The sequence below is a fragment of the Malus sylvestris genome, chromosome 10, assembly GCF_916048215.2.
Source record: "Malus sylvestris chromosome 10, drMalSylv7.2, whole genome shotgun sequence".
In the NCBI taxonomy this organism is placed as follows: domain Eukaryota; kingdom Viridiplantae; phylum Streptophyta; class Magnoliopsida; order Rosales; family Rosaceae; genus Malus; species Malus sylvestris.
This window is the reverse complement of record NC_062269.1, coordinates 35,306,246-35,377,331: the sequence shown is the minus strand read 5'-3', so window position 1 is coordinate 35,377,331 and position 71,086 is coordinate 35,306,246. Positions and strand designations below refer to the sequence as shown.

Here is a 71,086-nt window from a genome sequence, read left to right as displayed (position 1 = left end):
GTAAGGGGTTGAAAATCTCGTGTAAGTGATTCAATACACTTCTCCAATTAACACATGACTAAGAGAATACCTAAATACCATTCACTTAGATAAAAGAAAACGTTCAAGAACATCACTGTCAAATTGAATATTTTCTTAAGATAGAAACAAGTGCCTTTCATCACCAACTAATGTTGATAATGTACCGATGATGAAAGTTACTTAATGAAAAAGATAGACAGAAAAAAATCATAAAACCATCTCGTGGGAGTTTAATTTTCTTATTTTTCTGTATTCCTTCCCCTGAAGGAAAGGGTTGGAATGAGTAGGTATCTTCATTTCTTTTTGTAAAATGTGAGTTAGTAAAGGTAGATATATACAATAATACAATGCTATATAAATTAATAAAAAGGGGAACATCACTCATATTAAAATGGAGAAAAGAAAAGTTTCCATCACATATAAAAAGTTGGGACCTATATTTTGCGGGAGCTCGTGCACAATTATAATAACAAGGGAAAAAAGAACAGTGTGCCGGGAGTTTGAATGAAAGAAGAGGGATTAGACTATGAGAAGCATCTTGGGAGGAGCCAACCACGTACATAGTGCTGAACAAAATATATAGAAACTTTAAGTAGGTCAAAAGAAAGCTGGTTCTAACCAACTGGTGGGATCATCACTTAATTAGCTCTTTCATATTATCATCACTTAGTTATTTTTTATGGTTGGAGGTCCTTCCTCTCTATTTTGTTGACGACTTGACATGACATACAGGTAGAGCCAAATGTGTCAAGACCAAAAATTATTGGACAAGGATTGTCTGCCCTCCTAGTTGTGGTGCCCTTTCATACCCTCTTATTTTGTGCGGTCACGGTTAAGCCACGTCAACATTTTATATTAATTTTTTAATGAGATAATAAGATAAAAAATAATAAAAATATAAAATATTAACGTGGCTTAACTGTGACCGTACAAAATAGGAGGGCATGGAAGGGCACCACAACTAGAGGGCAGACAATCTTGTCCAAAATTATTGGGGGGTTTGCAGCAGCTGCAGACCAGAGACTTTGAAACATTTGACAATTGATTGTACAATGTCAATGAGGTAAAAGTTCGTGTGACACCGTGATTGATAATTATATATATATATATATATATAGAGAGAGAGAGAGAGAGAGAGAGAGAGAGAGAGAGAGGATTAATCATGGGAGATACCGATGAGGAGGAGGGTGCTACTTGTTGCCCTTTGACAAGTCTCAATAAATTTCCGTACACAACTCAGCTGCAGGTTTGGGTACGGGACCCGGCAGGACAACTGTAATTGACAAGATGAATGCCATACTAGCCACTATCTCTTGACGATTGAGTGTATCAAAAATCTAAAGAGATACTCTTACATATTGAGACAACTGCTCATGGATAGCTCAAATTAATGTTGTAGGGGTATGTTCATAATGCATTGAGAAGTAGTTTTCACTCTTCAATCAACACATTGTTCAAAGGCGGATTTAGAAATTTGTTTCCGTGAGATCATACTTTAGTGCGTAATTTGTTAAACGATCTTTATATTTGATCTTGTTGCGAGCATAGAATGAGGTTTTTTTAACTTTAATCATTTAAGAAGATTGAAATTTAAAATAAATCCAGTGTTAGATTACATATTGATTATAGTCCATTGATATGTTCTTAATTCAAAATAATTAATGTACATTTTATTTAATGTCTCCCATTAAATATTTAAATTTATTAATATACAAATTTTAATTTATTAAAAAAGTTTTTTTTAATTTTTTAATTTTATTTAACATTTTTCAAACTTGAAAGACTCAATTAATGTACCTAAATATTAGTACCGAAATGTATTATATTGAACTAATGTATTTAAGTGTTAGAACTGAAATGTATGTACTGAAATATATGCACCGAAATGTATTATATTAAATTAATATACCTAAATGTGTGTACCGAAATGTATTATATTGAATTAATGTACCTAAATGTTTGTATCGAAATGTATGTACCGAAATATGTGTGCTAAATGTATGCACCGAAATGTATTATAATGAATTTAATGTACCTAAATGAAGAAGACAAAATACATCGAAATATATTGTATAACAAAAATTAGTTTATCTAAATGTTTACAACAAAATATATCACAACAAATGAAATGATATAATTTATAATGAACAGGAGCAAAATTTCTTTGAGAGTTCATCAAACGGCCCCTGTTACTATTATTAGTCTGTGGATCTGCCATCATTTGTAATGAGGTAATAAAGTCACATTTACTAAATTTTCAAAATAAGTATTACAGCGTAAATTAGAATGTTTATTCATGATAACCGAAACGGTATGTAAATTCAAACTTAGTATGACAAAATAGCATTAACATATATATATCATGCATGCATCTTAAAACAAAGGTTGTAGTAAAGATGCATGAGAGATATGCGAGATATCTGGCGGAAAATGTCGGTTCCTCCGTACATGGAGATCGAAGCCGGTGAAGAAATAAAAAGAAATTAAAGACTCATACGAACATCCACATGTTATTATTCGGACCTACAAGGATTTTCAGTTAACATGGCTTATCAACCATCACAAGACTGAAGAGCCAGATAGCACTACTCTACTCTAGAGAGAGAGAGAGAGAGAGAGAGAGAGAGAGAGAGAGAGAGAGAGAGAGAGTCATGTACGTAGTACTTGATTAGTCGCTCTCTTCAGAGGAGGGGGCTCAACTCGATATGGCTGTCTATCTATATATGACAATTGGGCAGTTTAGATCCTATAGGAGACGATCACATTCACATATTAAAAGTTCACTTTGGATAGACCTGTCTCCAGCCGAAAACAAATATATTTTCATTTGCATTCAGCAGTATTATGTAATCTATTCGAAGGAAAATGCTTTAGGGACTCATGAATTTGAAGTTTGTTTACTACATACGAAGCATGATCATTAAATTCAAATAGGAACGTTTCATAATCTAAAGTATAAACAGTCTTTTTTACGTGCTTATTTACATAACAACGATTATGATCCCTACATCAGAGATACATAAAACATCCGAATGTGAAACTCTATTGAATGTACCTATACACGGAGTGAAAAGAAACCCTAAACACTAAACTTGAAACCCTAAAAGGTATATTTGAAACTTTGAACATGATGACAGTTGAAGATTGAAATTTGAAAGAAACATGGCGCTTAGAAGTAGTACTGGCTAGTACTTCCATAAGTAAAGGAGACAGTGAGAAAGAAAGGAGATGAAGTTGAAGTTCCAATAAAGCATTAATTTCTTATTTGGATGTAGCTGAGTTTGTATCCCTCAAGTACGCCCATCGATCCTTCCAATTCCATGTTCTATCTGCCAGAGAGGTAAGATAGCAAGGTACCACGGACATTTTGGTACAAGGCATCACGATAAGATTATTTATTGGATCAATAATTTATCTTCTACCCCTCACTCCTCAATATTAATATTCAAACTTTTAAATTGCAGCCCAAATCAATTAAACTCTACGGCGGAATGCTATATAAAATATACAATGAAGTAAAACTAAAGATTTTATCGCAAAATAACACTTTCTAGTTCATAACTAACACCAATGATCAGCCAAGGATCAACCCATTAGCTAGGAATTTATATAGGAGCGGGCTAATTTATTTTTCCTGTACTATGGAGCGAGATTTAGGTGTTTGCGGTAGGCTAAACTTCTTTTTTATGCATCTATCTTGGCATATAATCTCTTCTTTAACGTCAATCTGTACCGGTCTTCCTTTAAGTCAATATTAAGAATAGTTACCATTCAAAAACGCCAAAACCACCCCCCCCTAAAAAAAAATTATTTTCTCCCCTCCTAATGATCAATACAAATTTTTTAGAGATCATGCGGCGGTTCCATAGCACCCTCCTCCAACATTCTACAGCTGCATTTTTTTTTATGAATTAAAAAAAGCTCACTTGGTCGTATGGTACGCAGGTATGTACCTAAGAATGTTCCAAGAAGGTCACAAATAACATTCGACCCAAAATTAAAAATATCACTCCCACACAACCACAAACTTCCCGCACGTACCTCTTCAAATCCCACCACCTATATAAACCCTCCTACTCCCTACCCATCTTCATCATCATCCACAACATAACACGTCAATATCTAAGCACTTCTAGCCAGTACTTAGCTAAGAATCTATAGGCTAAAATCCTTACCTACAAAAAATGGCGGCTCCCATGCTCAACATTGACACAAACTTGCTCGACGTCGACAAGCTCTCCTACGAAATCTTCTCGATTCTCGAGAACAACTTCCTCTTCGGAAACCCACCAAGCACAAAACCTCACAATGTCTCCGACCCCAACTCCGCCGATCTATCGACTCCTCTCCACCACATGCATTCTAGCAAACAATTCACCGGAAAGGTCCGAATCCTCGCCATCGACGCCGCCGGAGCCACCGATGGCATCCTCGCCGCCAACGCTCTCGCGCACCTCGAGTCCTCTCTCCGCCGCAAGTCCGGCGATCCTAACGCTGCCATCTCCGACTTCTTCGACGTCGTTTCAGGGTCGGGTGCCGGAGGCATTCTCGCCGCCCTCCTCTTCACCCGGGGATTGAAAGACGGGTCGACCCGACCCATGTTCACCGCCAAAGAAGCCCTCGACTTCCTCCTCCAGAACCGCCGCAAGATCTTCAAGTCGTCGCCTGGGGGGATTTTCCAGCGGGTTTTCCGGCCGGCGAAGGCGGAGAAGGAGAGGGAGAAGCTCTTTCGGAAGACTTTCGGGGAGCAGTTGACTCTCAGGGACACGCTGAAGTCGGTGTTGATCCCTTGCTACGACATGTCGTCCCGCGCGCCTTTCTTGTTTTCGCGGGCGGACGCGGTGGAGGTGGACAGCTACGATTTTAAGATGATGGACGTGTGCGCTGCCACGTCGTCTCAACCCGCTGTTGAGGTGAGGTCGGTGGATTGTAGAACGAAGATCATGGCCGTTGATGGTGGGATCGCCATGAACAATCCGACGGCTGCTGCTATTACGCACGTGCTGAATAATAAGCAGGAGTTTCCTTTCTGTAACGATGTTGAAGATCTGTTAGTGGTGTCGCTTGGAAACGGAGAGTCCGAGTTTGGAAATTTGTCGCCTTCTGGCTGTTTGAGGATCGCCGGTGAAGGAGCTTCAGATTTGGTAAGAGTCATGATCCTTTTTACTTTTTGTTTTTTATCTGCATTGTTAAAATTTATGTGAAAGTAATTAAAAGTAATTTTCAACTTCTTACATCTTTTTATTTTGGTTATCTAATGTGAACGATGAATATATCGTAGCGAAACACTTCATGTCATCATGTCATCGTACAATTACAAGACACTTGAAGAAAAAAAAAATCTCAAATGTACTGAGTACACTGCCATAATAAAAGGGCCACTTAATTATTAATAACTTTTTTTATTAGCTAAAATAAACAAAGAGGCTCTCTTGGCTCTTTGTGCAATATTTTTAATTTGGTGGTTAAAAATTAAAATATTTTGTACAAAATAAATCTTAAAGCATATTTGGTGCTCAATTAATTTAATTTTCTTTATGATTAGGTAACCCAATTAATCATTTTGTTTTTTTTCTAAATTAAAGGTTGATCAAGCCGTTTCAATGGCATTTGGACAATCCCGAGCAACCAATTATGTTCGCGTGCAAGGCAACGGAATCATATCGAAAATGTATGGAGGCCCCCAAAACCCCAACGGCAAAAATAAGAACAAAATAGACATGCTGGCCTTGACAGATGAAATGTTGTCACAAAAAAATGTGGAGTCCGTACTATTCCAAGGTAAAAAAATGGTGCAGAGCACAAATGTGGAGAAGCTAGAAATGTTTTCCGGGGAGCTGATTAAGGAACAAGAGAGGAGAAAAACTTGCATTCTGCCAACTGTGATGTTGAAACAGACTTCTTCATCATCGCCGAGCAGAACATCATCTGCCACAACCCTATCTATGTCATCTTCGTGATAATTAGTGTTCGAGTTATGTACGTAATATATGTTAAGCATTTGCAGCCGCTCTTGATGTTGAGATTAAGTGTCCGAGTCTGAGCTGAGCTGCTGATGAGTTGATTTTGATTTTTGTTGTATGTTTATTTGCTAGTTAATTAGTGTAATTAAATTTTATGAGAAGGGTGTTTGCAATGTGTATATTAGTTTGGTATGAAGGCAAGAAAGTCGGATTTTTCTGTAGTTCGTATGTTTTGATTCTATGGAGTCAATTTGTATAATACATATTTAATTAATTACTTGTAATTGTACGTTTTTTTTGGGTAAAATTTGTAATTGTACTTTAGCTTGATCCAACGATTACAAATATGAGGCCTCTTTAAAAGTTATAATAATTGTAGCCGTTGGATTAAAATCCAACGGCCCATGTTAGTGGGTCAGGATGATCTTGATCTCCTGCTCAGGATCCTCCTAACTTAATAACACGAGCCGTTAGATTTTGATCCAACGATTATAAATATGGGGCATTTCTAAAAGTTATAATAATTGTAGCCGTTGGATTAAAATCCAATGGCCCATGTTAGTGGGTTATGATGATCCTGATCTCCTGCTCAGGAGAGGATCCAATTCCTTTTAGTAGTGGCAGGGGAATAGCATGTCAGATCTGAATTCCCTCAACACAATCTTAATTTAATTTTCAGAAATTTAAATTTAAGGCCTTTTTTGGTCAATAATTGAGCAGTGTAAACAAAATAATGAAGTAAAAGCAAATTTTTTATTTGCTACCTTAATTTTTATCCAAATTTCAATTTTTTTACCTTAAGAACAAAAGCAAAAACAAACTCGAAATTATAAGTATATTTTTTATAGTGTTATGGTCCTTTGACGATTCAGGTGTAATTTCCATAATACTTACTCCTTTTGAATTCAAATATGAGCTTTCCTCCTTAAAATTAGGCAACAATTGAAATGATTTGGAGGACCCCCTAAGTTTTTTAGGCAACAATTGAAATGATTTGGAGGACCCTAAGTTTTTAGGAAGGGGAAGCTCATGTTTAGAGGCAAAAGGAGAAAAATGTCGTCTATGTCAATCTTGATCGTGAAAGGACTGAAACAACCTTATATGAGAGGCATGTAGTGAAGATTTTGATTGAATTGACGGTGAGGGCAAACTAAAATAAATTACAATCATTATTTCGAGTTTGATATTGTTTTTCAAGTAACAAATTTAAAGTTGGATAATAGTTATGGTAGCATATAAAAAAATTTCCTCATTATTCTCTTTAAACTAAGTTACTCTACCCTTATGGAGAAAGTCTTCCTCATCAACACACTGCGTCCCGAGTTTGAACCCTCCCATCTCCTTAGTCTTTAGATGAATACATTCCGTGAGAATGGTAGTTTGCCTAATTATTTTGGGCCTCCTACTTGTAGTGGCCCTTTAGACTTTGGGCTTTTAATGTGTGATTACCTTTTTCATCAAAAATAAAAATTAAGAAAAATGAAACTTGAATCTTTGCTTTGAAAAAACAAAGAAAACTAATGAAAATTATTTGAAAACTTTAAATTTTAAAGATAAAGATAAAATAAAGGGTAAAATGAATAGTACCAGATTTAACTTTTTAATATAAAAATGTGATTTTTAGTTAAAATAAACAATACCGCAGACTTTTTGTTAAAACACACTCGAAAAAAAACATGGGGGTCGAGCATTCCATCCCCAATGGGATCCTGTCCAGATCTTTTGATGAGGATCTTAAGAATTCATGAATCGTGTTTATTCATCTTATATCGTATAGTTAGTTTTTGTCAGATACTATTTATATTTAATTTTAAATAATTTATGATCTTATAATATGCGATAAACCGATACAATTCACGAATTCCAAGATCCTCGGAGAATCCAGCGATCCGTATTCATTCCATCCAATTCTAACAAGGAAGCCGAACTAGGTCGGTTCGTTCGGAGACTCAAACAAGTTTATGTTTGGTCGCCGACATTAATAGTTCCACGAAAACAGGAAAACCCAAGACCTAAATTTACATAAAGTTCAAAAGAACCGATCGAGAGCTTGCAGAAGAAGGCGGCAAGCGGCGATGTCAACTGCGGATGGCCATGTCTCAGAAAGCCTCTCTGATATCGACGACTCCGAGGTATGCAGATAATGCATGCATTGCTTTGATGCTTTCTTATTCTTCTTTTCAAATTTCTGAATTGTTTTCGATGAATTGTGTCTGCCCGTGTTCAATAATCTGATGAATTTAAGGTAGGTGTTCAAATTTTTCGATGATAAATAATAATTTAGTTTGCGTGTCGATGTTGTCGCAATTGTCTTTCGTTGTTTTTGTGAAAAGATTCGTTCTTGGTTCATGACAATCGACCACATTTTCCATGTCTGATAATTAAGGGGAAAAATCTAATGAAAGACAAATGCAGAGATCCTGAAAGTTATACCCACTTGCCCATCAGAGAACACTTCCATCGTACCCTACTCGGTAGTCGGTATAGCGATTTAGGTTCGTATGTGATTGTTGCTTCTGTTTTTGCGTTTGTGAATTTCGATATGGAAGAACTCATACTTCTGTTTTTTAGGTTGCTGGGTACCTTAACAGTAAGGAGGCGGCGCGGTTTAAAAGAATCATTTGGGAGGTACTTAACAAGGACTACGATCAGGTAATGCATTTGCAAGTTTGTAAGTTTTGACACATTTGTTTTCACAAGGATTTGGTGCAATGTTAGGGGATTTCATAGTTTCTGTTTTTCGATGTTTTTGTTCTTATTTTTCGTCTATGTTTTTGTTGGTCACGACTGTTCAGAGTGAACGATCCATGAAATTTTGCATTTGATCATGACCGTATTAGTATACATTTTCTTTGTAGGGGTTTCTGGTTTTCTCCCTCTCTTTGCCTCTTCATTCTTCCTTTACTCTTTAGCTCAGTGATTTTTTGGAAGTTCTTAACTCAATTCTCTCTCTTTGTACTTCTATATTCTCTCTTTTCATGCTTGATTCAAAAACCCTAATCTTTGATCTCTCTTTTCTTTCTGGTTTCTCTAAATTTTAGCCCCCAAATTCGAAAAGTATGCTGATAACTAAAATTTGCAACAATCCTTTGTCGTCCAGACAATTAATCTGTTTTTTAGTCCTAATCTTTGAAACTATGGCTAATCTACAAACTATACTTCTTTTAAGACCCTAAACGCATAAAACAGCCAGTTCTGAATCTGAAAAGCCCACCAAATGCCAATTTCAGTTTTCGTAATCTGTTGTGTTAGAATGATAGTGTACATGTCTTAGGACTGGTGTCTTGCTTGCACTTTTTTTTTATGCATTTCTTTGCAGTAAAGTTATTCCTTTTAAAGTAGAACCTTCTAACTAAACCTTGGATTGATTCATTAAATCACGTCATGTGGCTAGCTGTGTGGTTCATCCAAATCTTCACTCCCCTTGAGTTTATCGTTGTATATTCTAGACTGTCATTTGTGCATTGTACTCGAAAGATTATGCTTTGGAAGATTCATTCAGCTTATTCGCCATTCTTTGTCGTTCTTGCCTAAATTATCAACTGTTATTGGAGTCACACCTGCTTCCAAAGTAGTATTTGGATACTGGTTAAATGTTTTAAACTTTTTTTTTTTAATCTTATTCGCATTTGATTTATTTTTTAGTTTTGTTCTTTTGTTACTGTCTTTGTTTTACTGCCAGCATTGAGTCTTAATCATTGATTTCTAATTTTCTACATACAACGGTAAAATTTGGCAGGGAAAGAGTAGAAAACGAGCCAGAAAAGCCAAGAAAGCAGCACCTCTAGAAAAAGCCGCCAAAGTTTCTACTGGGATGAATAATAAGGAGGTAAGTGAATTAGCCGATGGATACATTGGATAGGCTTTTTTTTAAGTCATATACTTGTATTATTCAACAATTACTAACTTGGCATTTTTTTTTCCTTGCAGAGGCTGAGTTCAAAAATCGACTTCGATGCCTTGAAGAAATTAAATGAAGACCTTGTAAGTATCTTTTTCGCTGGCTTATTTTAGAATCATTCTTGCCTTACTCATGAATCATTCTTGCCTCACTCATGGCTGTGCAATTCCTGTATTATGCTTATATCAAACATTTAAGGTCTAGTTTTTTTTAAGGGTCAAATATTTAAGGTCTAGTTGCTCATTAATTCGTTAATTTTTTGAAAGGTTAAATATTAGTATGTTTATGTGGTCAGTGGGCAGACACCAAAATTTCTGTTTAGTGGGTAAAGGTCCCTCAGAGTTGTGCAAACTATGGCAGGATAAAACTTAATGCGTAAAACCGTGATCTTTAGAAGATGGTGATTAAGGATTGATTAAGGCTTGACAATGGTATCTGAAAATCAGTCTGGTGTTTTACTAGAATGATCAATTATACAGGCTGTTCGTTAATCGGGCAGCTAATGGAAGACTTCAGGAAATAGGAAATTTTTTATCTCGTTATCTGGTTAATAGTTTCTTGGCCATCTATACTGATTTTGCAATGTAGTTCCATCCTAGTAGGTTTTAGAACTTTTCAATGTATCCGAATTTGCTGAATCTGACCTTTTTCTCCGTCTGTTTTTCAGGGACCTGGATTTGAAGGAGGCACGGAGTCTAATTGTGGCAGTCATGGTGATGAGCAGCTGTCGAATCAGAGAAGGAATAGTTTTGAAGGCAGTCATGATGAGGAGATCGAACGTGAAAATACATACAGTGAAGAGGTTGAAGCCGGAAAAAGCTATGAAGATGATACATATGTTGCAAACGACGAATATAGCAGGTACAATTATGATGAAGAATGCAATTACAACGAGGGATACAATAACGATGATGGATACGATTTTGACGAACTATGACTCAAATAGTAAAAGCTGGTTTCTTGCATTTGGTTAACTTGTTCGTGATTCTGTTTTATCGTGTTATGATCGAAGGGTTGACCGATAATCTGTTCTGTTTTTGAGAATTTTTTGAGAAGCATCGACTGGTTTTTAACAATTGTATCAGTCTGAGGAATACAATTTCGAGCAATACACTTTGAAGATTGGATCTTTTTACGATCTAACAAATTATTGTTAACTATTTGTATCAATCTGAGAGATTCAATTGATCATTGCTTGCATTACAATTCACTGCAGAGAAAATTATTCGACGTCGAGAAATCTTTTACGTAATACTGACTGATTAATGTCTCGTTCAAATTCCAAGCTGTTCACAGTTTGCTAGAAACAGCGAGGTACTTGGTATGACGGCCCTGCGCGATAATCTTCCCAGTCTTCTTCTTCCTGAACTCAACACTCACAACACCAACACTTTTTCCAACACGTAACGTCCTGGACTCGATCTCAACATCCTCGCCGGGATAAGCCGAATCCAAGTACGACACGTTGATCTCCACCGAAACTCCAACGTTGAGAGCTCCGGAGGAGAGGAGTGCAGCTGATCCCACCAAATCCACAAGGGTTGCTGTGGCTCCGCCGTGCATGAAATTGCCCCCGTTCAGCAGACGCGGGGGTACCTTGAAGGAGCAAACAATGCGTCCGGGTTCAAGGAGGTCGACCTTGACGCCTTTCATGATAAAGGGCTCGAAGAACTTGTCCGGCAGAGTATCCATGGCGACTGCCATTTCACCTTTTTTCTCCAAAAACAACTTCACCATCTCCATGCTTGTTTCCTCGGTTCCTTCTTTCTTCATTTCAACGATTGCCTTCAGTTCGAACTTCTGTTGCTGATTTGAGGTCTATGAGTGTTTTTTCTTTCGCAATTTTAATCTGCAGAACGATTTCTTCGGGCTCAATCCCAACAAAAATTACCATCCATGATCCATGGAGAAAAAAAAAAGAAAAAAAAAAGAGATCTTGCATACCAACAGATCAAACCCAGAATCCAAAACCCAATAACAAAATTTCCCAAATATTTTTCTGAGAACAAGAACACCCAAATTCAAGAGCAATTTATTCAAAATCCCAGATTTATTCACGAATTATTAAATAAAAACAAAACCCAATTCATGGTTGGGAAATGAATAAGCTTTTCAGAAACAGACGCATAATTTAAATCAGGGATGTTCTGATAGAAAGCTAAATCAAAGAAAGACAGAAACAAACAGGTCTTAATTAATAAGAGAAAGAGATGTGAACCTTGAGGAGCGCTGTCAGCAGCGTCCTTTCTCCGAGTCAGTGTCGTCGCAGACAGTAATGTGAGTGAGAAGATACACGTGACATGTGGGAGAGGAGGTTTTTGGAAGGATAAAAGAAAATGAAAGGAGAGGTTCGAAATTGAGATTTGGGAATTTGGCTGGGACCCGACTTATCTGTCCTTTCATTTTTCATATGCTCTCATTTTTTTTTTTGTACGATTACGGTTAAATCACGTCAATATTTTATATTACTATTATTTTTTTTCTTATTACCTTTATAAAAAAATCAATATCAAAGGAGACGAGAGTGTATGAGAAATTAAGAGTAGAGAAGCCGGGGGTCCATTTGGCTGATGACCTGTAATAATAGTCACAATGGAAAATTGCATGGCACATCCCCAACTTATGAATATTTAAATTACGTCCCTTCAATTTCATAGTCCCCACCCACGTATTCGAAGTGGATCCATCATTCAACTCAACTAAACTTTTTCATCATAGCAAACGTCATTAGTTTGAAATATTGGTACAATGACGTCCTTATTAAATGCCACATCGAATTCACTAACTTGAAATTAATTCTTGGTTCATTCACTACAATGAGAAAAGTCTCTCTTTTTTATTTTCATTTTCGAAAGAATTAGCTGGTAGATTTGTCACGACAGTCTACATTCACAGTCAATTTAGTATTCACTTGGTAGGAATTGAACTCAGAACGTGCTGTGTGAAATACGAATTTGGAATTCGTCCTCAATCACTAAGTCATCCCGTGATGGTTAGAAAAGTCTCTCTCTTCATAATTACAGTAATTTGGTAGCTGAGCAAGAGTGTTAATCCATTAGTCAATCCCTTGGTATAGTTGTCACTTAGTATTACGGTCTAGTGATATTCTTCTTCATTTCTAAGTGAGAGGTCTCATGTTTGATTCTCACTAAAGGAGAATTTGAACCACATTATTGCTAACCTATTGTGAGGCTCAACCCACCTCCTCCCTCTTAGACCATCTCTAACCCAATTTTTATCTCCTACCCTTCTAGGTTAAATTTTTAGGCCGTGAGTATTAAGGAATGAATTTAGGATAATTCTTTTCTTAAAGTAACTTTAAAAAAAATGTAGACTATCATAATTTAATTTTATGAACATTTTAATCTAAAAATATTTAGATTCTGATAAATATTAAAAAATCTCTAAATCAACACCATGAGACTCGTGAAACATTATGAAAAAAATATGAAACACATAAAATATTTTTTTTTAATTACCTTAACCGTTAAATTTAAATTTGGATTGTTGAATTTTTTTTACTATTGAATTTGATCATATTAGATCTTAGTCATTGACTTCAATGAAATTATAAATATGAAACTAAAAAAAGTACACATATATAATGAGTCAGCTCTACTAATCTATGGGAAATCCTAGGCTAAATTTGCCTCTAAATAAGTTTTGAGTTAAAACTCATATTTGCCTCAAGGGTTGGAGTAAGTTGGAATAAGTTTAAAACCTAAAATTTGAGTTTTACTATAAAAAAAAAGTATTAATATAAATAATATCGTTTATTTAAAAAAAAAATCCTTGATATTTAATAAAAAAATATTTCATAAAACGGATTAATACATATTGCATAATATTCAAATAATATATATGGGATGTTATGTTACTCGTCAAAGACTTATCTAATCATGACTTGATGCAAGATAAAAAAAAAAAAAAAAAAAGTAACTGATCATGACTAAACAAAAAAAAAGGCAAACATATCTAATCATGACCGGTACTGATGCAAGATAAATTTTGAAATCACAATGGCAAAATCACATGTTCAATAAATCAATACACGCTTAGTACAATATTTGTAGAATTTTTAATCTTTTTGTATGGACAGAACAAATGAGGGGTGTTTCCAGAAGAATTTATGGCTCTGTGATATCTCACATTTTTGTATGGATTTTTTTTCCAACTCCCTTCTCTGTTTTTGGCTCATCAAAATTATAAGAGGTACGAATTTCAGGAAGTCTAATTCTTTATCCTCGTCATAATAGTCTTCCTCACTTGAATAGGGTTTGAGAGATGAGAATCGAGAAGGAGATTGCCTCTGATTAAGACTACGCTAACGTATTTCATTGTACATAGTTAAGAAGTGTCGAAAAATTAACAGAGTAACACAATGGAGACACAAAAAATGGGACAACAAACCTGTAGCCCCAACCTACACCAGATGTCACAAGCCGATCCGAGGCTCGACGTCCTCGTCGGCACACTTCCGTCCAGGGATTGGCTCTGATACCAAATTGTCACATCCCGGCCCGAGCCTCCACCACATACCGGACTCGACTCTATCATAACATGATATTGTCCGCTTTGGACCCCTACCACGCCCTCATAGTTTTGTTTTTGGGAACTCACACTAGAACTTCCCAGTGGGTCACCCATTATGGGATTGCTCTCGCGCGAACTCACTTAACTTTGGAGTTCCGATGGAACCCGAAGCCAGTGAGCTCCCAAAAAGCATCGTGCTAAATGGAGGTGGGAATATACATATAAGGCTTACAGGATCCACTCCTTTATGCGATGTGTGATGTTACAATTCACCCATCTTAGTCGGCACACTTCCGCCCAGGGATTGACTCTAATACCAAATTGTCACATCTCGGCCCGAGCCCTCACCACATCTCGGGCTCGACTCCACCGTAGTTTTGTTTCTGGGAACTCACACAAGAACTTCCCAGTGGGTCACCCATCATGGGATTGCTCTCGCGCGAACTCGCATAACTTTGGAGTTTTGATGGAACCCGAAGTCAGTGAGCTCCCAAAAGATCTCGTGCTAGGTTGAGATGGAATATACATATAAGGCTTACATGATCCACTCCTCTAGACAATGTGGGATGTTACACCCGATAACAAGCCATCCCGCTCCACTGGCGTGTCACCTCGCTCTGGCAGCCGCTCGTCTCTTTTACTCTCTCTCTCCAACACACATAAGAATAATCTCTACTAAGGGGGAGGGAGTGAATTTAACCTCACAATGAGCTAGCAATAACGTGGCCTAAGACATCTCACTTACAAGTAAAGAGGAATACCAATAAACCGTAATACTAAGTGGTAATTTTATCCATGTTGATTATACATCATACAAACTTTCTTCCCAATTTTTACATCAAACCTAAAACACATCGAAGTAACCAACACAACTTTCTCAAATGTTGAAAATTTATTCAATAAAGAAGTTAAGTGTGATTAGGAGATGAGACACATAATAAACAAGTAGGTGTATAATAAGCGTCCACCAACGATAATGCTCCTTTTTTTTCTTCATCTTTTGGAAGCATATTGGTAGTTGAACCCCGCCAGATCACTTGAGGCAATAAATTGAGGTGAAAATTTTTATTGTGATGCGAAGACAAGTGGTATATTACGTATTTTTATATAAGTGGCGAAATTTTTTAGTAATTAAGATATTAACTTTTTAACACATATATCCCACAACTTATATAATGACATATAGTGTACAATCCCGTGTTTCGATCACACTAAAAAATCTCTCCAAATTCAGGCCCCGCGTTCTATTCGTTTCTATTGTCCCCAAAAAAAGTGACCGTTAGAAATTCGAACGTTACAACCCTACCGTTTTCCAGTCCCACATTTTTAATTCCTGTCACTTACGTTGCTCTTCTGGACAGAATCAGAAACCTCCAGATCATCATACTTCACTCCACAAACTACTAATTATATATACTCCCTCTCAGTCCCATCAGAATTCAGAACTCAAACGAAGGAGGAAAGCTTTGGAGAAGTGAAAGAAGCAGCAGCAACTAGAACAAGAAAGGGAGACATGGGCATGGTGGTGGTGATCTCTCTGCCTTTTATTTTGTTCACCATACTGCTGGGTTTCGGGTGCTACTTCTTCGGGAGAGCGAGAGGGCGAAAGGACGCGATCGCCACGGCTCAGGTTTACGGGATGCCTGCTCCTCCGCCAGGAGCTACCAACTCTCTCCCTTCCTCTCCTCCACCACATCCTTTCAAGCATGACAACTCTGCCAATGTTTAAACTCAACAAATAGTCTGTACTTTGTTGCTTTTATTATTTCATATTTATTTTGGTGAGAATTCTGAGCCGTGTATATTTGTTGTAAGCTTGAATTTTACTGAATGGTGGAAAATACATTATTTGTTGTAAACTTGAATTTTACTAAGCATACTGTATGATGAATTTATTAGCAGGATTGAATAGCGAGATGGATTTTCAAGAGTTTGTGGAGCCTTCTCTTTATTTAGTTCAAACTCTTTTAGATGACCTCTAGAGTCGCTAGAGCCAGATTAGTTCTTCTTCGGAAAAAAAAAACAACTATTAGCAAGATTGAATCGAAAAGTTGAAGAAAAAATGAAAATTGATATATAATACTAGAAGCACAACAGAAAAATCAGTCCACAAGGAAAATTATAAGTACAATTGTTCGGAATCTGGATGTTCCAAAATCTAATCAACTTATTCAGAAACCAAAGTAATTAACACCATGACTCAAAAATGTATGATTAAATAGATAATTACGGCCAGAGTTTGATAATTTTTTGTCAGAGATGGCTGGTTCCATGATCTGTTGTGGACCGATTTCCCCGTAATTGTCCAAGAAGGACTTGCCCACGTAGTCGGAGAAGCCACGGAAAACCGTCACGGCTTGCTCTGCGCTAGACGCCGGCGGCTGATACAGGGCTGGCCCATGGGCTGTGCGAGGTGTGCGACCCCGCAGGGCAGAAAATAGCAACTTTAACGAAAAACTACTGTTTATTTTAACGAAAAACTACATTTTTACACTAAAAAGTCAATTACAGTACTATTCATTTTATCCTTTATTTTATTCTTATCATCAAAACTCAAAGTTTTCAATGTATTTTCATTAGTTTTCCTCGTAAAATAAGGAGCCATTGAAAGATTATGTTAGCCCACGTAATTTGTCATGAAATAAAAAAAGATAAATTACATTTTATCTCTTTTAATTCAATTGCAATCTCATACTTTATTTTTAACAAATTGCACTGTCAAACAATACTATATAATTTCATTACAATATCATATTTTCATTTTATCACTTTAGGTTTACACCTACGTAGCAGTCGTGGGGCTCACTCCACCACCCAACTTCATAAAGAAAATTTTCATTATACTCAAAATACTAGTAGTGCATCAAGTATGATTATATAAGTGAGATAAGTTTATTTTTTTATGTTTTTAATTTTTTAACACGAATATCTCATCATTCATATAATAATATGATGTACCACTTAATATTCTATGCACATTGAAAAATATCTCTGGCAGCATGCAAGAGCCATGTCATCAGTGATTGACTAATGTGCTAATGAGGGTGTGCCTCTCTCTGCCCCACATGAACGAGAGATTTTTCAGTGTGACCGTCACACAAGGCGGTATACCACGTGTCTCTATGTAAATGGTTGGATATATGTGTTAAAAGGTTAATAGCTTAAAAATTAAAATTTTTCATCACTTACATAAAAACACGTGGTGTACCATTCGTGTTCCCGTCACAACTAAAAATTTTCCCACATGAACGCATGTGCTGGTCAAATAAAGTCAAAGGTTTAATACAATTGTGTGAAAAGACAGAGATGCCCCGTGCAAGTCGTTTAAAATAAATATTATCGGTTGAGGAATGCATGATTAGTTGCTAATTGCTATGCATATTGTAATTAAAATATGTACAAAAATAAATCCCATTGGACCCATACTAATATAAAATAGAATTAGCACTCAGAATTTCCGTTTTTCATCCTTCACAATTCTTTGATGCATGTGTTAGTATAAGCACATGGAGTGATTCCTCCAACTCATCACCATGAGAGGGAAAAACCACAAGAACATGTGAAACGATTCCTTCTCAATCAAAATACCAAATAACAAAACAAAAATCTAACACCAAGATTAATAATAATTAATGTATTAATAGTAATCTTAACGTCTGGCCAACAAATTATTTTCTAGTATCTTGAGCCTTGACATGATATGAGGTTAATTATAATATTAACATTTCATTCGTATTTTACGTGTAACATATAAGTTGAGTAAAATTTGTCAAATTTAAACTTCTGTAGTTCGAAGCAAATGCGACATGAAAGATAACATGTATACTTTCTATGAATTTGTTGTTTTTGCTTAGATTTTTGACAATTATTATCTGAAATAAATAGCAATAAAAAAACCATCTATATATAACCCTACCTCCTTTGGAGATGCTCATGTCTTGATCTACATAAGCACCCAAAACACACACACACTCTCTCTCTCTCTCTCTCATAGAAAAATGAAATTATTTTCAGGTGGTCTGTTAGGAACGTACCTCCTCATTTCCACACTGTTTTGGCCATCTCTTTCCAAGCCTCATGAACTACAGTCCTCCACTCCCTACAACACCGTTCAACAATTTTTGATCCCTCACAACACTCAGAGATCAAGGCTCGGTCTCCGCCCTCTCAAATGGAGCCGAAAACTGGAGAAATACGCTTCGTGGTGGGCGCACCAGAGGCAAGAAGACTGCTCCTTGATTCATTCGGACAGCAAATTTGGCGAGAACCTCTTCTGGGGCAGCGGTCGAGATTGGAAGCCGGGTGACGCAGTTGCAGCATGGGCGCAAGAGAGAAGTTACTATAATTATAGGACGAATTCCTGTGCTCAGAACAAAGATTGCTGGCATTATACTCAGATGGTTTGGAGGCGGAGCTTGAAGATTGGTTGCTCCAAAGTTACATGTAGGGGTGGAGATACATTCATGGTTTGTGTCTATGACCCCCCGGGTAACTTTATAGGCCAAAAACCATATTGACTAATGAGTATACGATAATTAAGATTAATGAGCTTCCCAATACATAATATGATGTATTATATAGTACCACAAGATTTTCTTCGGGATGTTCTTTTAGATGTTTGTGACGTTAAGATTTTAATGTACTATAAACTCGATTAGAAAATGTAAAATAGTACTCAATGTTATGAATAAATAAATGAGAGAGAAACTTTCCTAGAAATTGAAACACGGGTTTCTATGTGTCCCATGGTACGCGAGTTAGAGCACAAGCTAGTGATGCTTTCCGTTACTGAACTCTCGCCATCTAGGGTACGGCAGTCCGCCGCTTCGCCTAGCAGCACGACACTTTGAAACGAGAGTGATGTATTTCTCTTTTGATTTCTTATACTGGTATATATGTCGGTGAAATAGTGTAAAAAGAAGGGATAGTATTGTAGCTTTTGCTTTCTTCTGGTGTGTCAAAAATGGTGGCAGAAAAACCATTTATATAGAGGGCTACAAAGTTCTCTACACAGCAAGTTGGCAGAACAAAAGGAAATGCATATAGGTAAAAAACCCAAAACGCTTTAAAACTACATGCATAGGTCGATAATAAAGAAAAGAAAGCCTCCTGCAACAGGAATTCCAAATACTAACGTGGGTCATCCGTTCATCTTCCTTCTATAGAGAATTTTTTCATTGTAACGGAAACACGGATGGTACATCACGTGTTTTTATGTAAGTGGTGAGAAATTTTATTTTTTAAGTTATTAACTTTTTAATACATATATCTCACCATTTGTATAATAACACGTGGTATATCACCTTATATGCCGATCACATTGAAATTTTTTTTGTATAAACACAATATATATTGGGCTTTGTCATATGCATGCCTTATGTCTGACCCTTTTGCCACATCAGCTTGATAATCCAGCTAGGATTGTTTAGTCTATAGGACTCAAATTTTTGACCGGGACGTGATCATGTATACGGTTAATTAATTTAAAACCAATTAAGAACATAACATAACTCTCTGGTTCAGCAAAAGTCGTGTATATGTCTATGATTAATAATACTTCTATCATTGTTCCTTTCTCTCGTTGGCGAAGGGTGAAGATTAGAATTGATAAAAAAAAAACAAAAATAATTTGCTTACTTAGTGTTTGCGCTTAAAAAAGCGTAAATACAAAGAAAATTTCTTAAACTGATTATAACATATGCGTATACTATAGTTGAGAACTGTCCATTTTTCATTCTCTAAAATCAGCGCATTTTCACATATAATCTCTACAAATCAATTAAACTCTATAAAAATCCATTAAAATCTCTCAAATTTCCAATTGAATACACCCCCCTAAATTGACAACTCATCAACTCTTTTATCTTTTTCTCTAATTTAGCAAGTCCTCTTCTTTTTTCATACATAACAAGTGCCCTTTCGCAATTTCCCTTTTGAATTTTTAGTTATTCTTGAGAAAAAAAAAAACCAAAACCTAATTTTTTAAGATTTTTTTTGAGCAAAAAAAATCAAAAAACAAAAAACAAAAAAACTTTTGGACAAAAAATGATAATGAATTTCACATTTCTGTTTTCATCTTCTGCTTACATTCATTCGTTTCTGTCTCATAATTTATTGTTAAGAGATCATTATAAACATGAAATCAACATTTCGAAAACTTTACATGAGGTAAGGTTTCATATTTTCATTGTTTTAGTGATTTCAATCGCCAAAATATTGGCAGTGATATCACAGTATTGATTCTTTTGCAATCATTCAGTTTAATTGCAATGAGACTAATGAGACGCTCCATTGATGATATGGGCAATACTTCTATTGATGTCCAAGTCAATTCTAATACACTTATATTCATGGAAAGCTCAGAAAACTCGTCAAGAGATGAGCAGTAATCTAGACTAAAATAACCCGGAGACCTTCAACTTACAACTGTTGTTTGGAAGTTTCTTAAGGTCTTTGCAGTCTCCAATATCCAAAGAAGAAATTTTTTGGTGAGACCAAACTTGTAATACCCTGAAAATTTAAATATATGAATTATATATTCATAATTATGAATATGTGGGAAAAATCGAAAATAAATCGATTTATGGTTATGAAGAATTTAATCGAGAACTTTTAAAGTTTTGTTTCCATAAATTATTAAAATTTGAGGGTTTGTATTATTGAGATTTTATGTTATTTTTAGAGAATTATATTAATTCATTTGAGTTTAGTTTTAAATTAAACTGGTTATGAAGTTTGAAGTTTGAGAATTAATTGTTTAAAATTCGTAGACCTTTCGAAGTCACAATTTATATTCTTGAATAGAGCTCGGTCTCACGAACGTATAGGCGCAAACCGTTCGTGAAACGGAGTTATAACGAAGATGTTATTAACATTTAAAGTCGAGGACAAAATGGTCAATTTATTTTTGAGAAGGCTCCAGATTTCTTTGAGCCAAATATGGGGAAAGCCCCGTATGTGGCTAAGATTTAGGGAAGAAAAGAAGGGATGGTTGTGATGAGAAGGGGAGAAGGAATGAGAGAAAGGAGGGAAAGGATGAAAAGAGAGGGGCAATGAGAAAGGAGGGGAAAAAGAGAAAGAAAAGGAAAGGGAACAGATCCCCCTCGATGAACTGTGACCCAACCCGGTTCTATCTCCCAACTCCGGCCACCATGGACGGTGAGGTTGGTGTCAAAATGATCCTTACCTCGAGGCCAATCGATCCCTCTATCAATTCCACCCCAAAAATTAGAAAATGAAAATTCATGGAAAATGTAATTGTATGTTGATAAGAGAATAATGGTTATGAATCATATGTGGAATGAAGGAATTTATATAAAGAATAGTGATTAATGTTAGTGAATTAAATTGGTAATGTAATTGTATGTTTTGATATTTAAAAATATGGATAGTTTTGTAAGAAAATGAATTATTGAAGTAAAGAAATGTGATTAATGGTAATAAATTAACCACAATTTAAAATTAGGCCGATCAACGGAATTATTTCCGAAAATAAATAATTCGGGGGCGGAGTGTTACAAAACTGATGGAGGCAACTCCTTTATACCACTGCCATGTAAACTTAAGAATTCAATATTGCCTATCATTTTCGGAAGATACTTGAAACTCTTGCACCCTCCAAATTTAAGAAAAGTAAGCTTGTGAAGATATTGAAAATACGAATAAACTTCAACCAAACTTTTACAGTAAAAAAGATTTATATGCCCAAGTTTTTTACTCCGAGAAAAATTTGGAACTTCAGTTGGATTTTGAGAGGAACGCACATTGAACGCTTTTGATTTCATAAAGATTCTGTAAAAAATTGAAAAGAAACAGCAAGAATCAATACCTTAAGCATAATTAATTTTCTCCTGATTTCCTTTGAATCAATACTTCAGTTAGGTTGCAATACAATAAGCCTAAAAAACACCAATTGAGGTAATACGTGCCCATTGCTCCGCCCAAAAACCAAAAAATCAAATCTTTCCCATTTTTGCTAATTCGTCGCTTGATTTCCTTTGACCCACTCCCCCTCTCTCTCTTTCTCTCTCTCTCTCTCTCTCTACAAAGTACACACCTTTCTCTCTCCTCATATAAAATACGATCAGTACACACCCACCCCTTCCACCACCCACCATGCCATAACTCACCCTCAGCTTTTCTGTTTCGCTTCGTTTTTCTCTCTCTCTCTCTCTCTCTCTCTCTCTCTCGGTGAAGATTCCTCTCATTAACTACAACAATGGCCGCTGCTACGTGGCGGAAGCTGAAGAAGTCGCTGATGCACAAGCTCTCATTCCACTCCTCCGATTCGTCGTCCACCTCGTCGGCGCCGGCGTCTAGGCCGCGTCGTCCTCCTCCTCTCGCCTTAACCTCCTCCGCCACCGTCCGCCCCTCTCCGTCGTCTCGCACCTCCTCCTCCTCCTCCTCCATCTCCTCCAAGCTCTCCCGCAGCTTCAGCTCTCGCATCTCCAAGGTCAGTAATTACTACTCTCATTTACACGCTATCAATTCCTTCAATTCAATTTTCTTATCGATTTAATTTTCCGATGTAATTATTTAATTAATTAGTTAGTTAATTATCCCCAAGGCGCCACTCTGCGCCCTGTTTGGTTCCCGAGAAAATCTGCTCGGGATCTCAGTCGTCTGTTAATATCTCGTGTCTCGGTTGTTTTGTCGCCGGCAAGATTTTGACCGCGAGCTTTCCGGCGACGGACCGACTGAGTTGAGTGTTAATTTGCCGCGAAAACTCGGAGCAGGATGCCAGCTGTTATTTTTCCCAAACAAACCGGCCATCGTTTTCTGACTAATTAAGTTGGTTCGCCAATTGACCAATATGCCCCTACTGCTTTTGTTTTTTTTTTTTACGGGCGGTGGGTTTTTGCTTTGTCGGTTTCTTCGGTGGCAGTTTGGGGATTTAGAGTTAGGCACTTGATCACGTTTCTTTCTGTTTAATTTTTTGGAGTAATTAGAAAATTACGTTTCTCTGTTTTGGTGTGTATGTTAAACGTTGCTCATTAAGTCTCTATCCGGTGGTTTTCAATTAATTAAATATGTATTTATTTAATTCAGCTGCCCATAAATTTACAGAAACTGACAGTTTTGTTTTGGTTTGTATTAATTTATTTTATTTTGACTAATCTAGTAAATAAAAAGAAATGCTAAGATGACTTTCAAAATGTTGTGGCGAGAAGTCCCGTTTAACTGTGAGGCGGCAGAAAGTTCATGAATAATCCTTTTGTGAGAGTCCCCTTAGTGTTTCTCATAAATAAAAGTAGAATGTGAATTGTTATTTTGAGCTAACTAGTTTTTAGTTTGGCCGTATTTTTTGACAAAGATGAAATCTTATTTTTTACATGTTTCACACATTTTAAGTTTCCCTAATAGTTCCCAACATAGTTTTGAAGGATCTTGGTGGAAATCTTCAATGACTTTCTTGTTAAAAGTCAATGACTTTGAGGTCAAGAAAGCCGAAAGTCAAAGCTTTATCTTGCACGCCCTAGCAATTATTATGTCATATCATCTTTCGGTAGTCAAAGAGATGACAGCATATCTCATTTTGTGGATAATTTTACAAGAATTTTGGTTATGAAATTCTAGTTTCCGAATTCGTATAGTTGCGAAGATTTGTTTGTACTGTGTTTATTGTGACTCTTGGTCTTGAATGACTCGAGTTGTGCGGCTTGCTTGAGTTAGCACCGAATTTGCTTTTGCAATAGCTTTCAGTGCTTAACATTGTAACACTATGACAGGCTATGTATGTGGCGAAAATTCCGTTCGTTCAATTTGGTTGATCGCAGCCTTCTCTGTTTGTATTACTTTTTAGACAATTGTTGAAAGGTAAATGTATTGGTATGCTAATCTCGTGACTGACAGTTGTTTAAATTCTTTCGTGCACAGAAAAATTGCGCCATTTGCCTGAGTAACCTGAGAGCAGGGCAAGGCCAAGCCATCTTCACTGCTGAGTGCTCCCACTCTTTCCACTTCCTTTGCATTGCCAACAATGTCAAACATGGAAATATTTGCTGCCCCATCTGCCGTTCCAAGTGGAATGATGTGCCTTTCCAAGCTCCCACCAACGTTGCAGATACTCAACAAAACCACTTGGGTCACATCCATAACGGTTTTAACCATCGTTACCAGTCTCACCTCCCATTGCTGCCCCAGGTCCATCCCGAGCCACTTAGCTTCTCAGATGATGAGCCTCTCCCGTCCACCTCACCTAGTCGATTCTCTGGCCCCCAAAATGTTACAATCAGGACTTATACAGAGTACTCTGCTATCCCTGTTGCAGAATCTCGCCCAACATTTCCTGTTCTTGTCAGCGTTCGAGCACCACCCCTTCAAGGAGGTGCAAACAGCCATGGTCGTACCCCCATTGACCTTGTAACAGTTCTGGATGTAAGTGGCAGCATGTTTGGCACAAAAATTGCCCTTCTCAAGCGCGCTGTCAGATTTGTCATACAAAACTTGGGGCCTTATGACCGGCTTGCCATAGTTTCATTCTCAAATACTGCTAAAAGGGTCTTCCCTCTCCGAAGAATGACTGTTGATGGTCGTGAAAGCGCCTTTCTAGCAGTCGAGTCTCTTAGAGCACATGGTGGAACCGACATTGTTGGAGGACTCAAGAAAGGAGTTCAGGTCCTTGAAGAACGCCGGGCAAGGAATCCAGTTTCTAGCATCATCCTCTTATCTGATGGAAGGGACAATTGCATCTATGACTCACAGAATACTTCAAGTCCAAACCGGGTCTCTGAGTTCTTGAACCGATTGCCAGCTTCGGTACATTGTAGCAATGTTCCCATCCACACATTTGGGTTTGGCACTGACCATGATGCCACTACTATGCATGCTATATCTGATTCATCCAGTGGCACCTTTTCCTTCATTGAGTCAGTTGCTATGATACAAGATGCCTTTGCTATGTGCATTGGTGGTCTTCTCAGTGTTGTGGCTCAGGAACTTCGACTCACAGTTAGGTCAGCATCGCACGGGGTGCAGATTGTATCAATACCATCAGGGAGACATGTGAGTGAGATTTCTGACGAGTGTCAACAAGGTGCTGTTGATGTTGGAAATATGTATGCAGAAGAGGAGAAACAGTTTCTGGTGTACCTTTTAGTTCCAACATCATCAGCAACTGGAAACAGGGAAGGCATAAGGAAGACATCACTGTTGGATGTGTCATGCGTGTACAAGGATCTAGGCTCAAATGAGTCAACCCATGTGCAAGGTGAGAGAGTAGAGATATTAAGACCCAAGGTTTGGTCCCCTGCAGATGAGGCAGTGTGTTTGGAGGTCGACCGTCAGAGGAATAGAATTCTGGTGGCTGAAGGTATTGCAGAGGCACAAGCAATGGCTGAAATGGGAAATCTAGAAGGTGCACAGGCTATTTTGGCACAACGAATAGCAACCATCTTAACATCACCGGCAGCACAAGCTGGGGATGGTCTCTGTAATTGGCTGGAAGCTGAGCTTCGAGAAATCAGGGATAGAATGGCTAGTATGGAATCATACACACAGACCGGGCGTGCTTATGTTCTTTCAGGGTTGAGCTCACATTCATGGCAGAGAGCCACAACTAGGGGTGACATGACAACCCAGATTATGACCATGAATGAAGGTGGAAACTCACGCAGCAGCGCCGTTGGCTATGAAACACCTACTATGGTTAACATGGTAAGGATGTCGCAGAATCTTGGGGTTAATCACACGGTTTAGCTTCAACAAGTAATCGAGCCTCAAAGCCTGACTTCATTTTTCGGTAAGGTGTGAATACGGAACATTCATCCTCGGATTGGTTCATACTAGGCTGATAGTATTAGTAACTGGTACTTTCAAAGGGAACCTTTTATAAATTCTGACAGCAGTAGTAGTAGTAGTAGTCGTCTTCATACATAATCCTGCTGCTTGTTTTGATGGTTTACACATGATTTTCCTTCAGAATTTGATGGATATTCGAGTATTCGAGATTCTTACGGGAAGTTAATATTCGATAATTTGTTTCATCTCTTGTGGAAAGGACTAAGGATTATGTTCATATCTGTTATCTTCTGGTCTGGTGGTTGTGTTTGTACTACGCGATCGGAGTTTAAAGCCGGAACTGAAATTCTATACAGACTGTCCTTTATCCGGATAGATATGTCCCTGTGAGGGGCTAGGGCGATCCTTACATGATTTGGCCATGTCCGTACCCTCTTCTAAAGGAAGGCTTAGATCTTTCAAATCTTACGCGCGAGGGATGTGAACCCTACTAGGCAAAAGAATGAATCCTAACTTTCTCGCAAAACTGAAAATGGCTTAGGGGTGTATTCAATGGGGATTTTGAGGGATTTTAATTTTTTTTAATGAATGTGCGTTTGTTGCACCGGACTGTCTCGGACTGGACTAGCTGCAGGGACTAAGCTGGACTGGCTTAGACTAGACTAAGCTGGACTAGTTTAGTGAAGCGTTTGGTGCAGTGTCGGACTAAGAAGCAAGATAAAGAAAACAGTAATGTTCACTAGTTTGGTGTTTGCTCAGACTACAACTACATTATTGTTCTATTTTAATTGCTTTTTTTTATTAAAGATATTATTTAAATTAATAATATTGGATGAGAGTGAGATTCAATAAAAATACAAAAACCAAATTTTTTTGCCAACGAAAGAAATATACATGATTCAAGAGTAGCATTGTTCCAAACATCAATTTAAAAAAGTATTCTCTCAACAATTGATAGGGTTCAGAATGCTTTTCTTAATTATTCACCTTTCGTTTAAAGTTGTAGATTAAAGTTAAAGCTTTGTTTGCTTTTTTTGGTTGTGTTTTGCAACTTTGTTTGCTTTGTTGTTTGCCTTATTACCTTTCATGTTGGTGTTTTTTTGAACCGTGTTTAATTAAGTTGTACCGAAAAGAAAAAAGCCATTAGTACATCCCATACTGCAGCAAATATTAGAAAATACAGTGAACAATCTGTTGAATCCAAATCACAGAAATTCAAATGTATCATCTAATCAAATTGAATTCCTCTTCAATCGAGTCACCGCTGATATCAAAGTATATGTAAAGCAAGAAAATGTATAAGCAGGTTACTCAAGAAATATTTGATTGACTTGACTCACTTCAGTAGACATCAGATTAAGTTATGATGAAATAAACAGCAACATGAAATATCAACTATCGAGTCTCGAGTAGGGTAAAAGTGTTTTCATTAGCTGAAAAAGCTGTAACCTTGTTTACACAGGGATCGACTTTGTTGTCATCTAGATCCCTTTCACTGTAAAAACCAGGTTTTTCAGGTTCAAGCAATCCACTTTCACCACTCAACATCAGAACTGCAGCTGGCATGCTTGGCCTATCTGCCGGATTTCGCTGCACACACACGCATAAAAGACCCACATGGATTGACCGCAAAACTTCATGTGGATTACTGGAGTCTCCTACTGATGTCTCGAGCATTTCAATGGACTTGCCTTCTGTGTATTAATTCCATGCCTAAAAGATCACAACCACCAATCGTACTTAATAAATAGAAGTACAAAAAATCAAGTAAAAACAAATGGAAACAAGGATTAGAGATCAAACAAGAATACTCGTATGCTTAGTTTGAATTAAGGATTATAGTTTTTTTTTTATTTGGTCTTTTTAATCTGTTGAATCAAGAAGTAGGGGTTGAACAAAGATATTTTAATCATAATCAAACGATAAAGGCATTCGAATATGTAGCTATCACAAGTCGAAAAAGAAACAAGTCGCTCATTCTATTTTCTGTTTGTACTGGATATCTAACTAATTAACAAAAAAATTAGCCTTTGAGCAATCAATTTACAGCTTTTGAGGTTGCTCTATTTCTATTCATTTTTGCCATGGAGCTCCTTCATTTATACATACAAACTCCAATGATCACAGTAGACGAATACTCAAACAAAGAAAGATAAGGATGCATCTCCCAAACGAAAATCTGAACCCAGATCAAAACAGGATCACGATGCAACTGTAAGATTATTTCCTGCAATTAAGCCCCATTATTCATGGGCTTCACACATATATTGCAATATGATTTATCAATCAAGAAGACAAACAACCCATGAACATGAGCCATTAGATGCAGGAAATTGAAGCAAGACCATTAGTTCCAACTTACAGTACATAAACAAGATATTTTTCAGAGCATGATTCGTTTTAGTTAAACCCACCTTCTTCGCTCACTATGGAAAGGACCAGAGAAGAAGTTCTTGGACACATTGAATTCAGTTAAGTAGGGAAGATTACAAATGCTTGGAGACAAAGTGCCAGACAAATTAAGTCCATTGAGATTTATTATAGAAGTCACCTTGAAATCAGAACAATGAACTCCGGTCCAATTGCAAGGATTTGAATATGCTGAATATTCCAGGACACACACACAGACCCAAAATCAGCATACCCATATGGAAGGACACACCCACACACACACAGTACATACATACATACAGACACATACAATCATAGACTATATACACATATCAATTATTAGATGAAATTCAACGATGGCAGAACAAATTATGATGAAATTCATATATATATCAAATCCACTCCAGTAAAAGCCCAAATTTTAATATCAAGTTGAACCTAAAAATGAAAACCCTAATTTATTTTCAACTGCCCAGATCAGTTATTGAAAAGTTTTCAAACCAAAACAACGAAGTCGTTCATAACCCAGTAATAATTTACCAGACAAAATCGAAGTCGTTTTGTTCACGATCAGCAAAAGAAAATCGAAGAAGAAAATCGTCAGATTCGAAATTTACCTGACGAGGAGCAGAGGACGGCAAGCAGGACGTAGAGGAGGGCGAGGAGGACGAGGGTGAAGGAGTATGATGTCTTCTCTCGCAGACGAGCGACGGATTTCCCTCTCGCTGGGCTTAGTAGTACCGTGAAAATTGGGGGTCCTCGCTAAGAACGCTTAGCGAAGGACTTTGTTTGAGCGAGTCCGGGTTTATCCTATTAAACTCAGTCTCTCTACCTACCAAACATGGGACTCACTAAATACTTAATCCAGTCTAGTCCAGTCCCACTTAGTGAGGCCAAACAAACGCCCCCCTAGGGTATTCAATCATGATTTTAAGTGATTTAGGTGTATTCAATTAGAATTTTAAGATAGTATATTAAAATCCTTAGAAATCCGGGTGTATTTAATTAAGATTTTAAAGAAGTTTATAACATTTCAGGTGTATTCAATTAGAAATTGATTTTAAAGAATTTGAGAAAGTTGAGGAATTAGAGGGAATTGAGAGATTTCGTAGTGTATTTTAAACATCCACAAATCTCATCTCTTCCCGTAAGATTTCGAGGGAATTGAATCAAAATTTTATATGGAATATCTACAAATCAATTAAACTTCATAAAATCCACAGATTTATAAATCCATTAAAAAATTTTAAATTCTCAATTGAATACACCCCTTAGCTTCGCAAATGTATCAACAACAAAGTTGACGTGTTCCAATCAGATGACGAAACTAAACCGGATTTGTTAAAGTAAGAAGCTAGATGAATTTAGAAATTAGGGATCAAATTCAAATTTGAGAATCATGACTTGAAATGAATTGCAACCGGAAAGTGAAAATAGATTCAAACTAGAAGATTTTATATTTTGGTAAATGAATAAAAAAATCAGCAAAATATTTCCTCCCTAGCATCACATTGGTTTGCTATTGATTTATATGGTCTTGGGTTACTTCTCATATTGCCAATTGATTTTATGGTAGAACCTTAATTTCATCATGGTATCAGAGCAAGATTGTTCACGTGTGAAGCCCAACGGCCACACGCGCTCCACGTCACCCAGTTGTTGTCCACGTGTAGGCTTGAATATCCGCCACACGTGCAGGGACGTGTTGAGAGTTGTCCCATATCGGTGAGGAAAATGTTTGCTATGAGTTTATATGGTCTTGGGCTACTCTCCATATTACCAATTGGTTTTATGATGGAACCTCAATTTCATGTCACAAATAATCAATTCGAGCTTAAATAAATTATGAAGATTTCGCACATTATACATTATTTTTAATACAAATTTGTTAGATCCCACATTGTTTAGGGGAGTGGATTCTCTATGCCTTATATGTACATTCCCATTTCTACCTAGCACGAGACCTTTTGGAAACTCATTGGCTTCGGGTTCTATCGGAACTCCGAAGTTAAGCGAGTTCGTACTAGAGCAATCCCAACCTGAAGTTAAGGTGAGTTCGTGCGAGAGCAATCCCAAGATGGGTGACCCAGGAAGTTGCTCGTGAATTATCAGAAACAAAACCGTGAAGGCGTGATCGGTGCCCAAAGCAGATAATATTGTGCTATGGTGAAGTTAAGCCCGAGATGTGATGAGGGTCCGAACATGGATGTGACAAAATTTATTTCTCTTACACTTACAATAATAATAATTTTCTATAATGTCACGTCTTAATCAACGATATTAATTTTATATAAAATTTATTAAAAGACTATATATAATTAATATCTAAACTATTAAATTTTTGTACCAATTAATGATACATACTATGAAAGAAAAATTAAAATTAACGCCCCCAAGCACTTTTCGATATTATTAAGCTTATATTTTCGAATTAAAATTAAAAAAAAAAACACAAAAGAGAGAAAGAGAGAGAAAAAAGACGGTGGAGGAAATATAGCCTATAGGAATTGACGTTGGAACAAATTAAAAAAAAAATGAAAAATGGAACTTTGACGTCTGGTGATGCTACTGTTAGGCGAAATTCTCGAATTGCGAACAGTTTGGCCTTTCCCACCACCGTAGATGCTTCGGCAGTCTCCGCCTTGCTCCGTCGACTTCCTGCGACCACCGTCGTCTAGCTTCTCAAGTATGAATGTTCTCTTAATTTTTTCATGTTTTTAGCTATTTTCCTTTTAAATTCTGTTCGATCTACAAAAAATGATTAATTAGACTGAGAAAGAAGAAAAATTGACACTGTTTTCGCCGGTTTGTGTCTTTTACATTGACGGAAATTGGGGGATGCCATTAATTTTGCTCTTGATTTTTTAGTGATTGGCAAAGTGAGAATTTGGTATATTGTTCTAATGCACGAGACCTTGAATTTGTGCTGCATTTGAATGGTATTTTTTTGTTTGTTTGATAAAATCTGATCTTGTAGGTTATTACTATGCTGAAAATATATTGAAACAATGCTGACATTTTGATAATCGGTTGTTGTTTATCCCTGCAATTCAATCGATTTTCGACATGAGGTTGCTGTAATAGCTGTAGTAATAGTCTACTTACGTTTTTTGTGCTCTATAGCTCAATGGATTACAGTGCTGAGCGTTGTAATTAGTTTTGAGTTACTTGCAATTTCAGGGGGTATTTTCTAAACATTACCAAAAAAGGGATCTTGTAATGTTCATCGTCAAGCACTAGCCTTTTATACATGGCCAAGCCCGAACCTAGAGGTCGCACTGTCCTTGAACCACTGTCATTGTTCAACCTCTCTGACCACTCTCGTGCACGAGTTACATCACTCGCTATCTCCAAGGTCTCCGACTCACAATGTCTAATCTACCTTGGGACCCAGTTTGGAATCCTGCTTTTGCTCTCTGTAAATCCCAATGATCAATCCCCATCCGATCCTTCCAACAACCCTTCAATCCCACAAAACATTTCGTTTTTGCGAAAAGTTTTGGTTGGCAATTCCTCAGTGGAGTCTATCCAAGTGTTTGGTGAGATTGGGAAGCTCTTGGTGCTTTTGGATGGGTTTTTGTTTTTGGTTGATACGCTTCTGTTACAGCCTGTGAAAAGATTGAGTTTCTTGAGAGGAATTTCTGTCATCACAAGGAGGCTGCGAAGCAGTGAATCAGAATGCTCGAATTTGTCAGGTCTTAGTAATTCATCAGAGTATACAAGCACAAGTCAGCGGTTTTTGCAAAAGTTGGGAAGTGGGATCAGAACAAATGGCTCGAAAATGAAAGAAACTGTGCAGCAGCATATAGGCCATCATGTTTTCTCTGTTGTGATTGGAAAAAGATTGGTATTGGTAGAGCTTGTTTTGAGTAATAGAGTAGGTAAAAGTGACCAAGACATTGATGATGGGTCTTTTGTAATTCTGAAGGAAATTCAGTGTATTGATGGGGTTATGGCCATGGTATGGCTCAATGATTCAATAATTGTCAGTACGGTTAATGGATATAGTTTGTTTTCATGTGTTACCGGACAAAGTGGTGTAATATTTTCGCTACCGGATGTTTCTAGTCTGCCACGGCTTAAATTGTTGTGTAAAGAATGGAATGTACTTTTGTTGGTGGACAATGTTGGCATCATAGCTAATGCACATGGGCAGCCAGTTGGTGGTAGCTTGGTGTTCCATAGTAACCTGGATTCTATTGGGGAGATATCTTCATATGTGGTCATTGCAAGGGATGGAAAGCTGGAGTTGTATCATAAGAAAACAGGTAGATGCATTCAGATGATCACTTTTGGTGGTGAAGGGGTAGGAGGGCCTTGCATTGTTGCAGATGAGCAAGACGGAAGTGGAAAACTTCTTGTTGTTGCAACCCCCACCAAGGTATGGGAAAAAATCGATCTAGTGATTTTTTTTTTAATTATTATTAAGGGGAGGAGGGAGTTTCGAACCCGGGAGGCGTGGGTAGAAACCCAACACCCTATTCACTAGGATATTGGACAGCATGCTCAATTTAATGATTATCTATACTCTTTTAGCTTCATTGCAGACATGAACAATTAAAGATTTTGATTTCTTGTCCTTTCCATGTTGCAAATTTCTAGGTTGTTTGCTATCAGAAATTACCATCTGAAGAACAAATTAAAGATCTATTGAGAAAAAAAAACTTCAAGGAAGCCATCTCCTTGGTGGAAGATCTTGAGTGTGAGGGTGAATTATCAAAGGATATGCTCTCGTTTGTTCATGCTCAAGTGGGGTTTCTCTTGCTTTTTGACTTGCATTTTGAGGAAGCAGTGAATCACTTTTTGCAGTCTGAGACAATGCAGCCTTCTGAAGTATTTCCATTCATAATGAGAGATCCAAATCGATGGTCACTACTGGTATGATATTTTTTTGCTCATAACCAGGGGATACGGTCACATATAAATATAATATCTTCCTATATGAATAAAACTCACATATGCTGTCTCTGCCTTACTAAAAAATGAGAGGAGTGTTTCCTTTAAAATATAATTACTCGTCAAAAGGTGTAAGAAGAAAATCAGGACACGGAGTGTGATACTCATTAGAATGTCAAGGCTAATATTCTTGTTGTATTTTCTTGGGGATGTTAGATTACTAGGAAAAAATACATAGGCAATGTGTAGTTCAAGAGAAAAGATTGCATAATTATATTCAATTTATCATTTATACTATTTCTTTATGTAACAATCAATACTACATTGTGAATGCGAAGAATTGTGAAAGACTCGCACGCTTGCAATCTTAGCCTGCATTTATGCTGCATTTAGCACGAACATATGTACTTCTATTACGAGCTTGCTGATTTTCATGTTGTAGTGCTGTTAAGCTTCTGAGTTTTGTAATCATTGTATTTGAGCTTGCGTTTTCAGGTTCCTAGAAACCGCTATTGGGGTTTGCATCCTCCCCCTGCGCCTCTGGAAGATGTTGTGGATGACGGGTTGATGGCAATTCAAAGAGCAATCTTTCTTAGGAAAGCAGGTGTAGAAACTGTGGTAGATGATGCATTTCTCCTGAATCCACCAAATAGGGATAAATTGTTGGAGTCTGCCATCAAATCAATTACTAGGTGACTACATCACTTCTGGTTTTTTGTTAAATGTTTTTCTATTGTTTTCTGTTGCATCTTTTTATTTAATTTCACAACTAACTTGTACTTGGATTATAGTAACTTTTTCAATATACATTCTTGCTACAGATATTTGGAGGTTTCTCGTGAGAAAGAGTTGACTCCATCAGTGAAGGAGGGAGTTGACACCCTATTAATGTACCTCTACAGAGCTTTGAATAATGTTTATGACATGGAGAAGCTGGCATCATCAGAGAATTCTTGTGTTGTGGTATGTTTTCCCACTCTCATATATTCGTTTTACCATGCCGAAGGATTTTTGCTTTTACAACTTTCCTAAATCTGGAGTTCCTGTTTCCTTACTGCATTATTTCTAGTCTTCTTGAATTTGAAGTAAATCGGAGTATATTAAGTTATTAACTGTTAATAAAATCAAAGGCAAAACAAGTTGTGTTTTCATTATAGACCTTTTTTCATTATAGACCTGTTTATCCATTTGATTTCATCCACTTTAGGATATCTTCTTTTTTCATTTATACCATAATATGAATCAGAGAAAGTGATGTAGTGATTGTTAGGATTAGAAAAGAAGATTGATAGTTAGTGTAGTTGAATGAAAAACTAAGATGAAATTGACAAAAAATTCCCTTAATTTGGACCATAGTAAAGCTGCAAATTGTATTGCCGGGGGCCTGGGTCAGACCTGATTTGTATTTAATTGCTAAGAGACAGTTTTGGGATTTTAACCAACTAGAAAGGGCACACCATATGATGGTATCAAATGCAAGTACCATGCAACGTGTCCTCTAGTTGAAGACATTATATCAATGTTTGGTTTTGGAATAGCAACATACTTAATAGGCCTCAAGACAATGCACTGTTAGGATGTTGGCAAACAATCTTAGCATTCCCATGCATTGAAAAACAGAGGCTATTGTCTGGAGCCTGCTTGAAGGATGACTGTAGAACTTGCATGGGCGGTGCAGGAGGAGTTGGAAACTTTGTTAGATGACTCTGGGCATTTACGTACGCTTGCCTTCCTATATGCAAGTAAAGGAATTAGCTCAAAGGCTCTTGGTATCTGGCGCATCTTGGCAAGAAATTATTCTTCTGGCCTTTGGAAAGACCCCATGTTGGAGAGTGGTTCACAGGATGGTGGTACAAATATCATCTCTGGTAAGGAGACTGCTGCAGCTGAAGCATCAAAGCTTCTTGAGGAGTCATCTGATCCAAGCCTTGTTCTTCAACATCTTGGATGGGTACGTGTTAATTATCTGCAGAGTTGTTCCTTATTTATCTTGGAGGGTTTGTTTTGTTTTATTTTTGAAGTTTGAAATTTTTTGAAAGTTATGGTTTGTGCTTCGCAACTCCCTTGTTTAATTAGGAGTTGATTGGTATTGTTAGGTTGCAGATATCAACCAGGTTTTTGCAGTTCAGGTTTTGACATCAGATAAAAGAGCTAATCAACTTCCACCAGGTGGATCTTTGATCTCCCAGTAATTTTGGTTTTGATGTGTGTTTTTTTGGTTACCACTTGTGTAGAAAATGACATCCATGCAAGTATCCAGTTTTAAGGTGAGTGATGTATAAGAAGTTTACACCTTTATGTCTGTGCCATTGGCTAGCTACCCCAAGCAGTGGCGGAGCCAGAATTTCATGTGAGGAGGGGCCTCACAACATGAAAAGTTGTAGTAAATTACACATTTGGAAAACCAATCAAATTCAGTACAGAGAACTAAAAACATTGTGCAAACTCAAACACTTGAATACGAAGTAAGAGTTAAGCATGAAAGATTTGAAAATATAACAGAAGGACTAAAGAAATGACAAAGAAAAGTTGATAGCAAAAGGAGGGAAAGGGAAGTCTGCACTGAAATAAGAGAGATGGAGTGAAAAACGAGGCATGTAAAAGGAAAATAGAGTTTAGATTAAGAAGGGGCACACTTGAATTTAATGGTATTCCACTGATAAGGCGCAGCAACAACAATATGTTATTTTAGCAAGAAAAAAAGCAGGATGGGCCCAGGACTATTCTAGTCCCTTAGTAGCTCCGCCTCTGACCCCAAGCATGCATCTAGGCATTCATTTGGAAAATCCCTTTGAAGTAGGGCATCTAAACAATTCAAACTTTATTTAGCTGTATCAGCCTTTTGTATTTTGTTACTTCTTAAAAAATACAAGCCTTTTATATTAGTGTGTGTGTTATGCTGCTATCTGTATGGCATGAAAGCTAATAAATGGTTATCAATAATGCATATAAAAGTTTTAATTTACTTGAGAAATTCTTTTTACTGCAGATGAAGTTATTGCAGCTATTGATCCAAAGAAGGTAGAGATTTTTCAAAGGTATGTCAATTACATAGACCACATTACAGCCTTTTCTTGAGACTTTTAGAAAGGTAGAAAGGTATAGAATGTAGCCATGTATGCACTGGGAGACTTTCTTTGGTGTATTTAACACAATACGTTGAAATGAAGGAAAGCTTATTTATTGATATCCCCGATAAGCTACAAATATGTACATATACATGAGTCAAAATAAACACACAAGAGGGAGCCTTCACAAAGGTTGCTTAGGAGAAGTCTCAGCAGTCGGTAGAGCCCCAGAAAGAGAAGGCACCGGAGGGGGATCATTTGGAGCCTCAGTACTGGACAGAACCCTAGAAGGAGGAGGCATCAGAGGTTGATCATTTGGAGCTTCATTACGCGGTACAGCCCCAGAAGACGAAGGCAATAAATGCCTTTGGAACAAACCCACAAATCTCTGATGATCAAGTAAAACCTGACCATCAGTTTCCTTCATCTGGTCAAGCTTCCTCTTCATGTTTGTAGCATAGTCATGTGCGAGCCGGTGCAACTGTTTATTCTCATGCTTGAGCCCTCTAATCTCCTGTTTGAGACTCATCACTTCAGCCGCCAATGATTCAACTTGGCGGGTTCGAGCAAATAGGCGTTGTGCCATATTAGACACAGAACCTGCACACTGAACACTGAGAGCCAGCGAATCCTTAACAGCTAACTCATCAGACCGTTTGGACAGTAGTCTGTTATCTTTGGGAGTGAGAAGGTTCCTGGCCACCACCGCAGCGGTCATATCATTCTTCATCACGGAATCCCCAACGGTAAGAGGACCAGTTGGGGAGACGAAGGATGGGCGCCATATGTTGTCTGGAGAAGGCGGGGCTGCCTCTTCAACAAGGTTCAAGTCAAAACGACGGTCGGAGGGGCCAGACATTTTCAAAGGTGTTGAAGAGAGAAGAGGTCGGACAAATCAAGATCTTAGAAGTGCAAGAATGAAGCTTCTACTGGTGGAGATTCAAGTGTGCTTTGGAACTTAATGCCAGCCCCTATAAAAATCTGCACTCGACGGAGCTTCAGAAATCAAAGAGGCGCCTGCTCAGAAATCGAAGAGGCGTTTGCTTTCTCAAAAGTTGGGCTGCTTAGAGATCACGAGGGTTGATCTCAGAAATCGAAGAGCCGTTTGCTTTCTCAAAAGTTGGGCTGCTCAAAGACCACGAAGGCCGATCTCAGAAATCGAAGAGGCGCTTGCTTTCTCAAAAGCTGGGCTCCCTAGAGACCACGAGGGCCGATCTCAGAAATCGAAGAGGCACCTACTTTTCCAGCCTTGTCAGCACCTGTCACACGCACACTCAGCTTTGCGGAAATTATGGGCATTTTGTCAAAGACTTCTGGGGAAGTAGAAAACACATGAATCTTACTGTTCAATCACCCACTTCCCACACGCAACAATAGCTCATGGGTACCACAGATAACTTTGCCAAAGTTCTCTGCCAAAGTTGAGCACGTGAAGCTTGCAGCTCCCACTACATCGCTCTGACCAAGAAGGGTAAAAGAATAGCAAAGAAACAGCACTAACAAAGTTTAGACCCATAAATTTTGAAGGTCTAGCTACCATATTATTACCCACAAGGGTAAAGGAACAGTACCACTGCTGGATAATTGGAAAGTCCATGTATGTCAACCTCTGTGCTTCGTGGCAAGGTAGACTAGCAAACATGCCCAACCTTTACTCACATTCGAGAAAACACTCCCAATAAGATTGCTTGCTCCAAAATCGAAGAGGCACCGTCCTCCGAATCTAAAGAGCCAGACTCCCAACATGACTACTTTCTAAAAAATCGAAGAGAGGGTAAAGGAACAGTACCATTGCTGGATAATTGGAAAGTCCCTGTGTGTCAACCTCTGTGCTTCGTGGCAAGGTAGACTAGCAAACATGCCCAACCTTTACTCACATTCGAGAAAACACTCCCAACAAGATTGCTTGCTCCAAAATCGAAGAGGCACCGCCCTCCGAATCTCGAGAGCCACTCTCCCAACATGATTACTTTCTCAAAAATCGAAGAGACACTGCTCCCCGAATCTCGAGAGCCAGACCCCCAGCATGATTGCTTTCTCAAAAATCGGTGAGGCACCGTTCTCCGAATCAATCGAAGAGGCGCTCGCTTTCTCAAAAGCTGGGCTGCTCAGAGACCACGAGGGCCGATCTCAGAAATCAAAGAGGCACCTACTTTTCTAGCCTTGTCAGCACCTGTCACACGCACACTCAGCTTTGCAGAAATTATGGGCATTCTGTCGAAGACTTCTGGTGAAGTAGAAAGCACATGAATCTTACTGTTCAATCATCCACTTCCCACACGCAACAATAACTCATGGGTACCACAGATCACTTTGCCAAAGTTCTCTGCCAAAGTTGAGCACGTGAAGCTTGCAGCTCCCACTACATCGCTCTGACCAAGAAAGGTAAAAGAATAGCAAAGAAACAGCACTAACAAAGTTTAGACATATAAATTTTGAAGGTCTAGCTACCATATTATTACCCACAAGGGTAAAGGAACAGTACCACTGCTGGATAATTGGAAAGTCCCTGTGTGTCAACCTCTGTGCTTCGTGGCAAGGTAGACTAGCAAACATGCCCAACCTTTACTCACATTCGAGAAAACAGTCCCAACAAGATTGCTTGCTCCAAAATCGAAGAGGCACCGTCCTCCGAATCTCGAGAGCCAGACTCCCAACATGACTACTTTCTCAAAATCGAAGAGAGGGTAAAGGAACAGTACCATTGCTGGATAATTGGAAAGTCCCTATGTGTCAACCTTTGTGCTTCGTGGCAAGGTAGACTAGCAAACATGTCCAACCTTTACTCACATTCGAGACAACACTCCCAACAAGATTGCTTGCTCCAAAATCGAAGAGGCACCGCCCTCCGAATCTCGAGAGCCAGACTCCCAACATGATTACTTCCTCAAAAATCGAAGAGACACTGCTCTCCGAATCTCGAGAGTCAGACCCCCAACATGATTGCTTTCTCAAAAATCGAAGAGGCATCGTTCTCCGAATCTCGAGAGCCAGATACCACAGACCACTTTTTCAAAGTGCTCTGACAGAGTTAAAACATGTGAAACTGGCAGCTCCCACTACCGTGCTATGACCAAGCAGGGTAAAGGAATAGCATTACTACTTGTTGTTAGGGAGACTCCTATATATGTCGACCTCCATCCCCAACGGACAGGCAGACCTGCAAAAATGCTCAACCCTTCATCATATCTGAGAGGGCACTCCCAACAAAGCCTTTCGAAATATTCAGCTTTCTTTCCCCCCGATAATACCTCTGCAAACAAGCTATACTAGAGCAAGAATATCTCATATCATCAGGGTTAAAAGCAAGAGTATCCCATATCATGCTTTTTCCCTGTTTTTTCTTTTGGCCTTGTTTTTACCTGCAAGACAAGGAGAAAGAGAGCAATCAGTCAGCACTTGGAATCAAGCTTCCAGCCAGGAACTGACTGCCTGGAACCCCTTACTTGATTACTTACCTGACATTGCTCTCGAGTACTCATCTTCAACATCTTATGTTTCCAGGGAAGATTCCGCATCTGCTTGAGGAACAGATAGGGCAAGTGCGAAGGATACAAGGAAGCATGTGGAGACAAGCGTAACAGCACACGTGCCGATACATCCATTACTCTGTCAAAAGCAAAAGTATCCCATATCAGCAGGGTGGAACGTACTCTAGATTTGATGGACTTGTTTTGACCCTCAAATTCTTCAGTCGGCCTTATACTCTGGAGGAAACCAGAAAACCCTCCAGCTCAGTTCAAGAATAAGCCTGTGGAAAGTTACTTCTTCAAAAGCAAAAGTATCTCATATCATCTCTTCTCATTTTTCTTCTCTTTATCCTTCATGCTGCTGCAAGATGGGGAGAAGGTGAACAATCAGTCGGAGCTCTGATTGCTTACCTTGTCTGTCACCTCTTTCAGCAGACCCCCTAGCTCGGCGACTTGGGGGACTCCTACTACATGGTTTGTATCGCGCTTGACCAAGCCTGAAACTACAAGTAAGCTTCAAGTGAAATTGATACATTACCTTGTGCATCTCCACCAGTTAAAGATACCACCCCTGGATGGAGGAAGAGTACTTCCAGAGAAGATGCCACATCTACCTATGAGACAGATAAAGCAAGTCAAGACGACACCACACTCCGATACTTAGAAGTTTCGTGATTACGAGATCATTCTCCCACAATATTTCCTAATGTCATTTGTACTAAATCATTCACTCGTACTCACTAAAGGAGAGCTTGAACCTATGTACTTGTGTAAACCCTTCACAATTAATGAGAACTCTTCTATTCCGTGGACGTAGCCAATCTGGGTGAACCACGTACATCTTGTGTTTGCTTTCCTATCTCTATCCATTTATATACTTATCCACACTAATGACCGGAGCAATCTAGCGAAGATCACAAAAAGCGACCGTTTTCGTTACCTATGATCTATCTTGCAAGAGAACGGAGAATTAGATGGAGATCTCAACCATAGAATACGAGCTGGATGGAAAGAGTGCATCCGGCGTGTTGTGTGACCGTCGTAGGCCACTGAAGCTCAAGGGAAAATTTTATAAGACGGCAATAAGGCCAGCGATGTTGTATGGCAGAGAATGTTGGGTGGTGAAGCATCAACACGTAAACAAAATGGGTGTAGCGGAGATGAGGATGCTTCGTGGGATGTGTGGGCACACGAGAAAGGATTAAGATTGGGAATGAGGAAATCCGAGGTACAGTAGGAGTAGCCGAAATTGTAGGAAAGATGAGAGAAAATCGGCTCTGGTGATTTGGACATGTGCAAAGAAGGCCGACTGACGCTCCGGTTCGAAGATGTGACTACGGGACAGAGGTTCAGGGCCGAAGGGGTAGAGGAAGACCTAGGAAAACTTTGGAAGAGACTCTAAGAAAAGACTTAGAGTACTTGGATCTAACGGAGGACATGACACAAAACCGAGCGCAATGGCGTTCTAGGATTCATATAGCCGACCCCACTTAGTGGGAAAAGGCTTTGTTGTTGTTGTTGTTGTTGTTGTTGTTGTTGTACCATTATAAGTTTACAATGCAACCAAGCTAACCACCTGTGTTTTCGTTAAAGTGCTATTATCTTACTGTTCCAGCCATTTGTTTTGTCAAACGCATTTGCAATATTTAATTTTTCCTTGGTTGCCTTTACTGTGTTATGTACTTATTACTTATCAGAAAGAAAAACAGAAGTTTCTTTCTTATGTGATGTGACCTTCAATGTATAGAATTGGGTTTTACCTCTTTATGTGCATAGGTACCTTCAGTGGTTGATTGAAGACCAAGAATACAGTGACAGTCAGTTCCACACATTATATGCTCTTTCACTTGCCAAGTCAGCAATTGAAGCATTTCAAGCAGATATTGCCTCGCAAAACCTTGGTCCTGGAAGGATAGAAGAGACAAACATTTCTGATGATAGAACAAGTTTGATATTTCAAAGTTCTGTTCGGGAAAGACTGCAGATGTTTTTAGAGTCTTCAGACTTGTATGACCCAGAGGAGGTTCTAGACTTAATTGAGGGATCAGAATTGTGGTCGGAGAAGGTCTGTCATAACCATTTATGGACCTTGTCTTGAATTCTGCTTTTGAACCCTGGCTACCTGAATACACGAATTATTTACAATGTGCCATTGGACAAGTTAATTATTAAGTTGTGGTCATTAGCTGTTGGGCCAATTATAGACATTGATACTGCTACTGCTACTTTCTGAATTTCGATTTATTTAACAGGCTATTCTTTACAAGAAACTAGGGCAAGAGGCATTGGTGCTCCAAATTTTAGCCTTGTAAGTTTCATCTTGCTTTCTGAAAAATCTGCAACAATACATTAGTTGCTACTTCATCTGGGTATCATTTATAATTAATGCGGCACAAGTTCATGGTTGCTTCGATGTGGTTCCCCAATTTTGTTTTCCTGAGAATGATAAATTTCAGTATTATCTTGACAATGGGGTTTCTTTTGTGCATTTCTTAAATTTTTACACCTATCTTATTTTGTGAAGTTTCAAAAAAGTTACGTGTTCAGCAATTTTTTGCATCACATAAGGTTTATGACTAGTAGTAGTAGTAAAATCTTATGGTATAGGGTTTAGGTAAAGAAATTGTTCCACATAGTATTTAAGTAACTGAGCTTTGGGGGTTTCCCTTCCCCAGCCCCATCCCCCACCCCCCACCCCCGAATTATATCTTTTTACATTATGCGGTGTCGAATATGCTTCAGTTATGGGGTTTCATATTAAGTTGAGAAGTGTTGGCCTATGGTCTAACTTAGGGTAACCTTGCTTTTTAAGTTTCGTGTGAACTAACATACAGTCACTTTTTAGGAAGCTGGAAAACAGTGAAGCTGCTGAGCAATATTGTGCTGAGATTGGGAGACCTGATGTCTATATGCAGTTGGTTCTCTCTCTCTCTCTCCACATTCACAAGCACACAAAACACCCATAAACACACATGCAAACTATGCCTATGATGTATTTAAAATTGCTTCTCAATTTTCCTTTTTGTTTGTGCTGTGAGAACTCAGGTTACTTGATATGTATTTGGATCCGCAAGATGGTAAGGAGCCTATGTTTAAAGCTGCTGTTCGCCTACTCCACAATCATGGGGAATCATTGGATCCTTTGCAAGTTTTAGAGGTATCAGACTCTCTCTCTCTCTCTCTCTCTCTCTCTCTCTGAGATTTCTGGGAAATTGGTGGGGAGCGGAGAAAACTGAAGTTTGCACAATTGGACATACATTTTTGTTTGGTTACTTCTACATTATTAGCAAGATTCTAATTTTGGGGACTCAAGAGTCTTAAGATGTTTCTCATTTTCTGTGCAAAATTCTGGTTTGATGTTGCAGAGATTGTCCCCAGATATGCCTCTTCAACTTGCTTCTGAGACTATATTAAGAATGTTGAGAGCTCGACTTCATCATCACCGTCAAGGAAGGGTAAGTTTTGTGTTTGAGATTTTTGTCATTCTTCCTTAAGATCGTGAAATATTCATTCATTGGTTTATTTTTTTTATTTTTTATTTTTTATTTTCGTGGGTATTGAGCTATGTTCTCCATATCAGATTTTTGTCATTCTTCCTTAAGATCGTGAAATATTCATTCATTGGTTTTTATTTTTATTTTTTTGTTTGTTTGTTTGGGTGGGTATTGAGCTATGTTCTCCATATCATAAGTAAATTAGTGAATCTATTTTTTCTTAAGTTGCTTACACATAGCATGCCACTGAAGCTCAACCATAGAATATAAGCTGGATGGATGAAGTGGAAGAGTGCATCCGGCGTGTTGTGTGACCGTCGTATGCCACTGAAGCTCAAGGGAAAATTTTATAGGACAATAATAAGGCCGGCGATGCTGTATGGCACAGAATGTTGAGCGGTGAAGCATCGACACGTACACAAAATGGGTGTAGCGGAGATGAGGATGCTTCGTTGGATGTGTGGGCACACGAGATAGGATAAGATTAGGAATGAGGATATCCGAGATAAAGTAGGAGTAGCCGAAATTGAAGGAAAGATGAGAGAAAATCGGTTACGGTGGTTTGGACATGTGCAAAGAAGGCCTACTGACTCTCCAGTTCAAAGATGTGACTACGGGACAGAGGTTCAGGGCCGAAGGGGTAGAGGAAGACCTAGGAAAACTTTGGAAGAGACCCTAAGAAAAGACTTAGAGTACTTGGATCTAACGGAGGACATGACACAAAACCGAGCGCAATGGCGTTCTAGGATTCATATAGCCGACCCCACTTAGTGGGAAAAGGCTTTGTTGTTGTTGTTGTTGTTGTTTGCTTGCACGTAGCATCTCCATGTTTCGTGCTTTTCATTCCTTATCTTGAGCCAATACATTAATTGCTTTTCAGATTGTGCACAATCTGTCACGTGCTTTAGATACAGATGCAAGTTTAGCAATATTGGAGGAAAAGTCAAGGCATGTGCAGATCAATGATGAAAGCCTTTGTGATTCTTGCCATGCACGCCTTGGAACTAAACTATTTGCTATGTACCCGGATGACACCATAGTCTGTTACAAGGTTAGTAATGTTGACCTTTCATTACGCACAGAGGATGATTTTTTTCTTTTAATCTTGATAGTCCCACCTTTCATAACTTATTACTAACGCCTTACCAGACAGCCCCACGTCTGTTTTCGATCATATATTTTTCAATTTTCTGTTGGCAGAAAAATCTGGTATTGTACTTTTTCTAAGATGTCTCATATGGTTCGCTGTTGAGACACAGGAAAATACATGCAATTTGTGTGAGTATGAACTATTATCTAGATCCTCTCCCTCGGTATTTATAACGGATAATACTCTTAAATATCATGACAATGGCTTGAACCGCTCCATACTCTACTAAGAAAGGAAAATATAGGCGAACCAGTATGGTGACCTGTTACATGCAACAAGATTGTACAACCTTCCAGTTTCAAATGTTCAGCTTTAATGCAAAGAAAAAAAAAAAATTCTTAAGCAGATTTATATCTAGTGGTCACCCTATGTTAATTGATCATGGCTAGTAATAAGGTTTTTCTAAATTAACATCCTTTCTTGTGCAGTGTTTCCGTCGTCAGGGTGAGTCTACATCAGTCACTGGTCGCAACTTTAAACAAGATGTCCTAGTGAAACCAGGTTGGCTTGTGACCCGGTAATCCAAATGGTGATGCGATTATGAAACTGAAGATTGAGGCTGGTCTGCGCCTCTGAGTTTTTTCTTTGAGGGTCAGGATCAGGTTTTTAGCAACTCAAAAGTCATCTCCAGGCCCCAATTTCGTAGTTCATTGTTCGGTAAAGGATGCTCCATAGCATGCCATTATTCGTTTCTCATGGAATACATGTGTTTCTTTGAATCATCATCACGCCCACCATTGTGATAGGGAAAAACTTAAAGCATGATATCATGGTTACCAGGATCTGTTGTGATCCGAATCTCCAGAGGAACGCGTAGTTTAGAAGTTTGAGATCCGGCTAATCCATTTCTGCCCAGAATCAGGAATAACACTGCGAGTTTGCAAAGCATGAGTCGAAATGACCAAGAGTTTGCCACATAGTGGAGGGATCAGCATTCTTCATTGCTCAGTTCTGTAGATATGCTGAACATAAACTTCCTTCTACACTGATAAAAATGTTGTTACATTCAGAGAATTTTGACAAATATTTGTAATGTGACGGTATCTATATCGGATGGCTGATAACGGAGGAGGGATGTTGATGTTAGACGCTTATACGTTGTGCATTGTTATTACTTACAAAGGGAATTTCCAAGTTATAAGTTGGGAGTTGTTTTATGATGTTTGGTAAATTCGAACAGGTTAAAAATGTGGTCCGGTTTTCTCAACTTGTTTATATTTAAGACAAAAAAGGAAATAAAAGAGACTTGAATATATCTTGAATATGAGTGTTTTCCCTTATAAATATTTGGATCAAGTTAATGGAAAGCACTGAAACCCACACAAGTCATAAAGTCATGGTAGACTTTCTCATTATCTGCATATGATTTTAAGAGTAGGATAGATTGAGAGAAAATCTAAATCAATCCCCAACCAATTACAATCATCCAACTCAGCCTCCTTACTCCCTCCACCCTATCCACTCTCCCTCCTCTCTCCTCCACCACCAGTCTCTATTCCTCCAAGATTCTAAAAACCTGCCCTCCACACTCACTTCCAAGTTCTCCTTCCTCTGTGCTCCTCCTCACAAACCCTAAACAAAAATAGAGGAAAAAAACCATGTCTCTCACAATTCCCACAAACCTTTCAAAACCCATGTTTCAGCCAAAACTTAGCTCCCCATTGGCCACAAAGCTGCCAAGAACCGTGGTCTTCTGCTCTGCCTCCCCAAACCCTAACCCTACCCCAGAGAAAATATCGACTGCATCGCCCATGCAGGCTTTCTCCACTGCACTCGCACTCTCCTCCATCCTCATTGGCTCAGCCCCCATGCCTGCAGTTGCTGACATCTCGGGACTCACCCCATGCAAAGACTCCAAGCAGTTCGCCAAGCGTGAGAAGCAGCAGATCAAAAAACTCGAGTCCTCACTGAAGCTCTATGCACCCGACAGTGCACCCGCCCTAGCCATCAAGGCCACCATAGAGAAGACTCAGAGGAGGTTTTCCAACTATGGCAAGCAGGGTTTGCTTTGTGGGTCGGATGGGCTCCCCCATTTGATTGTCAGCGGTGACCAGAGGCACTGGGGTGAGTTTATCACGCCTGGTATTTTGTTCCTGTACATTGCTGGGTGGATTGGGTGGGTTGGGAGGAGCTACTTGATTGCCATTAGGGATGATAAGAAGCCGACGCAGAAGGAGATCATCATTGATGTGCCTTTGGCTACTAGCTTGGTTTTCAGAGGCTTCAGCTGGCCTGTGGCTGCTTACAGAGAGTTAGTGAATGGTGAACTTGTTGCCAAGGACGTTTGAGCTTCTTTTTCTTATTTGTTTTTAATTTCTTTGTATAATTTGTAAAATTACTTGGAATTAATGTACCAAATGCTTGTGTTTGAAACTGATCCCACTTAACATTTCTATTTCTATTTCTATTTGTGCTATACCTAAGCATAGTTTAGTAGTACCCTCATATGGTAGTATGATACTCATTTGTCATTTGAAAATACTTGGAAGTCATTTCAAATCACAGTTTGGGGTGTGTGTACAAACTTATTTTTTTTGTTATTTTAGTGAGTTGCTTTTGCAAACATGTAGATTGTAATTTGTAGGTAAGTAATAATGATTTACATGAAAATCTGTAGATTAATTGTGCAAATGATATAGGGATGAACATACTTCAACAAGGTGATGCCATTTAGCCTCAATATTGTGTGTAGAGTAAACAATTCACAATTAATCCTCAATAATCAACGGTGTGGTTATATGCAGACAATTCAAGAACTTTTATGATACAAAATCTTCAAGAAAAAAGACTAAACATAGTAATTTTCATTGGTTAGGTAATTGTCTATCACGTAACAGTTAGTTTGTGACGCTTGTCAGTACGCATATTGAATGTAGAAAAATTCATATAAAAATCCTAGAAAAGGTTGTGGTTATATGCTTTGAGTGATATTTGAAGCCCCCAATTCCGAAGTTCCCAACAACAATGATTCCATCTATAATTTTGTCGAAGAAATGTGCATAAAGCATAAGTGTTTATGTCCTAATATGATGTACACAATTATAAGTACTCCACTCAAGCATTTTCGTTCACTTGTCAAAAGGGGATTCTTAGACAAAACCGCACAAATAAATCAATCACATCAAGCAATTGGAAAAAAGGAGAGAGGATCCTCATTCGGAAAAAAGCAATCCCCTCCATTGGACCAAAAAATAAAACATGCATGCACTTCAGAAAACATTAAAGAGTCGTTTCTCTGGTGTGGAAAAAGTTTACGGGGAGGAGAGGTTATCCCATTTTAGGATCAGGACATGTATTATAATTTTTTTGAAGAATTACAAAGGGGTCTCAGCCTCTTTTTTGTTTTTTTTACAGATCACCCATCAAGAGTGATTACCTGTGGCGGGATTTAAACTTAAGCTTTGATCTAACAAAAAGAACGATCCTTACTAACTCAACCGACTCTCATCGGCATAAAAGAGTCGTTTTCCAAAACAGAAATGCAGCAAATGGTCAAATATTTAGGCAAAAATAGGTGGAATTTTACTATGATTACCAATAATATTCCATACATTACTGCTCCACAATCTGCAAATCCTACTACAATCCTCTTTCAAATTTCGTTCCCACTGTATTCCCCAAACCATCAATATGTTTGGTGGATTCACACATCCAAAGTCAACCAGTCACTGGGAGCAAATATAAAAAGTCCCACAAGCCAATATATGATTACCCAATATATATAAATAAGTTAAACTAATATTTACAATCTAGTTACTAATGGAAAAATCCATCTCAAACTCAAGCGGGCGAATCGCCTTGGTCACTGTCATCGTCACCATCACCGCCACCGCTTTTACTGTTGTAACCGTCACTAGGTTTACCCCCGGTGTACATTTAAGGACTACATAAGTAGTAAAGCAAATATTAGGCATGAATACCAAAACTAATTACTCTCTAGATTATAGTAGAGTAAACATTAGAAATTAATTAAGCTTAGCATGACCACATGGACTCTCCCAATCCCAAGCTGGTATGGTCCACCATCATATCCATGTCGAAAACGGGCCGGGTCTGAGAACCCATGAACTTAGATGGGGGTGACCCACTATTACTTGGGCTAGCTGGACTTAACCCATGGCTAGAGAATGATGCAGTCTGACGCACCCTGAGGTGCACCACCTCTGCCTGAGCTAGAGCCAGTTGGGTTTGAAGCACATCAATCTGTTGTTGTAAAGACGAAATTGCCCCAACACAACCATAAACTGGGTCTCTCACCCTGGCATTTGCTTCATACACCATGCTACTTACTGCATCTCCTCTTTGGTGCTCTGGCAGCTCCTGCAATTATCACAATTAAACTTGATCTTAACTTTTGACCACGAAGGAAAGTTGGCGCTAGTTATGATGAAAACTTACATGCAACCGAGATACCATGGTGACAATATTTCAAACTAATCATACTGTGAGTGACTGACATGGATACCGTACAACTGAGTAAGTTACCCTTTTAAAGAGCCTTCAAAACTTGTAACCCTAGTCCCGAATGAAAGGCCAAAGGTCGTACAAGACATGTTTTGGCTTGATGTAATGATCACACCACTCTATGATCCTTGCAAAATCCAAATCATGCGTCATCAGCCATGCTCTTATTCATTCGGCTGAACATAATAAATGGCCCCAAATTAAGTTATGACACTTATTATTTTTTATTTTTTAAAAAGTAACAGATAACTGGTGGCAAGCTATGGTTATCTATCCATTCCAGGGCTGAAAAACTTGCTTAGGCATTTCATCCTCCTCCTGATCACAAGTCTAGCTTTCACACCAGCAGTGAGTTTCGAACTCAAGATCTTAAAATTTTAATTTGAAAGAAGTCTCGCAATTCACCCTTTACCACCGAGCAACCAGCTCGTGGTTAAGTTATGACACTTTATTGGTTGCCTGTCTATATCTATGAGGCATCATGTCTCACTAAAAAGAACTGAAAAGAAAAAAAGATAGAAGATAGTGATTTTTACATTTTTATTTTTTTCATTTTGCACTTTTCTCGTTGTTTCTATTCCAATTCTATTTCGATTTATTCAATATAAAATGTTAGACGAAAAAAATACAGACTCGCCAATTAAAACTCTACGAGTAAAGATTCTCTTTGGCCTGTCTACGGAGGATAACACCCAAGCAGAAAAGAGAGAGTATTCAAGGATCCAAAAATTACTTCTCAAATAAAAAATAAAAAAAACCAACTTTTGTTTTTATTGGATTTTGGCATCTTTTCTTTATCACATTTCATGGACTTAAAATAGAAAAGTAGATCCCCAAATGATATATTTCTGTTATTTTTTTACATGAATAAAATAATAAGAAGCAAGAAACAGCTTCACGTGATCAAGTAAAACAGCTTTAGAAGAAGTTTGTAGAAAAATACAAAATAGATTTTTATTTTTTTCTCAATGGAAAGTGAAAAAGGTGAGTTGGTGTTGGTGCAGCAAGCAATGAGTGTTGTGTATCCATAAATTGACTTCATTGCCCCTTTTATCAGATTCCAAAGTCTTGTTAACCGTTGAGCAATTTTGGCTCCTCTTGGACCCGAACAGTAAAATGCCTATCTGAAAACACCCTAGTGAGAGTGAACACTTAGCAGTGCTTTTCAAATATGAACACTTGCCAATTGACCAATATGAACATTTATCAGTATGGCCGAAAAGGTTTTGGAAGCAAACTTTGGTGTAGATCGACAACATATGCAAACTACCTTCAAAGGATAATGGTAATTTATACAAATATCATGCATGTTCTCTCGTCGTTGAGCTTATTTTATGTTTATGTTATCGATCTGTGAAATTGAAATCACTGGTCAAAGTTGCTATTTCTTAATTTGTAGTACGAATTCGCAGTTCCGCAGCATAATAAGCTTGATATTCACACAACAAATTAACTTACTTTCCGAACCTACCCTTTCCATGTCTTTGAGAAGGAAGAGAGTAGAAACTAGAGAGATCATGATTAGTGGTAGGAATTACCTGCAACATCTTGTTGACATTGCTGGCACCAAACACTTTGTGAACATTAGCAAACTTTTGGGGCTCATCCGCAGGAAAATAGGGAGCAAACACACAATCCTGGGCGCACCTCCTTCTGAGAAGCTTGCATGCTGCACAGGGCGAGGGTGCACCTTGTTTCCTGCTGCCGCCGTTCTCCTTCATGCTTGCCGCGTGTCTGATCTTCGTTGGACGAACACAATCCCCAACAGCGGGCAGTAACCTTAGTTGTGTAGGGTAACACAATTTTGCCTTGAAAGAGAAGGACGAAGCCCTATTTTATGAGTGTGAAGTAGAAGCTGATGAGAGACAAAACAAAGAGGTAGCTAGTTTAGTTGAAAGAAGCAAAAACAGCAGAGAGCAGAAGAGTGGAGACTGAAAGTAGAAGGATAAGGAGGGATGTGAGGTGGGGATGGTGGGCATAATATAACAAGAAAAGGAAGCATTGCATCTGGGGTGGGTCCTACTTGAAAACCCTTTAGATTTTGGTCGACCAAAATCTTCAATCCTTGGCATGACTCATTATTTGGCGCCATTTTAAACTTACTTTTTCTCATTAGGTAACATACTATGGAGGTGGATTGTTTGCTCTCCTATTTTCATATTCTTCTCATTCTTTATTGTTTTATATGGTCACGGTTAAGTCACATCAATATTTTATATTTTTATTACTTTTTATTTTATTATTTTTATAAAGAAATTAATATAAAATATTGACATAACTTAACCGTGATCACACAAACATGAAATGATAGAAAGAGTATGGAAATAAGAGGGCAGACAATCCACCTCCAACATATTATAACATGCATATGCTTAATTTTGTAATGTACACTAATGCAATTAGCAACCATGAAAAATTAATATTTGCGTGGAGGGCAACTCAAAGCTTGTCACGCTGTTTTAGGTCCTGCAGTTTCATAGAGCTAAAATCTACTAACAAGTTTTCATTAATGTTTTAAAAATGCATGTGTTTATAGAGGTAAATTTGACGATAATATTATGATAGGTCACTCTCGAATGACTCTTATTTTTTTTCTGGATTGTCTAATTTGTTTTGTGGCTCGAAATGGTTACATTTTTAATTGCATGGGTCTGGGGTGCGAGAGAGAAATAAATTACAAAGAGGATTTTTTACAGACCTTTATACAAGTCAAATTTCAACCTCATAGAGGAGTTTTAATTTGTAATTTTAAAGTTTTGATTGTATTAGCATCATATTATCAATGAAATGAAAAACTGAATTTAATTCAATATTATCGGGTTGGTGTTATGATTCGGTTGGTACCATTGAGATCTGCCCATATGTCAATGGGCACTACTCCCTTTTGTGAAAGTGAAGCATGCCAAGTGATGCAATTTGGTATGGTTTGCAATTATATAGATAATATATTTGTTTTTATATATTTATTTCTTTTTTAACACTAAAAAAAAGTGGACCTTGAAACCATAAGGTCTATAGGGTAAGGAAAATGTTATTCAGGCACCTATTTTTATATTTTACATATCTTTATTAATTTTTTGGTTCTTGATATTTTTTAATTCATGCGATGAAACGGCCGGAAACTGAGAAAGTGTGTGAAAAGTAAAAATATGAGTGTGGATAACAATACCCTATATTAATATTTAGGACGATGTCATGGAGATCAAATTTTTAAACCAATTGAAAATAATCATATTAATCAACACTTAACTAATAATCGAATCATCAACATCTATATCATTTGATTTACAAAATTTAATTTAAAAATTTGATCTATTTAGCCGTATCCCAATATTTATATACCAACTCTCTTACTCAATCTTAATCATAATGCATAAAATATATGGACATGTATATATACACACACATAAGCACACACTTGACATATTTACAGTTGAGGATCCAATGAATGAACAGAAGCATCCATATGCCTTGCACGTCACACTCTTCGACTTCTAACTTTATCTGTAGCACGATGGGGCAGCAAAACCAAAGGTTCAGGATTCTCTCTATGGAGAGGATCCTCCTGTTCAATTTTTATTCAACGGTTATAAATAAGGAGTTCCTCTAAAAGTTATAATAATATAAAAATTGAACGGTCCAATAGACCTGATCAGGAGGATCCTCTCCATCTGCCCAGGAGAAGATCCTGATCCAAAACGAAAAACTGATGATGGGTGTGAACCCGTGGACTTCAAAACTTTGAATATACTGCTATGCCACTTAGGAAGAAAAAAAATCTTATTGTTTTCATAGAGAGATGAGAAGACATATTTAGATCATGTTAAATATGAATTATCAAAATTTAATTTGAAAAAAAAAAGTACTACAGTTTTATATTATATTACTCCCTACTACTACAGTTTTTTCAAAATTTATTTCATTTCAAGGGGTGTGTTAAAATATTATTTTATATTATATTACTCCCCACTGCTACAGTTTTTAAGGAAAAAAAAAGTAATTTAAAGTTGTATCATGCTGGTGAATTATGGATCCCACACATTAAATAATAAAATTGACTTCATTTGTTCGCTGTAAAAAAAAAAAAAAAAACCGCTAAAAATTAAGGAGTCAAATTACTAAGCTATCATGTCAAGTATTGCATCTCCCTTCGAGAAAACCTTGATGTCTTTTAACTTTAGTTTACTTATCTGACATCTTTTTTAAGATGCTCTTGGAGGATTAGAGCATTTCTAAAGAATATTTTAAAATATCCAAATAAGCAACGATAAAAAAAGATGGCAGTAATATTTTTCAATTAAGAAGCTAAATCTGATGTGACATAACATGAAATACATTTGCCACCTTTACTACCAAATTTGACATTAGCTTCAATTTTTTTTAAATTAATTGTTAAATGCTTTTTTTATTGATTTAAACCCTTGCCTTTAAATTTTTTTCATTACCAATGCACTGTTGAAGTATTTTTATACCTTTTAATTCATTTTCTTTCATTCACCAATGCATAGAAAATAAATATAAATTTCTATTCTATGTTTAAAATTGACATATCGGATGGATAGCAAAATTTTAAATGATGTCAAAGTACCACATAAACTATCAAATTTAAATTTTACGTTTAAAATTTGACATGTTCTTTGAAGATGTTCTTATGACTTCAAACTGTGGATTAATATTAGATTTGCATACATCAGAAAAATCTAGTATTCCAAATCTTTTTTTTCTTTTTTTTTTTTGGGGGGCCAAATCTTTTCTTTTTTAGATGGTATATAGAGATGGTCTTTTAAAGTTAAAGAAGGGAAATTTCTTGACACTCCCCTCTAAAAAGTTGGAAAGGTGACACTTCGGTCCAATTTCTACAAAAAATATTTTAGCAAAATGGTTAACCATCTCGGCTTAAAACCGATTAGTGGATTCCAATTACAATAAAGCAGAACCAATTAGTGAGCATTTGTTACTTTCCAATGTTCAGGGGATAATTTGGATTGCAAATTTTACTGCTCCTGAATGTACAATTCGTCCCATGTATGTACCTCAGTCCTTGTCTTTAATAAAAGGAAAAAGAAAAAGTATATTGGCCTCTAAAACGAGTGCCTCTTTTTTTTTTTTCAGACAAAATAATTAAGTCCAAAACAAAAGAGTCTAATCCATACTTTTGAAGTCTTTGATAAGTTTTCCTTTTTGTTTAATTTTCAAAAGATAAGTCATTTGAAGCATATTCAAAAGAGATGTTAAAAATCCTACGTAGATTATTTTGATAAAAAAAAAAAGTGATTGTCTAGTTTTAACAAAGATGTCAAAAATTATACGGTGTACAATTTAGTGATATTCCTCTTCATCGGTGTGTGAATGATGTTATCCTTAGTTTATTTTCCTGCCCCAATCTTAGTATTAATTTATCGTTGTATAAAATCAAAACAAAGAGAGATTATAATAAATAGGGCCATGTGTAACATTAACACAAAAAAGTATGTAATTCTTCATATTTCTAACCCACTAGCATTTTGCCAAACACTTGTGTCTTCTCCCTTTGTATAGTTACACAAAATAATATTTGAAAATCCCAATTTTGGTTATTTATAATCACACACACACACACACACAAACTAAATAACCCAGTTGCCGTATTTTTTTTTCTTTCGTTTTTGTTTTTAACATAGCTATGTGAATTTTTGGAGTAATAAGTAATTGCCGTTGACTTATGGCATGAGGATCAAAGTGCACCCACACTCCTGATTATACTGGGACGCAATATGATTACCAACTAGAAAACCTTACATTAGTTCAAATCATTACACTAACCGTACAACAGAAGTTAAACTGTAAATCATATTGAATCATGAGGAGAAATAACCCTGCAGAAAATTTTCATGCGCATAATAGTATTGTTTGAATCAACATGATCATTTAAATTTTAAATATTGACTGGTCCATGAATTTTTCTTAAGGAAATCAGATATTAGGCTACACTATGTGTAAATTAAATTCATGGAAACACAATTGTGTACTTGCATCCATGCCTATTACCTGCAATATGATTCACACAATTTAATTAGATTGAAACTAGACGTGCTGATCTAAATTAACACCAATTAACATGTGCATTCATGGAGTGTGATGCATTATATATACAAATTACAAACAAATAAGATCTTGTGCGCTTTAATCAATTACGTTATTAGGCGTAGTGTATGACTTATTTTTGTTGGTTAGGTTTCGGTCAGGTGCATTCATAATTCAACAACTCCATATGTCTAGCATGTTGTATTAGTCTTCATTTCTTTTGTCAAGGTTGAGGTTAGGTGCTGCATATTGGAAATTTAAACAATTTCCAAGTCCAAATTGGGTCCATATGTCTAGTGTGAACTTTTGAACTAAAGGTATTAATGTTTGATAAACTATTTGGAAACAAGCAATAAGGGTTTAAGGTTTGGAAAACACCAATTTCCAACTTTAAATTCAAATAAATAGATGTCATTTCTAAGATATTGACTATGTTTCAAGTCCAAGAAAAAAATAGACTACAAAATATTAGTTAGAGGAGATTAGAAATCACTACTGAATGGAATTATTGACAAATCATTTATACATGTCTTTGTAATGATCTTGTGGTGCATTATGTTTAAGTGATCACGAACGGTCATTTTACGATAGAACTCTGGAACACCAGAAACTTGAGAGATACTCTTGATCTCCAATTGAATAATATGTTAAGATGATAAAAATACAACCCTAAAATTTAATGAAATACTCTAAGCAAACCCTAGTTGCTGCAGAATTACAAAAATTCCCGAAATAACTGTAAACCTTAAAAATGTTAACAATACTGAGAAGAACAATCAAGAACTAGAGAGAGAAAGTACTCGAGGGAATTTAGAGAGAGAGAGAGAGAGAATCATATCTCAGAATTCCTGATCTTTTTAATAATAGTTAACAATACAAGACTCTTCACTATTTATATTTACACCCACAATAACTACCCTAAACCATATCCACTAATACACTGCCAAGTGTTACACTCTACAAACAACCTACAAACCTTATACTCTAACATTCCCCCTCAATCTTATGTTGGGAATCCCCAAGCATAAGATTGGAACAATGGTGAGTAAACAGAGGAGAACATAACCCTTTTGTGAGAATGTCTGTATACTGATCGGCAGAGGCAACAAACTGAAGAGAAATGACGCCTTGTTGTACCCGTTCCCTAACAAAGTGACAATCCACTTCAATGTGTTTAGCTTTAGATTGTAAAACGAGATTTGTAGCCAAGGCCATAGCAGAGATATTATCACAATGAAGAAGATGAGGGAAAGAACTGTCAATATGAAGATCTTTGAGCAACTGTTGAAGCCAAACTATCTCAGCAGTTGTAGTAGCCATTACGCGATACTTGGCTTCAGTAGAGGACCTATTGACTGTGTGTTGTTTCTTAGAACTCCATGAAATTGGATTGGAGCCAAGAAAGACCACAAAACCTATTGTAGAACGCCGATCATTGGGATTACCAGCCCAGTCAGCGTCTGTGTATGCCTTAAGATCCAATGAACCAGGCCGAAAACAAATTCCCCAACCTAAAGTACCTCTGAGATATCTCAGTATCCTCTTCACAACAATAAAATGAGATTCCAAAGGAGAATGCATAAATTGGCACACCTGGTTTACCGAGTATGCAATATCTGGACGAGTGAATGCCAAATATTGTAAAGCACCAACAATGCTTCTGTATAAAGTAGGGTTAGAGAATGATGAGTTGCCATGATTCAAGAGTTTCTGATTCGGATGACATGGTGTAATACATGGATTGCAGTGGAACATGTATGTTTTGATGAGGAGATTGTGAACATATTTGGTTTGATGAACAAACATACCCCGAGATTGATAATCAATTTGCAATCCCAAAAAATAATGAAGAATGCCTAAATCTTTTATGTCAAACTCCCTGGTCAATTGAGAAACCACAGTTTGAATACAACCATCATTGTCTCCAGTAAGAATTATATCATCCACATATAGAAGCAACACAATAATTGACTTGCCATCATGTTTAACAAACAAGGAGGGATCAGCAAAAGAAGATTGGAACCCTAGTAACAGTAAGAAAGTAGTAAACCTGTCATTCCAAGCTCGAGGAGCTTGTTTGAGTCCATAGAGAGATCTTTCCAATTTGCAAACATACTCGGGATGATCTTTGTTGATGAAACCCTGTGGTTGTGACATATAGACATCTTCATCAAGAAAGCCATGTAAGAACGCATTCTTGACATCGAGTTGCTTGAGTTTCCACCCTTTAGTTGCAGCAAGAGACAATATTAAGTGTACTATGGTTGGCTTAACCACAGGACTAAAGGTTTCATAATAATCTAAACCGGCCTCTTGAGAGAAGCCTTTAGCCACTAATTTGGCCTTATATCGTGCAATGGCACCATTGAGATGTTTCTTAATCTTGTATATCCATTTGCAGCCCACCAAATTTTTATTGGGAGGCAAGGGAACCAAAGACCATGTATGTTTCTGTAGAAGAGCATCCATTTCTTCGACCATAGCCTTTTTCCATTGAGGTGACTTGGAAGCTGCAGTGAATGAGGTTGGTTCAATATCACAATTTGAGTGTATTGCAGTGTTGTAAGCTTGTTTCTTTTTAACAATTCCAGATTTAGATCGAGTCTGCATAGGATGACTATTATGGGAAGGAAGAGACACACACTGTAATTCTGAAACTTGAGAAACAGTTGTATCTGGATGCAACTCAGAAAACCTTGGAGAATCTGATGTGGAGCTTAAAGGGACGATAGATGAAGGAGAGACATTATTAGGTTGTACAGTAGCATTAGGTGATGGGACAAAAACATGAGGTAAAGGTATAAGAATAACTGGAGGGTGTTGAAAAGTGTTGTTGTGAACCACGGGAGTAGAAGACACCCCAGAAAACTGAGAACCAGGGGACTTGAACACTTGAGATGAGATATTTGACCAAGAAGAAAACTGTGTTTCATCAAATAACACATGTCGAGAGATAATAAACTTCTTGTTGTGCACAGAATAACATATTTACCCCTTATACTTAGCATCATACCCCAAGAAGATACACTCCATTGTTTTTTGTTCAAGCTTATCAAATCTATAAGGTTTCACAGAGGGATAACATAAGCAGCCAAACACCTTTAAGTGATCAAGTCTGGGTGGAGATTGATATAAAACCTCAAAGGGAGACTTTATACCAAGAAGTGATGTAGGCATCCTATTTATAAGATAGGTAGCAGTAGCACACGCATGATACCAAAATGAAGATGACAAAGATGCTGTTTGAAGAAGAGTAATGGCGGTTTCAACCACATGTCGATTTTTTTGCTCGACCAACCCATTCTATTCAGGAGTATAAGGACAAGATAATTGATGAAGAATACCCTTGGTGCTAAGAAACCTTTGAAAGTGAGCACTCACATACTCCCCACCACCATCACTTTGCAGAATTTTAACATTGGCAGCAAAACAGTTTGAAACATAAGCTTGAAATTGCACAAAAATACCAAACACAGCAGTTTTATTAATGAGTGGAAAGATCCAAGTGTATCGAGTACATTCATCTATAAAGGACACATAATACTTATATCCTTCTATAGACACACTAGGTGCATGGCCCCACACATTTGAATGAATTACTTCAAAGGGAATGATAGATTTCGAAGTAGTTATAGGAAAAGGGTAACTTTGTGAACTTGCCCTTAAGATAAGGAATACATGTGTCAGGACAAGACTCATATTGTCTGAAATTGATGCTTTACGTAGTGCTGTACGAACAATAGAATTTCTAAGATGCCCTAATCGATTATGCCATATTGTAGAAGAGACTTTCTGTCTAAGAAATGTCGCTGGTGAAGCTTTTGTAGACTTGATGATAGGTAGAGGATACATTGCATTACTACTCGGTCCGTGGAACAATGTTTTCGCAGTTGCCTTGTCGTGTATAGAGATAGACACCTCATCAACAATGCATCGACAATTATTGTCCTTACATAATTGATGCATGGACAAAATGTGTTGAGACAATCGTGGAACATGAAGGACATAATTCAATTGAAAATTATAATTGGGAGTAGGAATAGTAGAATTGCCAATGTGAGCAATACGTAAACCCTCACCACTAGCTCCAATGACTGTTTCAGTAGAAGGATAGGGTGCGGCCACATTGAGATTCGACAGATCGGAGGTCATATGATTCGTGGCTCCAGAATCTAGAAGCTAAAATTCCCGTGGAGGTGCTGTGGGACTGATGGTAGTTCGAGCACTCATAGCAATAGGTGAATGAGATGGAGGAGGCACCCCATGTGAAGCATACAGAGGATGCTGCATCATAGAAAGATTCTGAAATTGAACTGAAGACATTCCAGAATTCTGGGTATGAGGATAACAATGTGCAGAGGATGAGTAACCCTGTGTAGCATGTTGAAACTGTTGGGGATGCAGTGAATAGCCTTGTATATTCTGCTGGTTTCTATCAAAACAAGTGGCAGCAGTGTGCCTCACTCAATGACAAATCCGACATCCTTGTTGAAAGCAATTAATCGCTGAATAACCCTTCTTATCACAAATTTGACATTTTAGAAATGGTTGAAACCCCTGAGGAGACTGCATTTGATGATCAAATGGAGAAGACGGATGTGAAACAGGAAAACCATTACTCCTATACAAATGTGGTTGCTGGGAATGATTGCTACCATAGAACAATTTCTTCCATTTTCCCTTAGATTTAAAATTGTTTCCCCTAAAATTGTTATAGCTACCTGAGCCAGTTTGAGACACAAATGCATATGGACCCGGTATAGGCACCTGAGGCATTACCATTTAGGGCAAAGATAATGGCATTTGAGGAAATGACATTTGTTGAAGTTGTGGCATCGGCTGAAGTGATGGCATCTGCTGATATGAGTTAAATACTGGAGAATATGAAACTGAAGAACTGGAAAGACCACAAAAAAGAGAGCCTAGAGAGATAGACTTGGTACCAGAAGTACCACCAGCATCATATACAGAACTGGAGGTATGAGCAACCATAGCAGACAGTAGAGGTACTTGTTTTGGAACATCATCCAAAGTTATTTCTTCAACTTTCAGTTGAGACCGTAGTTCTGGAAGAGAGACAAGATTCTCTCTGCCACGAATGACAGACTTGATTGTATTATACTCAGGAGGAAGTTCACGTAACGCAACAATGATAATATCCTCATCAGAAATGACAACACCAACAATAGCTAATTTATCTCTAGCATCCTTAATACGTTGCAGATAATCATCAATTGACTCAGGACCTTTCGTGATGTTTTGAAGATCAATCTTCAGTTGCACAATATTGGTTCTGGTCATATTAGCAAATCTCTCACACAGATTTGTCCACATTTGTCTGGAGCTTGTACACCCAATAACACATGATAGAGCAGTAGTAGACAAAGTAGCAGTAATAAAGGTCATCAAGGCTTTATCATGGATTTTCTAGATCTTAAATGCATCAGACATAACAATATCATTCACCACAGTTCCAGTTTCAGACTCAAAGTTAATAAGACAGGGTATAGAACCATCAATAAATCCTAAAATTCCATTGACATCCAGTAGTAATTCGAGTTGAAATTTCCAAGTTACATAATTCGAATCATTAAGTTTCACCGTAACAGTATTTCCCACACTAGGAATTAACGAAGAAATAGGTGATTGTGTAAAAGCTAGTTGAGCAGAGGTCACCATGTTTACCAATTCACAAACAAATTGAATAGGCCAGAGATAAGCGCAAGAAATCAACAATTCACGAAACAAAGAATGTGCCAACCAGTAAAGCAATCAGAAAATTCACGACAAAATCTCCAAGAAACAAGTAAGACGAAAGATATCACCTCTAAAGAATCGATGAAACTGCAATAATCAACAAGCACCCAAACTCTAGGATTGACGAACGAACAGCGACGGCGACTAAACAACCAAACAACTCCGTCAATCGCACAGAAACTCGAACGGCGACGGCGACTACAATTACCAGAAAGATGACCTAAGAACGGAAGCAAATGATCGACGACCACCGGTGTTAACCATGAGAGGCGAAGATACCATGTTAACAATACTAAGAAGAACAATCAAGAACTAGAGAGAGAAAGTACTCGAGAGAATTTAGAGAGAGAGAGAATCATATCTCAGAATTCCTGATCTTTTTAATAATAGTTAACAATACAAGACTCTTCACTATTTATATTTACACCCACAATAACTACCCCAAACCATATCCACTAATACACTGCCAAGTGTTACACTCTACAAACAACCTACAAACCTTATACTCTAACAAAAAACAGTTTTGACCTATTCAACATCATTGAAACGACAAATCCACATTTAGACTCCGTGAATCAATAGTTTGGAATCGTCTTGTAATTTACTTTCTGAAAATGGATTTTTTGTCAGAAACGTATACCTAAACTCAAAATACAAAATTTATTGCAAAATACTATTCACGCTGAAACACACTACTCACTAATCTCTTATGCCTTTGTAATGGTTATGTAATGCATTCCTAATCCTTTTTTGTAGTCTATTTCTTTCTCACTTCACCTAAATCCCTTGAGACATGCAAGTCCTTCAACCAAAACATAGTTTACGATCGAGCTTTGAGAAACACCTCTATCACTATCCTTTTTATCGCCATATACTACCGGCCACCGCCATATTAGTACCTTCACCCCCTACACTACCTTGTCACCACCTTATACCACTAGCATAATCACCACCATCCCACACAATATCACCAACACTAGCATCACCCTAATTGTAACATCCCACATCAACCAACGGAGAGGGGTTGATGTGCCTTATATGTACATGCTCCCCTCCCTATTGCACGAGACCTTTTGGGAGCTCACTGGTTTTGGGTTCCATTGAAATTCCGAAGTTAAGCGAGTTCGGGCGAGAGCATTCCTAGGATGGGTGACTCACTGGGAAGTTCTCGTGTGATTTCCCAGAAACAAACCTGTGAGGGCGTGGCCAGGGCCCAAAGCGGACAATATCGTGCTACGGCGGAGTCGAAACTAGGATGTGACAGAATGGTATCAGAGCCACTATGCCGTGTGGTGTGAGTGTGCTGACAAGGACGCCGGGCCCCTAAGGGGGTGGATTGTAACATCCCACATCGACCAACGGAGATGGGGTGATGTGCCTTATATGTACATGTCCATCTCTTCCTAGCACGAGGCATTTTGGGAACTCATTGGCTTCGAATTCCATCGGAACTCCGAAGTTAAGCGAGTTTGGGCTAGAGCAAGGATGGGTGACCCACTGGGAAGTTGCTCGTGAGTTCCAGAAACAAAACTGTGAGGGTGTTGCCTAAAGCGGACAGTATCATGCTACGGCAGAGTCGAGACTAGGATGTGACACTACTTGTCTTTGTTGCTTAGATTAGTTGATACCTTTGGGGAGGCATTCATTCCTTGTTTATGTCGCATTATGTTACGTAACTTGATAGTTAGCCAAACAAATTTTTTTACAAGATTATAGATCTTTTAAATCTCATGTCTTGAATTTCTTTAGTATTCTCAAAATTTGTATTGAAATGCATAATGATCGGCTAATTCTATATCATCTTTTATTCAAATTCATGTTAGCCATATCATTTCATGATTTGTGTTTGACATTAGACAAATTACATTATTCAAATTGGACTCTCGGATACAAAACTTAGAGAGATTTTTAGGAGGCAGGCATGCATGCGTAGAATTACTTTTACGACATGCTAAATAATTAGCACCTTTTAATTGGGCAGAACATGGCATTCGTCTCCCTAAACAAGGGCGGCGGCTGGCGGTAGCACATGTGTGTGGTGTGGTATGCACACCAGCACATGCACATGTCTGAATGAGAACTGGTATAACTGTATATAACGAGACCATCTTCCAACATTACATGCAAGTCAACTAATTATTCGTTTAAAACAGGTGGTGGTGGTAGTTAGAATAGGACATGAATATGTATGTGCCATTACTGTTGAAAATTTAGGACCCTCCTAGTTCAAATCTTCTGCCCCTAATCAGTTTCAGTTTCAAAAAAAAAAAAAAAAAAAATCTTCTGCCCCTAACAGTTTGTATGATCTTTTTGTGATTTATCTTATTTGTTAACATCTAATCATTCATTTAAACCTCATTTAACAATATTAACTCTTCAACTTATTTTCTCAATAAAAATAAAAAACTAAAGATAAGTTGAGTCAAAAGAACACGTGTCACTAAAGATTTGAAGTTCCCCTCCCCTCTTTATTTGTTTAATTTATTTTATTTTTGTGAGTTCAGTTCACAAAAAAAATAAATAAAAAATAAAAAATATATATGAAAACACACACTCATCAACCATATGAAATTTTTGTTATTCTAGAGACCCATTTGCCTTTTTTTTTTTGAATTTGTTGAAAAGCATATCCAAGTCGTCAATCCCCAAAATCAACATGCTTAGAATGCTTTTTTTATTTTATTTTGGTTTTATATATCTTTTCTATTGACTAAACAGTCTAAAAGTATTTTTGAGATGAAAATCACGTTTTTGTTTGGAAAAATGATTTTCCAAAAGTTGACCTCCACAATGGATTTGAAAGTAAATTTTGTTTTTATGGATAGAAAACACCAAGCATGCATGGAAAGTTATGAAACCAATTAAAAAGAGAAAGATGAAGAAAAAGAAAAGAAATGATAAACTTAGGAGAAAAGAGGAATGAAGAATGTTAAGAAAGATGTATCATGTATGAGAAATACAAAATGAAAGCAACACAAACTTAAAATTTAAAAACCAAGTATTATGTGAAGTTGTTTTCACTTTTAATATTTTGTTTTTCATTAGTCTTTCTTATTTTTCCTTCTCTTATCACCATTTTAATTCATCCCTCCTTTCCTGTACATACTTTCTTTATAGGTATCACCATTTTAATTTTTAGGTATCACCATTCTAATTCCTTCTCTTATCTCATGCATAAAAAATAAAAACCAAAAACAGAACAAATGTGGCATATTGCAAAGCTTTAAAAGTCACACAGGAAGGTTGTAATTAAAATATATATCACTTATTTTATATATATATATATATATATATATCAATTCTAAACAGTTAGAAGGATGTCACTAATTTTGGATACGAGATACCTAAAAATTAAGATATACAGTACATAGGAAATTGTTTCTCCCCTATTTATTATTCTAATTCCCATACCAAGTTAACATGGCCTAATTTTTTTGGATTAATTTTACTTTTAGGTACACCGAAATCAAATCCACCAACAAAAAAACAAAAGGGAATAGTGTATATACTTATAAAATTGCAAAGAAAGGGAGGGATTGGAGGATGCAAATACTATTGGTCCCAGAAGCAAATTAACTCATAGTGCGTTGCTCGATGTCAAGATCTTTAGAGTTTGTGGTCTTAATAATTATTCCTCAGTCAACTTGGGGGTCTACTGGCAGTTGGTCCATGATCACGTTTCAAGAACACTGATTAGAGCTCCACTACCCTAACGTACTGGTGAAGGTTAAAGAAAACTAGGTCAAGTGGCCGTTGAAATTTGTGGAAAGAGCTCTACTATTCTAAATGGGGTAAAATTATTGGTAATCTACATTTATTTACATTAAGCAGAATGAGAAGATTTGAATTTAAAACTCAATAGGTTAAACAGAAAGATCTTAATTATCAAAACAATCCACAACTTGCTAATTCATTGTTAAATTATCTTATATAAAGTGATTGCTAAATAAATAATAACACACCTAAACAACGCATGATTATAATAAATTAGTTTTGATTTCCGACGTAAGGCCTAATTGACCTAATTTTTTTTTTTCTGGCCGTATATAAATTTTTAAAATTTCTAGATTCTTGGGCGCATATAGACTTTGAAAATCCAAGTGATGATAAGTATAGGTCCCGTCTCTACTCTCTAATCTGCAATTAGGGTTGGCCAAAAGAAAAGTCTTGAACTGATTGTGGCTTTTCAGCATGTAGTAAATTAACCCTATTTGCCTTTTGACTCCGAATCAAATTTAAGGTTAATGAAACTAAGATGAATTAACTACCCTTAATTATTTAGCCACGTATTGGTAGCTCCTCGTAAGAAGAATAACACTTTGTAACTCAAATTATGAGTAGGAGTTCGTATTCAAAATTCTTCATTTTTTTAATTCATAAATCTTTATATTTATGATTAAAACCATTCATAGTATATCACTCTATAAAAATAGGAGCACGTACTCAAAATTCTTCGTTTCTGATTTATAAATCTTCGTATTTATGATCAGAACCATTCATATTATATCACTCTATAAAGATCATCTCTGCAGAAAATCAATTAAAACTAAGGTCATTAAGTAGATCAACTTTAGCAAATAGATAGACGGTTCGTAATGCTTTTACCATTTCCGTCCATTTGTTCTTATACAATTCAATGACTAAACAACCTTAGTTTTAATTAATTTTTTGCAGACATAATCTTTATAGAGTGATTTTTAATTTGAACGATTCTTTTCATAAACACGAAGGTCTATGAATCAGAAACGAATTTTTTTGAATAGAAGCTCCTACTCATCATTTTAGTAGCCAAATATTATTCGAAGTTTTATATACATGGATAACATGTATGTATAAAGAGTTATTATTAACACCCTAAATTTATAAAACACATGAAATTTTTTGTACCAGTATCGAAACCCCTTACTCTGTGTATATTACACACACATTAACAAAAACTTACTGACCATATATTGCCCATACACTGACCATATATTGCCCATACATAGTTGATGATTTTGTTATCAATATGTGGGTATATAGGTGAGAACCTCTCGTTTTGGTACAGTTGAATGGGATCCCTTTAGTGGGAGAAATTTTAGGATCCAACACTCAGACCACGCGTCTATACAAACTTTAGACCTAAGGAAAAAAAAAAAAAAAAAAAAAAGCCCTCACCCCTGATTTGTTCATGTTACTCGGCTCCATTCCATTTATGTCTCACCCCTCTCTCACACTACACCCATAACCCATCATGTCCGGTAGCCTCACACAAGAATCTCTCGCTTAGTAGGGGAGTCCATATATTTATATAGTGTATATATAAGGTATATACATACATACATACATAAGTACATAAAAGTATTAAGCATCTGATCTGAATATGGGCCATGAGAAAGAGAAAAAATAAAAAATCCAGTGGCAGGTGAGTTTGCTTAATCAATCATTTGGCTCATGGAGACTCAACAACCAACTAGCGGTGAGACTCAACAACCAACCTGCGGTTTAGGACAAAGCAAATTACGTGATGTTGACCAAGACGGTGAAAATATATCAAGATTATCTAAAGTGATGAATTGACAGCCACGTGGTGGTCAACCTCCATTTTTCATTTGGGCATCATGCACGCACATTCGAGATCCTTAATTGAAAGGAAAAGGGAAACCCTTTGGGTTGGTAGAGAAAAGGAGGGAATTAGAAACAAGAATTTCAAATTTAGGTACCCAAATAAAGGGTGTATTGTCAAAGCAAAAAGGTCCCGAACTTGGTACAAACTATCTACTTTCTGTCCCCAAACACCTACCACTATATTGGCTTCATGCTTTCAATTATCACATTTCAAACCCTAAAGTCCCAATACATCTCCAATGTAGAGGGACCATAAGCATAGCACGTGTACTTTTGTCTTACTAATGTGTAAATGTTTAATTAATATCTTCATTGATCCGATGTCTACGGATTCAAAAGTCCATATTTCTCTTCGTCATATTTTCATGGCCATACGCTATTAATTGGTTCATGCATCATTTGTTTGATCTTCTTATATGTATATGTATGGGTCCGAGGACACCCATTTCTTGACAAACATTTTGTAGAGCTCACTCCATATTGTATTTCAATGATTCAACCATCTTTAGGTTTTCTTCAAAGATCATTTGTCAAAATCATTCAAATCTTAAACTATATGACTGTTTGATTAAATGATAGTCCTTTTAGTATTTCTTTGCCGAACTATATTCGTCTATTTTTTTTTCACTACAAATGGATGTCTTAATGGTTTTGAATTTGTCTATTTTTAGTACAGACTATCTACTTTCTGTCCCCAAACACCTACCACTACATTGGCTTCATGCTTTCAATTATCACATTTAAAACCCTAAAGTCCCAATACATCTCCAATGTAGAGGGACCATAAGCATAGCACATGTGTACTTTTGTCTTACTAATGTGTAAATGTTTAATTAATATCTTCATTGATCCAATGTTATGGTTTCAAAAGCTCATATTTCTCATCGTCATATTTTCATGGCCATACGCTATTTAACTAATTCATGTATCATTTGTTTGATCTTCTTATATGTATATGTATGGATCTGAGGACACCCATTTCTTGACACACATTTTGTTGAGTTCACTCCGTAATGTATTTCAATGATTCAACCATCTATCTTTTAGGTTTTCTTCAAATATCATATCTGCCAAAATCATTCAAATCTTAAATTGTATGACCATTTGATTAAATGATGGTCCTTTTAGTATTTCTTTGCCGAACCATATTCATCTATTTTTTCACTATAAATATATGTCTTAATGGTTTTGGATTTGTCTATTTTTGGTACAAACTATCTACTTTCTGTCCCCAAATATTGGCTTCATGCTTTCAATTATCACATTTAAAACCCTAAAGTCCCAATACATCTCCAATGTAGAGGGACCATATGCATTGCACATGTGTACTTTTGTCTTACTAATGTGTAAATGTTTAATTAATACCTTCATTGATCCAATGTCTACGGATTCAAAAGCACACATTTCTCTTTGTCATATTTTCATGGCCATACGCTATTAATTGGTTCATGCATCATTTGTTTGATCTTCTTATATGTTTATGTATGGGTCCGAGGACACTCTTGACACATATTTTGTAGGCTCACTCCGTAATGTATTTCAATGATTCAACTGTCTATCTTTTAGGTTTTCTTCAAAGATCATATTTGCCAAAGTCATTCAAATCTTAAACTATATGACAGTTTGATTAAATGATAGTCCTTTTAGTATTTCTTTGCCGAACTATATTCGTCTATTTTTTTCACTACAAATAGATGTCTTAATGATTTTGGATTTGTTTCTTTTTGGTACCAACTATGTACTTTCTGTCCCTAAACACCTACCACTATATTGGCTTCATGCTTTCAGTTATCACATTTAAATCCCTAAAGTCCCAATACATCTCCAATGTAGAGGGACCATAAGCATAGCACATGTGTACTTTTGTCTTACTAATGTGTAAATGTTTAATTAATATCTTCATTGATCCAATCTCTACGGATTCAAAAGTCCATATTTCTCATCGTCGTATTTTCATGGCCATATGCTATTTAACTAGTTCAGCATCATTTGTTTGATCTTCTTATATGCATATGTATGGGTCTGAGGACACCCATTTCTTGACACACATTTTGTAGGGCTCATTCCGTAATGTATTTCAATTATTCAACCGTCTATCTTTTAGGTTTTCTTCTAAGATCATATCTACCAAAATCATTCAAATCTTAAACTATATGACCGTTTGATTAAATGATAGTCCTTTTAGTATTTCTTTGCCGAACTATATTCATCTATTTTTTTTCACTACAAATGGATGTCTTAATGATTTTGAATTTGTCTAATTTTTACAAAGATAATCTATAAATAATGATTTGAAAAATAAACGATTCAAGTCCTTAAAAAAGGTTACAAAGTAACCCCTACAAAATGTGAGTAAAAATGAGTATTTCTTGATCCTAATATATATATATATATTGAAAATCTGCATATTGAAAATCTCCATTTTGAGCATTATGAGTAGATTATTTAGATCTAATTCAATGGCCAGCACTAGCTCCAGATCCAGTTTAAGTAGAATTCCAGACATAGTAAATAAAGAACAAAACTTAGAATTTCAAACAGATGACAGTATCGACTTTGGAGATTGGAATATCTCCAAGGTTTTTAGTAAAAACATTTACAAAAAGAAATGGTCAGTAGCCTCTTTTAGAAGTGAACATCACGTCAAAACAGTTGAAAAAGCTTATGCTCTTAGTAAAGAACATGAAACTTGTCAATTATTCACACCAGAATAAATTAAAACTCACAGAAAAGATGGTTACAATTACATTCACATAGGTCTTGTCCAAATATGAGTCAAGCCCTTAACGAGAAGATGCTTCAATACCTCTATTTTGTTATGTCTCCAAGATGCAAGATTCATTGACTTTAGTGATAACATTCTTGGAATGATTGAGTCAAGTCTTTACAACGGATCAATTCATTTTGATTGTTTTCCATATCTCACTATAAGTCTTTCAGATCCCCACATGCTAAAAGCGCTCACATTAAACATCAAAACTTCCGGGTACCAAGTTCTTGAATGAGTCCAACCATTAGCCTTAATCTTTAGAGTTTACTACAAAGTTACAGGAATAAACATGAATTTCCAATCCTTAGTTAAAAGTCCTCGAGATCACACACTCTTGATACAAACCAATCAAGAAAATGCCAACATCAAAATACCCAGAACTATCAAATGGTCAGATATTAGTCTACCTTTATATTGGTGCTTGATCAATGAAAGCAAACCAGTAAGCATACAAAATAGCTTAGTCAAGCTAGACAACATAGAACAATATTTTGACGAAACAGTTAAAATCAATTTTAACCCCCAGCCAGAAAATCTAGTGTCCACTTACACGAGTTAGCCCAGCCACACAAATCTTTAGAACCTAGTAGGAATTTTTTTTCTGGATCCACATCAGTCGATATGGTGGGTCGAGATCAAGATTTAATTAATTCCTTAGTCAATAAAAAATTAAAAGCAGTAGAAACTAGCTTAGTAGTTACCCAACAAGAATTAACAATGACCTGATTAACATAAAACTAAAATTAATAGAAACAGCCTCTCAGGTAACTCATCCAAGATATCAGCCGAATACTCAAAACCAAGGAGAACAAACCTCTCTAATAGAATCCGACTTCGAAGCAAGTCAAATCAACAACCAATTACTTGTACTGAACAAACCATTCAAAATTCGATGGAAGAAACTCAATGCTGACATCAAAGCAACAGAAAATATTCCCAGAAGGAATATTTTTCGAAATAAATATACAAAAGAACAAAAATTGGACATTTACATTAAATGGACCAATTTAATGAAAAAGCACAGATTTGAAGTATTTTTGTTCGATTTTGATGAAAAATATTACCGAGTCTGAAAAGAAATTAGAAGTCATCACCAAAGAAAATTGGGTTAAAAAAAACAAAACCATAGTCTCTTCTAGTCACCATCCACAAGAAACAATTTAAATTACAACTGCAAACACACAATTACCAGCCACTCCTTTTAAACTCCCCAAGGAAGATGTAGGAGTTAACCCAGTTATAAAGCAAAACAATTTCACAAACCAGAGTCTACACATCATAGGAAAACAGTTAGACAAAATTGAAACCAAAATAGATAGACTTTCTCAACCAAACCAACAATTAGGGAAAAACCCTTAGTCCACTTCCCAGAATCTTCCTCTAGCACAACTGCTTTGAAAATAATTTCCACAAGTCAAAAAATAGATCAAATGTTACAAGAGTTAAAACAAGAAAAAACAGTCAATGTTTTACAACACCCAGATGAATCTCAACCAGAAACAACTTCCGCAATATGCGATTCAAAAGGCGAAATTGAAACAAATTCCATCAGAAAAGTAGAAGAAGCTTTTCAAAATCTTGAACTAAAACAAATTATAAACAAAAGAGTCAACCTGATGACTCTTACAAAAAATTGGTATCCAAGGCCAACACCTCCGGATATTCAATTTGAGGAAAAAAAACATCTAAAATCAATTAAACACTATGAATGGAACATAGATGGATTATTAGAACAAGAATTGTTGAACAAATTACAACACATCTCCATGGTTGCTAATAGTTATATTACCAATCATAAC

At 37.1% G+C, this 71,086-nt stretch overlaps 8 protein-coding genes across 10 annotated transcripts; 6 read left to right on the top strand and 2 right to left on the bottom strand.

Annotated features, from left to right (window-relative positions):
* The first annotated feature begins 3,911 nt into the window (after positions 1–3,911).
* On the top strand, positions 3,912–6,268 carry LOC126587953 (patatin-like protein 6). Its single transcript, XM_050253068.1, has 2 exons — positions 3,912–5,165; positions 5,607–6,268. The coding sequence occupies exons 1-2, from the start codon at positions 4,206–4,208 to the stop codon at positions 5,979–5,981; spliced, it is 1,335 nt and encodes a 444-aa protein (XP_050109025.1). The 5' UTR covers positions 3,912–4,205; the 3' UTR covers positions 5,982–6,268.
* A 1,584-nt stretch (positions 6,269–7,852) lies between these two features.
* Positions 7,853–11,091, top strand: LOC126587970 (uncharacterized). Its single transcript, XM_050253088.1, has 5 exons — positions 7,853–8,116; positions 8,556–8,636; positions 9,724–9,813; positions 9,915–9,968; positions 10,553–11,091. Exons 1-5 carry the CDS (start codon positions 8,060–8,062, stop codon positions 10,820–10,822), a joined length of 552 nt encoding a protein of 183 aa, XP_050109045.1. The 5' UTR covers positions 7,853–8,059; the 3' UTR covers positions 10,823–11,091.
* LOC126587975 (uncharacterized) lies at positions 11,015–12,274 on the bottom strand. Of its 2 annotated transcripts, none has more exons than XM_050253095.1 (2): positions 12,104–12,274; positions 11,015–11,748 (listed from the first exon to the last, which is right to left on the bottom strand). In XM_050253095.1, the coding sequence occupies exon 2, from the start codon at positions 11,656–11,658 to the stop codon at positions 11,176–11,178; it is 483 nt and encodes a 160-aa protein (XP_050109052.1). In that variant the 5' UTR covers positions 11,659–11,748; positions 12,104–12,274; the 3' UTR covers positions 11,015–11,175. The 2 variants fall into 2 exon arrangements, with proteins under 2 accessions (XP_050109052.1, XP_050109051.1); XM_050253094.1 differs by having other exon boundaries at positions 11,015–11,734; positions 12,104–12,272.
* A 5,635-nt stretch (positions 12,275–17,909) lies between these two features.
* On the top strand, positions 17,910–19,137 carry LOC126587972 (pathogenesis-related protein PR-1-like). Its single transcript, XM_050253090.1, has one exon. The coding sequence runs from the start codon at positions 18,417–18,419 to the stop codon at positions 18,933–18,935; it is 519 nt and encodes a 172-aa protein (XP_050109047.1). The 5' UTR covers positions 17,910–18,416; the 3' UTR covers positions 18,936–19,137.
* Positions 19,138–22,413: 3,276 nt separating this feature from the next.
* Positions 22,414–26,402, top strand: LOC126587948 (E3 ubiquitin-protein ligase WAV3-like). Its single transcript, XM_050253058.1, has 2 exons — positions 22,414–22,870; positions 24,295–26,402. The coding sequence occupies exons 1-2, from the start codon at positions 22,637–22,639 to the stop codon at positions 26,113–26,115; spliced, it is 2,055 nt and encodes a 684-aa protein (XP_050109015.1). The 5' UTR covers positions 22,414–22,636; the 3' UTR covers positions 26,116–26,402.
* A 4,655-nt stretch (positions 26,403–31,057) lies between these two features.
* On the top strand, positions 31,058–45,767 carry LOC126587942 (vacuolar sorting protein 3-like). 2 transcript variants are annotated; one of them, XM_050253052.1, is made up of 15 exons: positions 31,059–31,234; positions 31,729–32,929; positions 33,151–33,426; positions 33,940–34,136; positions 34,266–34,407; positions 35,123–35,395; positions 35,541–35,613; positions 36,434–36,482; positions 41,759–42,047; positions 42,235–42,290; positions 42,828–42,896; positions 43,028–43,139; positions 43,348–43,437; positions 44,357–44,527; positions 45,055–45,767. In XM_050253052.1, exons 2-15 carry the CDS (start codon positions 31,799–31,801, stop codon positions 45,145–45,147), a joined length of 3,021 nt encoding a protein of 1,006 aa, XP_050109009.1. In that variant the 5' UTR covers positions 31,059–31,234; positions 31,729–31,798; the 3' UTR covers positions 45,148–45,767. The 2 variants fall into 2 exon arrangements, with proteins under 2 accessions (XP_050109010.1, XP_050109009.1); XM_050253053.1 differs by lacking the exons at positions 43,348–43,437; positions 44,357–44,527; positions 45,055–45,767 and having other exon boundaries at positions 31,058–31,234; positions 42,828–42,900; positions 43,028–43,136.
* A 337-nt stretch (positions 45,768–46,104) lies between these two features.
* On the top strand, positions 46,105–46,999 carry LOC126587967 (photosystem I reaction center subunit III, chloroplastic-like). The gene has a single exon (XM_050253085.1). It carries the CDS (start codon positions 46,225–46,227, stop codon positions 46,912–46,914), a length of 690 nt encoding a protein of 229 aa, XP_050109042.1. The 5' UTR covers positions 46,105–46,224; the 3' UTR covers positions 46,915–46,999.
* A 1,126-nt stretch (positions 47,000–48,125) lies between these two features.
* Positions 48,126–51,046, bottom strand: LOC126587971 (LOB domain-containing protein 4-like). Its single transcript, XM_050253089.1, has 2 exons — positions 50,629–51,046; positions 48,126–48,946 (listed from the first exon to the last, which is right to left on the bottom strand). Exons 1-2 carry the CDS (start codon positions 50,809–50,811, stop codon positions 48,602–48,604), a joined length of 528 nt encoding a protein of 175 aa, XP_050109046.1. The 5' UTR covers positions 50,812–51,046; the 3' UTR covers positions 48,126–48,601.
* Positions 51,047–71,086: the final 20,040 nt, after the last annotated feature.

Bases quoted from the DNA above. Each gene is read 5' to 3' on its own strand.
- LOC126587971 (XM_050253089.1), bottom strand. From the start codon at position 50,811: ATGAAGGAGAACGGCGGCAGCAGGAAACAAGGTGCACCCTCGCCCTGT. The intron at 48,947-50,628 runs GTAATTCCTACC...TGATAATTGCAG, and splicing joins ATGTCAACAAGATGTTGCAG to GAGCTGCCAGAGCACCAAAG.
- LOC126587967 (XM_050253085.1), top strand. From the start codon at position 46,225: ATGTCTCTCACAATTCCCACAAACCTTTCAAAACCCATGTTTCAGCCA.
- LOC126587948 (XM_050253058.1), top strand. From the start codon at position 22,637: ATGGCCGCTGCTACGTGGCGGAAGCTGAAGAAGTCGCTGATGCACAAG. The intron at 22,871-24,294 runs GTCAGTAATTAC...TTTCGTGCACAG, and splicing joins TCAGCTCTCGCATCTCCAAG to AAAAATTGCGCCATTTGCCT.
- LOC126587953 (XM_050253068.1), top strand. From the start codon at position 4,206: ATGGCGGCTCCCATGCTCAACATTGACACAAACTTGCTCGACGTCGAC. The intron at 5,166-5,606 runs GTAAGAGTCATG...TCTAAATTAAAG, and splicing joins GTGAAGGAGCTTCAGATTTG to GTTGATCAAGCCGTTTCAAT.
- LOC126587975 (XM_050253095.1), bottom strand. From the start codon at position 11,658: ATGAAGAAAGAAGGAACCGAGGAAACAAGCATGGAGATGGTGAAGTTG.
- LOC126587972 (XM_050253090.1), top strand. From the start codon at position 18,417: ATGAAATTATTTTCAGGTGGTCTGTTAGGAACGTACCTCCTCATTTCC.
- LOC126587942 (XM_050253052.1), top strand. From the start codon at position 31,799: ATGGCCAAGCCCGAACCTAGAGGTCGCACTGTCCTTGAACCACTGTCA. The intron at 42,291-42,827 runs GTAAGTTTCATC...GTCACTTTTTAG, and splicing joins GTGCTCCAAATTTTAGCCTT to GAAGCTGGAAAACAGTGAAG. The intron at 42,897-43,027 runs GTTGGTTCTCTC...GTGAGAACTCAG, and splicing joins AGACCTGATGTCTATATGCA to GTTACTTGATATGTATTTGG.
- LOC126587970 (XM_050253088.1), top strand. From the start codon at position 8,060: ATGTCAACTGCGGATGGCCATGTCTCAGAAAGCCTCTCTGATATCGAC. The intron at 8,117-8,555 runs GTATGCAGATAA...TCTGTTTTTTAG, and splicing joins CTGATATCGACGACTCCGAG to GTTGCTGGGTACCTTAACAG. The intron at 9,814-9,914 runs GTAAGTGAATTA...TTTTCCTTGCAG, and splicing joins CTGGGATGAATAATAAGGAG to AGGCTGAGTTCAAAAATCGA.